The sequence below is a fragment of the Oncorhynchus kisutch genome, linkage group LG14, assembly GCF_002021735.2.
Source record: "Oncorhynchus kisutch isolate 150728-3 linkage group LG14, Okis_V2, whole genome shotgun sequence".
Lineage (NCBI taxonomy): Eukaryota > Metazoa > Chordata > Actinopteri > Salmoniformes > Salmonidae > Oncorhynchus > Oncorhynchus kisutch.
Window position 1 is genome coordinate 47936960 of NC_034187.2, and position 72089 is coordinate 48009048.

Sequence of the window (72089 nt, forward strand, 5' to 3'; positions counted from 1 at the left end):
CTTCATACTGAATTGCAATCTGGAAAGAAATCTCTTGGTGAACCTCAAGTGCATGTGGTGAAACTGGGTCCCATTCTATAATGTATTTATCAAACTAAACATTAACTTAATGCCTTTGTGGCCCTCTGGTGTAACTTTAAGGCTGGTGCAACTTCAGCTATTTTGGAATAGCATCTGGAAAGAGTAATGATATAGTGTTATTTTGATTGAGCTTTACATCCTGTCACAGATCTATGCGGCAGTGCTTTCCCTCCATGGTCAAACACCCTGCACTGACTGGAACCTCAACCAACAGCCCCAGAGCTGTTAAAATTCCAGGTCCCTGAAAAGAGAAAGTCGAGGCAAATCCGAGTGTCAACAGGGGGTTTGTAAACCACACGTTTCCTGGACCGCTCTGTCAGGAGCAGCTGTGCACATCAAAATCCTGACAGTGTATAGCCACCGGGAGACACACAGGACACGCACCCCCGAGAGATGGACAGAGTGGGAGAACGGATAGAAAGGATCAGGGGAGAGACAGGCAGTGAGGGAGGGAAAGACAGAAAAGACTGGAGAGAGGTATGGAGAAGGTTCAGACAGCCCAGGGAGGAGGGGGTAGTTAAAACAGTTGACCTGTCTCTTTAAAGTCTGGAACTGTTGGCCCTTCTCTGTTACAGTGTCAACACTTAACCCTCTCCAAACGCTCCCCAGGTTCACAGGTCAGAGGTTGGCAGGTGCCTGAGGGGACTGGGGTTGAGGGTCCATGGGTCAGATTTCTGTGGAGAGTACAATATAACCAGTGTCCAGACTAAAGCCATTGACAGGCAGGTCGCCAGAGTCTAGCAGTCCAGTCCAATCAGCCCCATAATGATTGACACACACACACACACACACACACACACACACACACACACACACACACACACACACACACACACACACACACACACACACACACACACACACACACACACACACACACACACACACACACACACACACACACACACACACCTAGCACCTAGAGCAGGTAACTGTACATCACATAAGCCTACAGGATGGCGGGCAGGGAGGCGAATTCTGGGCCTTTCTTCCTTCACAGCAGCAGCTGAAACAGGTGTGTTTTGACTTAGGGCAGCGAGAGCACACAAGTGCAGTGCCATCCTCATATGGTTTTCATAGGACACACTGACTGACTACACACACAGCCACACGCTCACCTCACACCCCAGTTGCATATTCTTCCCTTAGCTGGAACACAAATTTTATGCAGAATATCCACACGTACACACAAGCTCGTGCAAGCACGCACATGCGCACACACACACACACACACAACGACACACTGTTAGTCACCCTGGGTACACAAACACTCATTACAACCATCTCATGGCTACATAACACACAACGGACTAGGTCTCCTACTCAGGAAACAGAGGGTTCCTGTTAGTTCGCCAAGCTCTATTGTTACCCTGGCTGACTCTCTCCTATACTGTATATACTCTCAGCTCAGTGAGTCTCTCTCTCCCCTTCTCCTTGTTGCTCTTTGTGTTACTCAGAATTATATTCTGAGTTATATACTGTACGTCAATATTTATCAGTACAAAATGTTCAATATGTCCTCTGTTCTTTTAGACCACAATCTCTTATCTGAACCTCTCACTCGACTGATATTGACCTAACCACACACACATACAACATAAATCTCTAAAACAAAATGTTCAGCTTTATCTCACTCTCTGGAGTCATGAGTCACTTCTCCTCTTTCCTGACTTAATGATACAGTATCTTCTTTTTCAACTCAATCTTTCTTTTTTTCGGTACCTCTGTTCCTTCTATTCCCTCCAAGCTGTAACTTCACACTGTTGGAAGCAGGGTTTCTGTTTGCACGTGGGAGGTGGTTGGAGGTGTTGGGGGATTGAAGAAAAGTCTGGATGAGCATCTGGATTTAATGCACCATTCAGGTCATCAATTGTTCAACCTGCACCTGCAAATTCCCTTCCTTTCAACCGCATCCCTTCTCAACCCCTCTCCTCTCCTCTCCTCTCCTCTCCTCTCCTCTCCTCTCCTCTCCTCTCCTCTCCTCTCCTCTCCTCTCCTCTCCTCTCCTCTCCTCTCCTCTCCTCTCCTCTCCTCTCCTCTCCTCTCCTCTCCACACCCCAGACTCAACCCCCCCTATTTTCTCTCCCACGTCATCCCCTCTCTTTCCCTTCCCCCCTCTCTTCCCACTGCCGCTCTCCCTCCCAATCTCTCTCTTTCACCTCTCTCCCCCCTGCCTCTCTCCCTCCCAGTCACTCCCCCATCTCTCCCCACTGCCTCTCCCTGTGCCGCTTCCCTCCTCCAGGCAGGCTGTTGTGCTGTGTCTGCCAGGCCCTCTCTGCTGGGGCACAGGTTTCCTGAGTACAGGAACAGGAGCTGGCAGAGAAACACACTGAGAAACGCCAGCACGGCCGTTCCCACTGAGACTCGCACACGCACACTGACGTAACATTGACAACTACACTACACTACACATCACAGAAACACAACACACATTCGTACATAAAGGCAGATACACGTAGGTAGGTAGATGCAGGCACATACTATTGCAAATGTATATGTAAAGGGATACTCACATTCACTATATGTAATAAATACTATTTGACAATTGCAGTTATATATACTCAGGCTCAGTACTCAACCTACAATCACAGTCAAATACGCACCAAATGTTTGTGTAGGGTAGGCCTATATGAGTAGCGAATGTGTGTGTTAAAAGACATACTATATTTTTGTGTATGTTAGTAGAATATGTGTATCTTACACTCGTACGCATGTGAAAACCCTGTATAAACAGAAAGAGCAACATGTGCCTCCCAACATGCACACCGTCACTCACACATTTAACAGTGACACACACAAACACCAACGTCCCAAGAAGAACTCTCCATTTTCCTCAGTGAATGATGTTTATGTCTCAGTGGCTCTTCGCTGTCTCCCTTGCCCTCCCTAAGTGAATTATGTTGATGTCTCTCTGGCTACTAAGTAGACACTTAAAGAGGGCCGTGAATGAACAGATGTGACCCTTGGCACATCCCACCGTACCTTCTCTGCTATGCAATCTGGAATCAGAGCTGGTCATGGGTGCACCTCAGCCACGCTCAAGGTCCTAAACGATATCATAACCGCCATCGGTAAAAGACAATACTGTGCAGCCGTATTCATCGACCTGTACAAGGTTTTCGACTCTGTCAATCACCACATTCTTATCGGCAGACTCAACAGCCTTGGTTTTTCAAATGACTGCCTCGCCTGATTCACCAACTACTTCTCAGACAGAGTTCAGTGTGTCAAATTGGAGGGCCTGTTGTCCGGACCTCTGGCAGTCTCTATGGGGGTGCCACAGGGTTCAATTCTCGAGCCGACTCTTTTCTCTGTATACATCAATGATGTCGCTCTTGCTGCTGGTGATTCTCTGATCCACCTCTACGCAGACGACACCATTCTGTATACTTCTGGCCCTTCTTTGGACACTGTGTTTACTAACCTCCAGATGAGCTTCAATGCCATACTACTCTCCTTCCGTGGCCTCCAACTGCTTTTAAATGCAAGTAAAACTAAACGCATGCTCTTCAACTGATCGCTGCCCGCACCTGCCTGCCTGTCCGTCATCACTACTCCGGACGGTTCTGACTTAGAATATGTGGACAATTACAAATACCTAGGTGTCTGGTTAGACTGTAAACTCTCCTTCCAGACTCACATTATTAAGCATCTCCAATCCAAATTAAATCTAGAATCGGCTTCCTATTTCGCAACAAAAAATCCTTCACTCATGCTGCTGAACATACCCATATAAAACTGACCATCCTACCGATCCTTGACTTGACAAAATAGCCTCCAACACTCTACTCAGCAAATTAGATGCAGTCTATTACTGTGCCATCCGTTTTGTCACCAAAGCCCCATATACTGCCCACCACTGCGACCTGTATGCTCTCGTTGGCTGGCCCTCGCTTCATATTCGTCGCCAAACCCACTGGCTCCAGGTCAATATATAAGTCATTGCTAGGTAAAGCCCCCCCTTATCTCAGCTCACTGGTCACCATATCAGCACCCACCCATAGCACGCACTCCAGCAGGTATATTTCACTGGTCACCCCAAAAGCCTATTCCTCTTTGGCTGCCTTTCCTTCTAGTTCTCTGCTGCCAATGACTGGAACGAATTGCAAAAATCACTGAAGCTGAAGACTCATATCTCCCTCACTAACTTTAAACATCAGCTGTCAGAGCAGCTCACAGATCATTGCACCTGTACATAGCCCATCCAACTACCCCATATTGTTATTTTTTTTTTTGCACCCCAGTATCTCTACTTGCACATTCATCTTCTGCACATCTATCACTCCAGTGTTTAATTGCTAAATTGTAATTACTTTGCCACTACAGCCTATTTATTGCCTTACCTCCCTAAACCTTTATTTAACCAGGTGGTTAAGTTCTCATTTAAAACTGTGACCTGGCCAAGATAAAGCAAAGCAGTGCGACATAAACAACAACACAGAGTTACACATGGAACAAACAAACATACTGTCAATAACACGCAGGGTAGCCTAGTAGCTAGAGTGTTGGACTAATAACCGAAAGGTTGCAAGTTCAAATCCCCGAGCTGACAAGGTACAAATCTGTCGTTCTGCCCCTGAACAGGCAGTTAACCTACTGTTCCTAGGCCGTCATTGAAAATAAGAATTAGTTCTTAACTGACTTGCCTAGTTAAATAAAGGTGACATAAATAAAAAATAAAAAACATAAAGAGACATTGAATTAATGACACCGTCTGTGCCACTGAGCGCATGTAACCTTTGTTGGTCCGCTTTTAACTTGGTATATCATTACCATCACATAGGATGAGACCAAGGTTGTGAATGACAATATTTGAAAATTAATTTCTCCATTTAGAGCAGTGGACATATGTTTGCTTAAAGAAACAATTAGAGGTACTTTGAGTAATCTGTTTCCAATATGTTTTACATATCCTAGGACCATAAAAAACAGATTGCTTTTCATGTCTGAGTATTTCTAAAGAAATATGTCACTTGTTGGACACAACTTGTAGTCCCTTCAATCTCTCTGACACTACATATCCCACAAGTCCCTATTTACTTATGACGTCATTTCTCTGCGCCTAGTGGTGAATTGGCTTTAGGAAGAAGGTAAGAACGCGTATTAATATTTAACGATGTATATTTGTATTTTTAAGTCAATTTTCAAATGTATTTAGCAAGGTCAAATACTATATGTACATGTACTATATGCAAATTCGACGTTGAATGCCTTTTATGTCGCTAGTTTGTTTTGTAACATTGGAACCTAAACTGGCTAACGTTAGCTACAGAGCTAGCTAGCTAAATACTCTGTTCTCTCTAATCTAGTCAAAACTCACATATCGCAAAATAGTCGTCATATAGGCCAACTAACTGAAGCTATTCCTCTTTTCATAGAGCTGCAGCTTTGTGATGTCGCCAGTATCTACTGTGATCTGTTGAGTTAGGGTAGCTTGTTAGCTACCTCATTTGTAGTCTTGGCAACGATTAGCCTAGCCTAAAACCAGTATCAGGGCAGAAGAACAGACGATGAATATGACGAGTCTCCTCCATTCATTGTCCGACTAGACAGTTATGCAAGCGTTATAATTAAGCAATCAAGGCTCAAGGGTGTGTGGTACATGCCCAATATACCATGGCTAAGGGCTGTTCTTACGCCCGACGTAACGCGGATTGCCTGCATATAGCTGTGGTATATTGGCAATATTGCCATTATAAACTGGTTACCAACGTAATTAGAGCAGTAAAAATAAATGTTTTGTCATTTGGCGTTCAGCCAATCAGCATCCCGTTTTCGAACCACCGAGTTTATAATGTCACAATACGTTCATTACTGCACTGGGATGCAGTGTCTTAGACCACTGTGTCACTCAGGAGGCCGAATCTACTGATGTCCCGCCCAGTATGTACTTCAATAACAGTTCGAAATTAAACTGTATTGTCTGGAATGAAGCTATACCCAACAAAAATATAAATGCAACAATTTCATAGATTTTTACTGAGTTACAGTTCATGAGAAAATCAGTCAATAGAGCTATGCATCTGTTGGTCACATACCTTTCTCGTTCATGGTATTTTGGTGCATTCAAATTGCCATTGATAAAATGCCATTGTGTTTGTCTGTAATTTATGCCTGCCCATACCATAACCCCACCGCCACTATAGGGCACTCGGTACATCACTGACATCCAGGTCATAGACTGTTCTCTCTGCTACCGCACGGCAAGCGGTACCGGAGAGCCAAGTCTAGGACCAAAAGGCTCCTTAACAGCTTCTACACCCAAGCCATAAGACTGCTGATCAATTAATCAAATGGCCACCTGGACTATTTACGTAAACCCCCCCCCCAATTTAATTTTTTTTAAATCTAAGCTTAGTCACTTTACAAATTACCTTGACTAACCTGTACCCCCGCATATTGACTCGGTACCGGTACCCCCTGTATATAGCCTCATTATTGTTAAATTTTGGTGTTACTATTTTTTAATTTATTTAGTAAAAATGTTCTTAACTTTCTTGATCTGTTGGTTAAGGGCTTGGCATGTCACGGTAAGGTTTACACCAGTTGTATTCGGCGCATGTGACAAATTTGATTTGAGTTGCCAACATTGACATCAACAAACCGTTCACCCACACGATGCCATACACGTGACCTCAGCTTGTGAGGCCAGGCCGGTAGGACATGCTGCCAAATTTTCTAAAACGTCGTTGAAGGCGGGTTATGGTACATTCAATTCACTGGAAACCGCTCTGGTGGACATCCCTGCAGTCAGCATGCCAATTGCACGCTCCCTCAACTTGAGACATCTGTGGCATTGTGTTGTGACAAAACTGCACATTTTAGAGTGGCCTTGAAAACAGGAACAGATTGTCTTCGCGAATATTGAAGTTAAGTCCGTTAGTTTTGTAATTAAATATATAGTTTTGTTTTGTATTCAGCAGATTTAATTTCGAAAAACCCCATTTTCACACACGAACCTGCAGCCACTAGTTAGCTCATCAGTTGACGTTCGAAGTTGGTGACGTTGTGCCGCGAAGCAGCGCCACAGAGTTCTGAGCAGTGACTACTTTTTGATCATGCCAATGACGACATTCACTCTAAATATGCTAAATTCTCAGAGTAAATCATCTTAACTTTTGAACCATATATAGTAGGACATGGGGTTTGGACTGTTTTTATTACGCAATTCTCTATTGAATGGACATATTTGTATAAACTTTGAATGAATTAATCATTTTATGGGTGAACACCCTACAATTGGTTAAAACATTTTTTTTTCAACAATACATAGATGAGACACTTTTTCAGTTGCTTGTAAAACTTTTTGGGATGTACGTACCGAGCGGGACGGCAATAAATAAGAATAGTTGCTCAGCAAAACTCCATATTCTGTGAGTAACGAATGTATTTTGACATTATAACGCTTGCAGAGCTGTCTAATGGGAAAATGTAATGGTAGCTAACTGGGCTAGAGAGGAGACTTATCATATTCATCCTCTCCGCCTTTGCTCAGATGCTTGTTCAGCCTAGCCCAGAGCATACACATAATTTTGGCTACAGTTGTTTTGTAACAGTGTTTTAGCAACACTGCTGAACGTGACTGTAGAAAATATCTAAAGATGTAGATAGCGAGGGAGAATTTGAGATTGATATGATTAAGATGCATGTATTTTTTTTCTTGCTGATATATCCATTAAATAATGATCAGGGCAGTCACTGGACTGCATTGAATAAATTAGTTAGTAAAACACTCAAGATCTGAGTTTTCTTTTCAACCCTAAGTTACTCTTTTCCTATCTCAGGCTTATTGGCATCTGGTCTCCTGGCCCTGAAGTTTCCCATCATCTTGCTCACCATGACCAAGCTCCTGGAGTGGGTGTTTGGCGTCTCGGTAATAGGTGCAGCATGGGCTCTCGTGACTTTTGACCTTCTGAACTTGAGGCTCCCAGTGGCCTACAAGGAGGTGGCCTGGCCCATGCCTGTGTATCTGCTGGTGGTGTTCGGCTGCTACTCCCTGGCTACTGTGGGATACAGGGTGGCCACCTTCAACGACTGTGAGGAGGCATCCAAAGAACTACAGGATCAGATAAAGGAGGCCAAGGAGGACCTGAGGAAAAAAGGGTTGAAGATGTGAAAAGTACAGACTTATAGAGACTCTTGAGAGACTATGCGATAGACACCACAATGACAGACTTGGACTCATATACAACTCAAAATTCTTATCATGGACCATGTTATTTTATTTCGTACAATGTCCATAGTGGATAAAGTCAAAGTGGTTCTTGCTTAGTTACATACACCATTGAATGCTGTTGTCCCTATTCTGTATTCATGATTCACCCTATACAGATGCCTAGTCACTCGGCTGACTCATCCGTCATCCAAAACCGACCGCTATCCAGTACCAGTTTTAACCAATAACATCAAGAGAAACGGAGCACAACAACACATCAACTGTTTGTATTGTTACATCACTAATGCTTGTACTATTACGCCAACCCTATAAAGGGCACTTTGTGCACCGTTAAGGTAATAGACCAGACCCTTTAGGGAAGTCTGTATCATGCAGCACAGTCAAATCACTGTTGTGTGGCCAAATGTAGTTAATTGTGAAATGCCTAATAATAAAGCTCGAGGGTCATGCTGATACAGAACGGGACTAGGATTAGTTTCCGCCCAAGGATTGTCAAACATTTGTATACCCTCTAGCTAATTGAGTGTCTGGAGATTCAGCTGTTGATTTCGCCAGCTAGTTTTTTTGTGTTCAAGAAGTGCACATTCCATTGAGATGTTTCTGACTTGTGTCCTGAGGCAGTTGTGACTTAATAAAGACTGTCAAATTTTTCCCAAAGCTCTGTGTGTGTGTGTTTGAGGATCTCTCAACATATGGCCTTGGCTCAGGGGCTTCTTTACTTCAACCACAGAATGAATGCTCTGTACTGTTCTATGGAATGGTCTTATATAATATTTATATATTTGGCAACACAAATATACATACTGTCGTTTCCCTTTAGACTCTGTTTCAGACAGTGCTTGATTTGGGCAGGACCTTGCCGGAGCTGAGTACCGGAACCTAAATACTTGCTACAAAGTATTGTGGAGCTCCTGCACTTAAATACACTATATATACAAAAGTATATAAGAAGCTTGTAGCACGTAAAAATTGCCTGTCCTCGGTTGCAACATTCACTACCGAGTTCCAAACTGCCTCTGGAGGCAAGGGTCAGCACAAGAACTGTTCGTCAGGAGCTTCATGAAATGGTGGAGCAGCCGCAGACAAGCCTAAGATCACCATGCGCAATGCCAAGTGTCGGCTGGAGTGGTGTAAAGCTTGCCGCCATTGGACTCTGGAGCAGTGGAAATCCGTTCTCAGGAGTGATGAATCACACAGAACATTACCTGCCCCAATGCGTAGTGCCAACTGTAAGGTTTGGTGGAGGAGGAATAATGGTCTGGGGCTGTTTTTCATGGTTTGGGCCAGGTCCCTTAGTTCCAGTGAAGGTATATCTTAATGCTACAGCATACAGTGACATTCTAGACGATTCTGTGCTTCCAACTTTGTGGCAACAGTTTGGGGAAGGCCCTTTCCTGTTTCAGCATGACAATGCCCCCTGTGCACAAAGCGAGGTCCATACAGAAATGGTTGGTTGAGATCAGTGTGGAAGAACTTGACTGGCCTGCACAATGCCCTGACAACCCCATTGAACACCTTTGTGATGAATTGGAATGCTGACTGCGAGCCAGGCCTAATCGCCCAACATCATTGTACAACCTCACTGCTGCACTTGTGCTTGAATGGAAGCAAGTCCCCAGCAGCAATGTTCCAACATCTAGTGGAAAGCCTTCCCAGAAGAGTGGAGGCTGTTAAAGCAGCAAGGGCGGGGCAAACTCTATATCAATGCCCATGATTTTGGAATGTGATGTTCGATGAACAGGTGTCCACATACTTTTGGTCATGTAGTGTATAAACAGTACCAGCACCCAAAATGAGTACCGGAACCTTTTTCAGTCCAAGTCAAGCACTGCTTTCAGCTGCCCAGCGACACAAGCCTACCAGACGCGCCAAACTACTTCTATGCTCACTTCGAGGCAAATAACACTGAAACATGCATGAGAGCATCAGCAGTACCGGACGACTGTGTGATCACGCTCTCCACAGCCGATGTAAGACCTTTTAAACAGGTCAACATTCTCAGGGCCAAACGGATTACCAAGATGTGTACTCAGAGTGTGCGCTGACCAACTGGCAAGGGACTTCACTAACACTTTCAACCTCTCCTGTTCCGAGTCTATAATACCAACATGTTTCAAGCAGACCACCATAGTCCCTGTGCCCAATAACACTAAGGTAACCTGCCTAAATGACTAGCGACATGTAGCAATCACGTATGTAGCCATGAAGTGCTCACATCAAAATCATTATCCCAGAAACCCTATACCCACCTAATTTGCATACCGCCCCAACAGATCCAACCTCTATTGCACTCAACACTGCCTTTTCCCACCTGGACAAAAGGAACCCCTATGTGAGAATACTATTCATTAACTACAACTCAGCGTTCAACACCATAGTGCCCTCAAAGCTCATCACTAAGCTGAGGACCCTGGGACTAAACACCTCCCTCTGCAACTGGATCCTGGACTTCCTGACGGGCTGCCCACAGGTGGTAAGGGTAGGTAATAACACATCTGTCACGCTGATCCTTAACACGGGACCCCTCAGGGTTGCGTGCTCAGTCCCATCCTGTCCTGTACTCCCTGTTCACTCATGACTGCACGGCCAGGCACGACTCCAACACCATCATTAAGTTTGCCGATGAAGAAACCGTGATAGACCTGATCACCGACAGCGACGAGACCACCTACAGGGAGGAGGTCAGAGACCTGGCCGTGTGGTGCCAGGACAACAACCTCTCCCTCAATGTGATAAAGACAAATGAGATGATTGTGGACTACAGGAAAAAGAGGACCGAGCCTGCCCCCCATTTCTCATCGACAGGGCTGTAGTGGAGCAGGTTGAGAACTTCAAGTTCCTTTGCGTCCACATCACCAACAAACTAACATGGTCCAAGCACACCAAGACAGTCGTGAAGAGGGCACGACAAAACCTATTCCCCCCTAGGAGACTGAAAAGATTTGACATGGGTCCTCAGATCCTCAAAAGGTTCCACAGCTGCACCATTGAGAGCATCCTAACGGGTTGCATCACTGCCTAGTATGGCAACTGCTTGGCCTCCGACCGCAAGGCACTACTAAGGGTAATGCGTACGGCCTAGTACATCACTGGGGCCAAGCTTCCTACCATCCAGGACCTCTATACCAGGCGGTGGCAGAGGAAGCCCCAAAAAATTGTCAAAGACTCCAGTCACCCTAGTCATAGACTGTTCTCTCTGCCACCTCACAGCAAGCGTTACCGGAGCACCAAGTCTAGTTCCAAGAGGCTTCTAAACAGCTTCTACCGCCAAGCCATAAGACTCCTGAACATTTCATCAAATGGTTAACCAGACTACTTGCATTGCCACCCCCTTCTCCCCCTCTTTTATGCTGCTGCTACTCTGTTATTATTTATGCATAGCCACTTTGATACCTATATTACCTCAATTACCTTGACTAACCAGTGTCCTCGCACATTGACTCTGTACCGGTACCCACTGTATATTGCCTGGCTATTGTTATTTTACTGCTGCTCTTTAATTATTTGTTACTTTATTCATTATTCATTTTCAGTGACCCCTGCTGTGCACAAACAAAGCACAATCTGAGCAAAGGCATCATTAAAGGGTTTAAAGCCCTCTTATAACTTCAGAACGAATGCAAACGAACTGGCAGTTTTTCGGCCAACGTGTTCCATGTGCCTGATTTGGCACGGGATCAAGCTCTGCCTTGCCACCCCCCATGGATCTGTTGCAAGCTGTTGACTGAGCGCTGACTGGCTCAATGATGAAAAGGAACCTGTGATACACCACAGGAAAAACAGACCTCTAGTCTGGCAGATTTGCACTTTCCACTCATAACCACATGCATGCGTAACTCTGACTTCATCTGTTTTCATCTGTTTGTCTTTATCTCCAAGATGATCCAACTTTGGTTGTTAGCTTGTATGCTGACACAAATAGTGTTGAAGTTAACCTTGGCCTAATACATAAAAAGATCCTTGTTGATGTCAATGTTTTGCATCAGACAATCAAAATAGGGCGACAGAACTCTAGACTAAAGCACTAACTTCCATCTTGGCTTTAATACCAAATCTTCAAAAATGACATTGCCTTCAACACAGTTTGAGTATGTTTATGGTTTAGCGATACATCTGCAATCTAATGTAACCTAGAGCCAGTAATACACAAAGCTCTCCCATTAGAAATGACCTTTCCACTACTAGAGCTCTTTGTTAAATCTCCTTGCATTTTGCTTACCATGCACGTGAGAGGATTACCATTAGTGTTATTGCTGGGTGTTAGGCAAAAGGCTATTCGCAAGAGGGAAGCTTTTGATTTAGTACAGTACTGTAACTTGAAACGCAGAGCCAAATCCATAATAATGATCGCATAATAATGCAAAGTCTCTACCAGCCGGCCCACTGATGAGGCTGACATGCTGTCCAGACCGCTCGCACACATATTGATGTTGTCCACCCACACCAGAAGCGATCAGGACAACGCAGGTTGAAATATCAAAATGAACTCTGAACCAACTAAACGCGTTTATTTTCAGAAAACTTGACATGTGTAATTATTGTGTGTGAACATAACAAGATTCAACAACTGAAACATAAACTGAACAAGTTCCACAGACATGTGACTAACAGAAATGGACTAATGTGTCCATGAACAAAGGGGGGAAGGGTCAAAATCAAATGTAACAGTCAGTATCTGGTGTGGCCACCAGCTGCTTTAAGTACTGCAGTGCATCTCCTCATGGACTGCACCAGATTTTCCAGTTCTTGCTGTGAGATGTCACACCACTCTTCCACCGAGGCACCTGCAAGTTCCGGGACATTTCTGGGGGGAATGGCCTTAGCCCTCACCCTCCGATCTAACAGGTCCCAAATGTGCTCAATGGGGTTAAGATCCGGGCTCTTTGTTGGCCATGGCAGAACAATGACATTCCTGTCTTGCAGGATATCACGCACAGAACGAGCAGTATGGCTGGTGGCATTGTCATGCTGGAGGGTCATGTCAGGATGAGCCTGCAGGAAGGGTACCACATGAGGGAGGAGAATGTCTTCCCTGTAACGCACAGCGTTGAGATTGCCTGCAATTACAACAATATCAGTCCGATGATGCTGTGACACACCGCAACAGACTATGACAGACCCTCCAAATCGATTCCGCTCCAGAGTACAGGCCTCGGTGTAACACTCATTCACGATAAACGTGAATCCGACCATCACCCCTGGTGAGACAAAACCGCTACTCGTCAGTGAAGAGCCCTTTTTGCCAGTCCTGTCTGGTCCAGCAACGGTGAGTTTGTGCCCATAGGGGATGTTGTTGCCGGTGATGTCTGGTGAGGACCTGCCTTACAACAGGCCTACAAGCCCTCAGTCCAGCCTCTCTCAGCCTATTGCGGACAGTCTGAGCACTGATGGAGGGATTGTGCGTTCCTGGTGTAATTCGGGCAGTTGTTGCCATCCTGTACCTGTCCTGCAAGTGTGATCTTCGGATGTACCGGTCCTGTGCAGATGGTGTTGCACGTGGTCTGCCATTGTGAGGACGATCAGCTGTCCATCCTGTCTCCCTGTAGCGCTGTCTTAGGCATCTCACAGTATGGACATTGCAATGTATTTCCCTGGCCACATCTGCAGTCCTCATGCCTCCTTGCAGCATGCCTAAGGCACATTCACGCAGATGAGCAGGGACCCTGGGCATCTGTCTTTTGGTGTTTTTCAGAGTCAGTAGAAAGGCCTCTTTAGTGTCCTAAGTTTTCATAACTGTGACCATAATTGCCTACCGTCTGTAAGCTGTTAGTGTCTTAACGACTGTTCCACAGGTGCATGTACATTAATTGTTTATGGTTCATTGAACAAGCATGGGAAACAGTATTTAAACCCTTTACAATGAAGATCTGTGAAGTTATTTGGATTTTTACGAATTATCTTTGAAAGACAGGGTCCTGAAAATGGGACATTTCTTTTTTTTGCTGAGTTTATATTAATTTGGGGACAGGTCGAAAAGCATTAAACATTTATGGCAATTTAGCTAGCTTGCTTGCTGTTGCTAGCTAATTTGTCCTGGGATTCCGACAATTAATCCACAGATTAAAAGGTTAACTGATTTAGTTTCTAGTCATCACTCCTCCTTCAGGCTTTTTCTTCTTAGGACTTTGTATGGCTGTTTGCAACCAACTTTAAGGTGCATTACCACCACCAACTAGACTGGAGTGTGACACCTCAGTTCATCTTTCAATAACCCTCGTGGGTATATGCTCCTAAAAACCAATGAGGAGATGGGAGAGGCGGGACTTGCAGCACTATGAGTTGTGATTCCAACAGCAAAGGCCATTGCCATTGCATTTCAATGTACCACTGACAGATTCTGTGATATCAACTTTGAAGACTGTTATAACTCAATGTGATGTTTGGAAGAGAGGCAGTTATGATAGACCTTGAGACCCAATTTTGTATGCCTTATGGGCCCAAGCATTATGTCTTTGTTAGATGTGTTCTGTGATAAGTAATAAGCCAGAGAAGAAGAAGAATGTTAAAAAGTTCAATCGAAAATGTGTCATGTTTTGGTCCCCAAATAGTTTGACATTCAAATAGGTTAATTCATCTGATATTCTGAGAATCAGTCTAAACATCTTCTCACTGCTGAAGGACGATCCTTTTATTTCACCAGGAAAGTAACATTGAGATTGACATCTCTTTTTCAAGTGAGTCCTGGCCAGGACAGACAAGTCAAACTCACAGCTACCATCCATACAGTTTCTCAGGTGAAAAGCATGTGTTGACTTGCATTGTACAGAGTATATTCATTCATGATGTGATACGTAAGATGGCGCCAGAGAAGAAGGCAGACGTTTTACGTGCCCCCAGCCAATTGTTTTTTTGTTAGTTTATTTGTAACTTTTTTTAAACTTATTTTTTACTTATTTTGTACATAATGTTGCCGCTACCGTCTCTTATGACCGTCTCTTATGTACAGAAGCACCAAGTCTAGGTCCAAGAGGCTCTAAACAGCTTCTACCCCTAAGCCATAAGACTCCTGAATATCTCATCAAATGGCTACCCAGACCTCCTCCCCCTTTACACCACTGCTGCTCTCTGTTGTCATTTATGCATAGTCACTTTAATAACTCTATCTACATGTACGTACTACCTCAACTAACCGGTGCCCCTACACATTGACTCTGTACCGTATCCCCTTGTATATAGTCTCGGTATTGTTATTTTACTGCTGCTCTTTAATTACTTGTTACTTTTATCACTTATTCTTATGTTTTTTTTAAAACTGCATTGTTGGTTAGGGTTTCGAAAGTAAGCATTTCATTGTAAGGTACCTGTTGTATTCGGCGCATGTGACTAATAAAATTTGATGTTGATGTTATGAATTAACCTTTGACCTCCAGGCCAATAGCTGCTGGTCCTATGGTATAGGCCTCAGTTGCCACTAGATGTAGTGTTATAAAGCACTTCATTTTGACAGTGTAGTTGGGAATGTTAGTAATGAAATAGTGTATATTCATAAATGACTGCTTCATTATTGTTATCAGATAATGCCTACCACTTGAACTATTTGAATAGTATAGTCAACAGATTGAATTCTTTGTATAGAATATTCAACCGATTCAATCGACACTGTTAAATTCAAAGAAAGATTATTTTCATATTTTGGTCTGATTTTATGTGGAATTGTGTGAATCTGTGTCATGAGTAGGTTGAGTCATTATCTGATACCAAGATAAATCGATCAATGATCTGTTATTCACTAACATGCCCAACTATCAAATACTCCCCTTTCTCGGAACCATGAGCTGTTAGTCTGGAAGCCAAACGTTAACTCGTAACATCAACGTCAAATTGTGAATTACCTTGAACAGATGTTCTGAATAGCTGTTTGTATGAGATATGCTCCTTGTGGTCCTCTGTGGCTCAGTTGATAGAGCAAGGCACTTGCAATGCCAGCTCAGTGGATTCGATTCCTGGGACCACCTGTACGTTAAATGTATGCATGCATGACTGTAAATTGCTTTGGATTAAAGCGTCTGCTAAATGGCATAAAATATGTTTGATAGATTTAGAGTTGACACACCATTGTTTCTACATTGCTGGTAAAAGGATGGTTCATTTTGAATGATTCATTTGTTTTGAAACATAAAGTGATACGTTCTGTACAAGTCAAACTCATCTGAGTTCTCTCACAGAAAGACACGCTCAGTGTTACTTAATAATTATTTTTGTTGCAGACACTCCCTAGTGGTGTTGCGTGTTCTTTCTGTAGACTTTTTTTTGTTTTGAAATTTCGCATAACAATTTCATGAGAGGACTGGTTTTGGCATGGGAGGATCTGACAGAGAGGCAGCAAGAGAGAGAAAGAGATGACTTATGCACGCAGAATGTTCCCCCTGTTTTTCGGCACTCCCTCTGCTTGCTGAGCTGGTGAGAGGCATAGGCTACAACAGTGTGAGAGGAGTGCCGAAAAACTGGGAACAAACAAACCAGAGATCGAGCAAGAAGGGAAGGATAGAGGGTCATACTTAGGTCCTCGCCAGTCCTACAGGGATCCAGAGACATTGACAGCACTAAGATTAGTGTCATCAACACAGACGAGTTTAAAGTATAGCTAATCCTTCTAGCGTACAGAAAAACCCTTTCCTCTCCTATACATTTCACAGTAAACCTAAGAACCTTCAAAAAGATAGGAATATGGCGAAGTCAGAGGACAAAAAGATAGAAAGAAAGGGATGAACTGGTCTGAAAAGAGAGCAAGAGACAGGGTCAGGCAGAGAGAAAGAGAAAGCCTGGGTAAGTGACAAGGTCAGGAAAGCTGAGCTGGAGCTGGAAAACAAGATAGATGACCCTGGCAGAGGCATGATGGGTGAGAAGAGCGTGTGACAGGACTATTTGCTGGGAAGAGCAGACCACACCCAGACCACGCTCCGATGGCAGGGTGCCAGGATGCTCCCTGATTGGATAGAGAGCCTGAGCCGAGCTGCCTGGCTGTGTTGACAGTGACCAGTCTGTGTTCCTTTCCTTCAGCCCTCTGTGACCCTGACCCGTAGACCTACTCTCTGTCATTTCTAGCCAGTGGGCTAGGCAACCACTCAGGGGGCTCTCCTTCCGAATACTTTGGCGAGCTATGTTCTATTTGTGTTCATTTGATATTGATGAAATGTAATCTGCACACACCACTGCATAATAAATAACTACAATGAGATTATAAAGTCAGCCACAGGTCAGCCAATTGTGATCACACGGTTCCGTTTCCACAACCACAGTGCCGCCCAGCAAGGTTACAGATGCTACAACATGAGTGCGCCACAAATGTCACCCTGTTCCCTATATAGTGCACTACATTTGACCAGGGCACATAGGGCTGGTCAATAGTAGTGCACAATTATTTTTTATTTTTTTGTGTGCAATTTTGGACGCATACAATGACCATAACTTTAGATAACACCCTAGGCTCTGGAAACTCCTGATTATTGTATCCTCCCAACTGCTGATGTAAAATGCTGTTTGTCCTGACCTATGAGATTGGCTCACAGTTTTTGGAAATGGTTATGTCGTACAGTGCATTCAAAAGTATTCAGACTCCTCAACTTTGTTACACAATTAGTTACGTTACAGCCTTATTCTAAAATTAATTAAATTGTATTTTTTCCTCATCAATCAACACCCCATAATGACAAAGCAAAACAGGTTTTTTAATTTTTTAATTTGCAAAATTATGAAATAAAAAATAAAAAACATTTACAAAAGTCAGACTTTTTACTCAGTACTTTGTTGAAGCCCCTTTGGCAGCGATTACAGCCCTGAGTATGACGCTACAAGCTTGGAACACCTGTATTTGCGGCGTTTCTCCCATTCTTCTCTGCAGATCCTCTCAAGCTCTGTCAGGTTGGATGTGGAGCGTTGCTGCACAGCTATTTTCAGGTCTCTCCAGAGATGTTCGATGGGGTTCAAGTCCGGCCTCTGGCTGGCCCACTCAAGGACATTCAGAGACTTGTCCCGAAGCCACTCCTGCGTTGTCTGGCTGTGTGCTTAGGTTCATTGTCCTGTTGGAAGGTGAACCTTCGCACCAGTCTGAGAACCTGAGCACTCTGGATCAGGTTTTCATCAAGGATCTCTGTACTTTGCTCTGTTCATCTTTCCCTCAATCCTGACTAGTATCCCAGTCCCTGCCGCTGAAGAACATCCCCACAGCATGATGCTGCCACCACCATGCCTCACCGTAGGGATGGTGCCAGGTTTCCACCAGACGTGCCGCTTGGATTCTCGCTCCTTTCTCGGAGCTCTACAGACAATTTCTTCAACCTCATGGCTTGGTTTTTGCACTGACGAACTGTCAACTGTGGGACCTTAGACAGGTGTGTTCCTTTCCAAATCATGTCCAATCAATGTGCAGAAACATCAAGGATGATCAATGGAAGCAGGATTCACCGGAGCTCAATTTCGAGTGTCTGAATACTTGATGAGGAAAACATTTAATTTAATCTATTTTAGAATAAGGATGTAATTTAACAAAATGTGGAAAAGGGGAAGGTGTTCTGAATACTTTCCTAATCCATTGTATATGGCTACATGTCTAACTGCACTGACGATTGATGTTTACAGACGAAAATGTTTTGTTTTATTATTTACAGAAATGTGCACTACCGACCATGCCGTGCCCTTTTTTTTAATTTTTTAAATTTTTTTTTAACAGTTGAAGACATTGTTCTCAGCCTGGCTTTTCTTGCCTTTGCTGTGTCTACGCTGCCCTTACGTTCAGTATGGGTGATAACGATTTTACACCTGTTACTCAACACTCTTCACGTTTACTGATGTCAGGGCAGTGGAGGAGTAAGTCAACAGAGGAGCAGTTCTCCTCAACAGGCTCCCATTATGTTCTCTCTCTCTCTGAAGGGTCAACCGTCTGTTGGACCTAATTTATGACAACCACTTTGAAAACACAGGGGAGTGCTGTGGCACCACACTTTGGTGCCACAGCTGTTTTTACTGTCACAGCCATAAAGCTCCTCTGGGAAGAGAGAAAGAAAGAGAACAATGGATGGAAATACAAACAGAGCAGGAGAGGATGACTAAGATGGGGACATGGAGAAATGAGAAGGGCAGGGGGGGAGAAATTGGCCTTGGAAAAAGTGGCGTGAACATCTGTATTTAACTCCATATTAATCGGAGTGATCATTATTATAGCTATCAACTTATCTCCGTGATGTTCTTTCCACTGTAATATAACAGAAATCTGTTAGGGGGGGGATAAAAAAAAGAAAGGGGAAATTATAAAGTCAGAGGAAGGGAAACCACTAATTGTTCTTGTTTTCACAAAAATATATTTTATTTCACATGAGAATTTCACATTTATCATAATTATCAAATGGGTTCTTTATATAATCTTCTATATATATATATATATATATATACACACACACATATAATACACTTTACTTACACATATACAAAATAAGGTAACAAAAAGGATTGACTCAATGTTAGTCATATAATGTTGTCTGTTGTTCAAACCATCCTGTGAAGTTGGGCTTGGCAGCTGTGATTGATACGGTGTCTTCTGGTTTCAGTGAGTTCTGTATGCCTGACTGGGTGTGTAGGCCGATAACCCTGACTGGCAAATTACATTTTAATACAACCAAATTGTAAAATTACACTACATGACCAAAAGTATGTGGATACCTGCTCGTCAAACATCTCATTCCAAAATCATGGGCATTAATATGGAGTTGGTCCCCCCTTTGCTGCTATAACCTCTACTATTCGTGGAAGGCTTTCCACTAGACGTGTGAACATTGCTGCCCTGGATTTGCTTCCTTTCAGCCACAAGAGCATTAGTGAGGTCGGGCACTGATGTTGGGCGATTAGGCCTGGTTCGATGTTTGATGGGGTTGAGGTCAGGGCACTATGAATTGGGGCAGGTAGCATTCTCCTGGCATCCGCCAAACCCAGATGGTGATGCGTGATTCATCAGAGAGAAAGCATTTCCACTGCTCCAATTGTGGAGAGCTTTACACCACTCTAGCCAACGTTTGGCATTGTACATGGTGGTCTTAGGCTTGTGTGCGGCTGCTGAGCCATGGAAACCCATTTCATGTCATGTGCTGACGTTGCTTCTAGGGGCAGTTTGGAACTCGGTAGTGAGTGTTGCAACAGAGGACAGATGATATTTGCACGATAACAGCGGTTCTGTTCAGCTGAGCTGTTGTTGCTCCTAGATGTTTCCACTTCACAATAACAGCATTTATGACTGGGGCAGCTCTAGCAGGGCAGGAATTTGACAAACAGACTTGTTGGGAAGGTGGCATTCTATGATGGTGCCACGTTAAAAGTCACTGAGCTCTTCAGTAAGGCCGTTCTACTGCCAATGTTTGTCTATAGAGCATGACTGTGTGCTCGATTGCATGACTGTGCTCGATTTTATAAACCTCTCAGCAACTGGTGTGGCTGAAATAGCCAAATCCACACTGTATATAGTGTATTACCAACCAAATTTCAACTGTTTTTGAATATAAACATTTTTACTTGGTTGACTTAGTGTAAGTAGAGGTAGAGAACAGTGTTGCATAGTGTAACACTGCTCTGGCAAGTACTGTGATGAGCATAGTTTAAACGGTACGGGTGCATGATCTGACATACAGAAAAGGCCTGCCTACACTGCTTCACACAATGTACTGTATCCGTGTTTGCTTTTGGCAGTTTGAACATTGTTTGACCTCTAGCTCTCCCTCGCACACTTTCTCTCTCACTGAAACACTAATTCTAACACTCTCCCCCCTCAGAGAGAGCTCACTTACCAACAGTAAGCATAGCATTTGTTAAACATACAGTATTGTATACAGTCAATCTTTCAGCTGCAAACTTTTACAAATGATTTTTCACAGAATGTACACAATACCTTTCCTTTCCATGCAGTGTCTACTATGTCATGGGTCTGTGTCAGTCTGTGCATCAGTCAGTCTGTTGTTGTGCTGTATGGTTAGTGCTGTGAAAGCACATGGTCGAGTCTGCACAGGAACATTGATAGTTCGCTAACACATCCCCTGCTTTTGTCGATGCTACATTGAGAAAGAATCACTAGGACATTTAGCGCCACTCAATTACAGTACAATAACACAAACAGAACACAATAGTCAAGGTTGGAATAGAATAGTTAAATACTGAAGAGATGATCACTGTATTCTTTGGCTCAAAAGCTTAGAGAAGATGTAACACTAAATGCAGTTTTTTTTCTAACACAAATTCATATCAAATCCAAATAGTTGTCCATATAAGAAAGTCATTTAGCTTTTGTCGTCAGTGATTGTTCTTCGTCCATTTATGTTCCTCTTCAAAATTGTCTTCTGCACTTTTCCAAAATGAATGTTTTTTTTTGGAGGAGAAGAGCAAAAACACTAACCTTAAAGAGAACAAAATCTCTCCAGGAAATACTGACATCTTGAGAAAGCTCAGTGCCTTCCCACAAAAGTCAAACCAAATTCTCATTCGGCACACTTAGTGCATGTGTCCATCCGTACTTACGAGACTCAAATTTGTCCCTCTCCCAGTGACCAGCACTTGGGCTTTGAGAACTCTTTTGTGCCCGTGGTTCCCCACAGACCCAACTTCATTGTATGTCCTCCAAGTCTATGAGATTTGTAGTCTCACTGTAACAGCAGCAATAATAAGACTGGGACAAACAATGACAGGATGGAGAAGGACGCCTTTGACACCGACGAATTTGTCCGCACACTTTTCTGGACCTCTGGCAGGATTACCACTGGGTCATCTGTATGGTGAAATTATAGAATATATATATTAGTCCATGTTAACTCATCCTTAACTTCAAGGGCCGGTTTCCCGGACACAGATTAATCCTAGTCCTGGATTAAAAAAGCATCAATGAAGAATCTCCATTGGCATATACAATGCATTTGGAAAGTATTCAGACCCTTCGACTTTTTCCACATTTTGTTACGTTACAGCCTTATTCAAACATGTATTAAATGGTCCCTCCCCCATCACGTCTTTCAAACCGGCCCTAAACGTTCAGTCCTAGGATCAAGTACAACTGGCCCATAGAGAATACAACTGGCCCAATGGTTTGTTCATTAACATACCTGCAGGCAGCCTGTTGGAGGGGTTGTGTGCTCCACCCTCAGCTCCAGGTACAGCTGCAGCTCCTCCAGTTGCAACCCTGGCCTCTTGAGAACCTGGATGAGAAAAATAACAATCAATTCCTCTGCCATACTGCAGCCTGGAGCTAAAATCATCATCATCATTGTCAGACAAAGGTTACATTCCAAATGGCACCCTATTCCCTATATAGTGCACTACTTTTGACCACCCAACCACTTGGGCAGTGAAACTTACCATCAGTAGCTACGACATCTACCCTGAGCCTGAGGCACTCCTGTCCGTGGTGGTGCAGAGGTTTGGCTGGAGAGGGGAAGGGACAAAGACGAGCGTTAATTACAGAAAAGCAAATGCACTTATCCTCCTGTGTCACCTTAATCTACCTCCACAGACAGACAGACGCACGCACACACACACGACCTGCAGCCATCTGTGAACAGGGGGAGGGTGTCCCGTCCTATCGCTCATCTAATTACAACACACTCAGGGTCACAGCATCGCCTCTCTGGGTGATTGGGCCACCAGCTATCTGCTAGCTACCATGTGAGCGCTGATGCACAACATAGCATGCCAACAACACAACGTAGCATGCCAACATTCACTGAATGTTAACATACGCCTTCAAGGTGACGACTTGTTTGTCTGGGTGCTTTACTAAGGGTCATACACATCTAGGTCTTCGGCAGTGCTTTTCCCCTCACATTTTTTCCTTACTTAAAAGGAACATTTCACCTCACTCGCATTTTGACACGACTACTTTTGAGGTCTGAAAACGTCAAACAAACGTTGACTTTCGGGTTCTCTTACAAATTTACTTACATGGATAAAAAAAATAGCTAGACACTTACAGATATAGTAGTAGCTCTCTCCCTGGCGGAACTCCTTTCCCAGGGTGAAGGGGGTGAAACGCTGGAACTTCTCGGAGAACTTCTCAGCAGCGTGGGGGGCGAAGGGGTGGCCGCACTCCCAACGCATCTGGTCGTAGGACTGAGGCTTGCAAGTGTCGTAGTCCTCCCGCTCCACCATGTAGAGCACGTAGCGCTCAGCATCCTGCGATGCCACCTCGCCCAGCGGGTAGTGGGGGCACACGATGTCCAGGTAGTCATTCAGACGCACCTCCACCGCATAGCTGTCCCTTAGGAACCTGAGGACGAAGATCAAAGGGGGAAGGAGGGGGTTAGTCGAGTCACAAGTGTCATAGCGATTAATAAGTATGGCGATGGCTTCAGGGCGGCAAAGAAAATACAATACAATTTTGAAGTATGTATCGGCCGGTTGCGTGTGCCACGTATTCAACAGGGGAAATCATGGAGGAGATTGAGAGGCATGAGCAGCAGGTAGGGAGAAAACACAATAAGTGGGAAAGTGAGTTGGGTGGATGTATAGAAATATGGATGATTGTGGACAGCAGTGCCGTCTGTGCTGGGAGCTAGTCCTGAGTGCACATTGATCCCGGCTCCCCCTGGCACCCAGCGATGTTTACAGAGAAACATTAGCAGTCATTCAGGACACCGGGCCAGGAGATGAGTATCGATACTAAACTGCAGACAGAGCTAGACACCAGGCATGCACAGACAAGGGGTGCCTAATCACAAAACACGCACCACCGCCGCCCGAAAGAGTGAGAGGCATGAATGAGGAGGCCAGGTCTCTCCTGAGCATTTACCCCTTTCATTAAGGACAGACACACACGTCTGGTCCCTGTCTGTTTCTGTCTCCAGCCACACTCCCCCTCTCATTACAGCTACACACACAGGGAGCAGATACAGTCAGACTATCTGCCTGCCTCTCCTCCCTCCAGTCCTCTAAGCTTTTTACACCAGCAGTCCTTGGGCGGATTTACATTTGTCAAATATGTCTAGTGAGATCAACAGTATCTCTTCAACATCAGATTTGCAACTTCTCGGTTTACACTAGCCTTGGGATGTGATTCCTGCTTCATGTGTGAGTGCAGCTTTTAGCATACTGTAAATGCCATTGTCTACATACTAACAAAATAAGGATAGCAATTCAAACTATACAGGAGCTTCATCTAAACCATATTGCACATACATTTGCAAACTTGATTAATGCAATGATACACAAATGTGTGGATATTTTTTAAAGCCATACATTTTCTATGTGGCTAACAGAGCAAAAATGTTGTCTACGGGTATTAAGGTAATTATTTAGGGGACATGTGTTGTGAGAGAGGTTGTCTTACACTGTTCCACTCAGATGGGTTATGTCTTCCAAACTACTTTCTCTTAAAGAGAGATTTCAATCTACAGTTGAAGTCGGAAGTTTACATAAACCGAGTTTAAATGTATTTGGCTAAGGTGTTTAAAAATTCCTGACATTTAATCCTAGTAAAATTCCCTTAGGATCACCAGTTTATTTTAAGAATGTGAAATTTCAGAATAATAGTAGCGAGAATGATTTCAGCTTTTATTTCTTTCATCACATTCCCAGTGGGTAAAACATTTACATACACTCAATTAATATTTTACATTTTTTTCACATTGGGTCAAACGTTTCAGGTAGCCATCCACAAGCTTCCCACAATAAGTTGGGTGAACTTTGGCCCATTCCTCCTGACAGAGCTGGTGTAACTGAATCAGGTTTAGGCCTCCTTGCTCGCACACACTTTATCAGTTCTGCCCACACATTTTCTATAGGATTGAGATCAGGGCTTTGTGATGGCCACTCCAATACCTTGACTTTGTTGCCCTTAAGCCATTTTGCCACAACTTTGGAAGTATGCTTGGGGTCACTGTCCTTTTGGAAGACCCATTTGCGACCAAGCTTTAACTTCCTGACTGATGTCTTGAGATGTTGCTTCAATATATCCACAATTTTCATGCCTCATGATGCCCTCTATTTTGTGAAGTGCACCAGTCCCTCCTGCAGCAAAGCACCCCCACAACATGATGTTGCCACCCCCGTGCTTCATGGTTGGGATGGTGTTCTTCAGCTTGCAAGCCTACCCCTTTTTCCTCCAAACATAACCATGGTCATTATGGCCAAACAGGTCTATTTTTGTTTCATCAGACCAGAGGACATTTCTCCAACAAGTACAATCTTCGTCCCCATGTGCAATTGCAAACCATAGTCTGTCTTTATGGCAGTGCAATGGATTCTTCCTTGTTGAGCGGTCTTTCAGGTTATGTCGATATAGGACTCGTTTTACTGTTGATATAGATACTTTTCTACCCATTTCCTCCAGTATCTTCACAAGGTCCTTTGCTGTTGTTCTGGGATTGATTTGCACATTTCGCACCAAAGTACGTTCATCTCTAGGACACAGAACCCATCTCCTTCCTGAACGGTACGAAGGCTGCGTGGTCCCATGGTATTTATACTTACGAATTATTGTTTGTACAGATGAACGTGGTACCTTCAGGCGTTTGGAAATTGCTCCCAAGGATGAACCAGACTTGTGGAGGTTCACAATTTTTTTCTGGGGTCTTGGTTGATTTTCCCATGATGTCAAGCAAAGAGGCACGGAGTTTGAAGGTAGGCATTGAAATACATCCACAGGTACACCACCAATTAGCCTATCAGAAGCTTCGAAAGCCATGACATAACTTTCTGGAATTTACCAAGCTGTTTAAAGACACAGTCAACTTAGTGTATGTAAACTTCTGACCCGCTGGAATTGTGATAGTGAATTATACGGGAAATAAATCTGTCTGTAAACAATCGCTAGAAAAATTACTTGTGTCATGCACAAAGTAGATGTCCTAACCGACTTGCTAAAACTATAGTTTGTTAACAAGAAATTTGTGGAGTGGTTGAAAAATGAGTTAATGACTCCAACCTAAGTGTATGTAAACTTCCGACTTCATCTGTCTCTAAACTACCTCTCCCGGACCTGATTTGTGTCGTCAAGGTAGCGTAGTGTAGAGGCCCCTAGTTCCACCCAGTAAAAAATAAATAATCACCTACACTCCCACCCTCCTCTTTCTCCTTTTGCTCTCCTTCTCTACCTTTCTTTCTTCCCCGTCATTCTTTCACAGAGATATGCATTCATCCCCATCCATCACCACACACACCAAACTGGAGAGCAGTAGCTGGCTCTAGCCTCTAGCAAAACAACCACCACCCCCTCACCCAGTGTTCAGTTACTTAAGCTGTGCTTATCCATTACCAACTCCTCCTGCCTGAATCGGTCTGCATCACCAGGGTGCCCAGAGTAACGGAGAAATGGAGTAAACTCACCCAGCTTAAATGTTGTTTTCACAACACATGTGTGTCTTAGAGTTTTATTGCTTTTGCAATGAATACATGTGCAACTCTGCATTTGGGGGACTCTCACAAAGCCAGCTAGTGTGTGGTGTGTTATATCCACCCCCTATTAAGGCGGCCGCATGATTCCCAACCGAAACAGTTTGGTAGTTTGTGTATATATTATGCTGACGTTTTGTGCAGTTTTTGTTCGTTTTGGAGTTCGGTTAGGGTTTTGTCGGCTGTTTGGGCACACAACCATTTGTTTCTCAAGGGCAAGCTGAAGTTCGGAAGCTGAAATGGACACCCCTTCATCAGTGATTGGTCAACTGTCGGGTTGCCGCAAGTTTTTGCTTGTCGATTCAGCCTGAAACTCGTGTGGATTCAACACGGCGAACGACAACTTCGAGCATCATTTGACCGAGTAAGTAAAAAGTACCTTCCCCAGTACAATTCTACCTATGCATTACATAAATGCCAATTCATTCGAAAAAGTGGGGTAGGGTTTGCAACAAGTTTGTCAAAGCAAAGAAAAAGAAAAGCATGGGCCGCAGTGGAGATCCCGGTAGAAAGGCTACTCCAGAAATGTTGCTGCTGGCTTGTTCAGCACACGAAGCATGGGAAGCCAGAAAGGAACATGCCGTCTTCACCAAAGGATGGGGTGTGTTGTATTTTCTATTGTAGTCAACGAAGAGTAGTCATGTTTGGCTAACAATAGCTAGCGCAAGCTTCTTGGCTGGCTATTGGCTAGCTAGCCTAGCAGCATACTCATGCATGGAAAGAAAGACAACCAACTAAACTAAAGATCGTCACAACTTTTGATCAAACAATTTTGTCAGATAAAGAAAAACCTAAGCTACCCACATTGGTGTTACCAAAGTCAAAGTTTGGTAGCAAAGTCTGGTAAAGGGAGGAAAAAGAGCTGCAGACTCAGTCCTTGACACAAAGGCATTGTGATGCATAGAGCCACCAGCTTGTCCCAGAAGTAAAAAATTAAATAATTTCAGACTTTACTTTGATCCCCTTTCCTCTGTTCTGTCGTCTTTTTTCCTCCTCTGCTCTCCAGACACTCCTTATTTCCCCCCTCATCCCATCCGCTCCACAGGGTCCTGGCACCTATAGCTGATTTCATGGACAAACTCTGGCCAAAACTCCGGGAGGAATTTGACCACCAGCTGCATGAGTTTGTGCATGACTTCAAGAAAATGACATGGACCAAACGACTGGGACCGCAATGAAATTAACAAGTTGTTCTGTTGTTGTTCAGACAACTCAGGAGACAGACACTAGACATGTTCATTTTATTCTATCAACACTTTTTTTTGGTTTTACATGTCTGTTCATAGCAGACACGGTTGCACATCTTTCTGAATATAAATATTTCTGAAAGAGTGCAACTACACCCCGACACTTATTTTACTCCATAGGCACTTGTTTACGCGTCTGTTCTCAGCAGACAATTTTGTATTGTGGCTTAATTTCAGAAGCAAGAATAAAAAGTTTATTTGTTTGCTGAAAAAGCTCTGTATTTCTTCATGTCAATACAGAGTTACAGTTCATATAAGGAAATCAGTCAATTGAAATTAATTTATTAGGCCCTAATCTATGGATTTCACGACTGGAAATACAGATATTCGTCAGTTGGCCACAGATACTGTACATTTAAAAAAAGGTAGGGGCGTGGATCAGAAAACCAGTCAGTATCTGGTGTGACTAACATTTGCCGTGGAATGTTGTCCCACTGCTCTTCAATGGCTGTGCGAAGTTGCTGGATATTGGAGGGAACTGTAACATGCAGTCTTACACTTCGACCCAGAGCATCCCAAACATGGGTGACACGTCTGGTGAGTATGCAGGCCATGGGAGAAATGGGATATATCCAGCTTCCTGGAATTGTGTACAGATCATTGCGACATGGGGACATGCATTATCATGCTGAAACATGAGGTGATGGCGGCGAATAAATGGCACGACAACGTCTCATCACGGTCTCTGTGAATTCAAATTGCAATTGTGTTTGTTGTCCGTAGCTTATGCCTGCCCATACCATAACCCCACCATGGGGCATGCTGTTCACAACATTGACATCAGCAAACCGTTCGCCCACACACGACACCATGTGGTCTGCGGTTGTGAGGCCAGTTGGACGTACTGCCAAATTTTCTAAAATGACATTGAAGGCGACTTATGGTAGAGAAATTAACATTCAATACTCTGGCAACAGCTCTGGGACAATCCTGGAGTCAGCATGCCAATTGCATGCTCCCTCAATAGTTTAGACATCTGTGGTGTTGTGTGACACAACTGCATATTTTAGAGTGGCCTTTTATTGTCCCCCAGCACAAGGTGCACTTCTGTAATAGTCATGCTGTTTAATCAGCTCCTTGATATGCCACACCCGTCAGGTGGATGGATTATCTTGGCAACGGAGAAATGCTCACTAACAGGGATGTAAGCTTTAAGCTTTTTGTGCTTATGGAATATTTCTGGAATCTTTTATTTCAGCTCATGTAACATGGGTCCAACACTTTACATGTTGCGTTTATATTTTTCAGTGTAAATGACTGCACACAGACGTCCCAGAATCAAGTTTCATTTTATTAAAAAGATTAGAACTCTACTGGTTCACAGTGTGTGCGCGTCCATCAAGAATCCTCCTTCTTGCAGCCATGATGCCGAATGCAATTTCTGACTCTCCGACAACAAGAGTGGTGCTAGTTTCAGGTACACCCAGGTTTTTTGAGATAACTCTCACGGGAGTCTAACAAGATAAATGTCAGATATATGAATTTAGTAAACAAAAACAAAGTTTCAGGAACCATATTCCAAAAGCCTTGATAAAATGGCACTTTCATATAGAGGTGCATACATGTATGCAGTAACAAGGGAAATTAGAAACAGAAAGTGAAATTGATTCCAACATTCTATTATCAACATACCTGGATAAGGGCGCATGAGGTTCTCATTGTAGGGGGAAAGGCGCATGTCCCATGAAAACATGAGGACGTTGTGGTACCTGGCAGGACAGCTGGCGGTGGTAAATCGAGGGTCTTCTGCAGCAGTTTGGACCCAAAAGAACTCCTGAAACACTTCACCCTAGCTCTTTCGGCCATATGCCCCTACATCCACCATTGTGAACCTGTAGCGGGCATCTTCTGTCTCCATATCTCGCCTATTATGGGTGTTACTAGGCACATCAAATCTAGTAGATCCCAGGCAATTAAAAAAATGCATTTCTCGCCAGTCAAGTGTCTCTCTATATACACAATTTTATTCTCCTGCGTGTGTATTCCTTGTTTAGGTGTGTCGTTTCTTCCTTGTTTGGCTGTAGATGGCCCATTACCAGCTCATCCGCCTCTAATGTCCTGGGGTAATATTGCCGCTTTCCTCTTCATTTTTTCAAGTGAATATCTTTTCAGGGAGCATGGGATCATACTCGTTCAGTTTGGCTAGTCAAAGTCGAACTGAAGCATGCTGACGCCTTTGCACCACACAGCTCTGTGAGAGATGGGTTGCTCCATAGTCCTGGGTTGGGTATTTGCACATCTGCCAATGAAAACTCCACATTGGAGCCATTTTGGCTCTTGGGTATCTGTTTTTTGTTGTTGAGAATTCCAGCGTCACCCCATGAAAGCAATGAACACAAGAAGTGACATTGGGGATGTGTTCCGGGGGGGGGGGGGGGGTGTGACAAGGTCCATATGTGTGAGTAACGATCAAAGTGCACAAGCGGAGAGAGGCCCTTGTCGCTCATTAGCTGGTGTTTGTTACCGGTGGACCCCCTGGTTAAAGGACAGACGCTGTGGCTCCAAACTCCTAGTGCCCACTACCCTTCCCCCACCCCTCCAGCACAACCCCCTCTGCCTCCCCGCTTCATTGCTTTCCCTCAATGCAGATGATCAGATTAACAGCACCGTGGCAAGAGTAGTGTTGGGGCCGGTAAAAAGAGCAACCGTTTCGCTCTGTATACTAATTAAGCGAGTCAACATCCATCTAACTGCAGTGGCATATTAAGCAAACACGGGACCAGTAATTATTATTCCACTGACTGTGTGCTAGGACAGCTTAGTGCTTATCTACAGTTTGCCTAGCTGCCACACACTGTTTACAAGTTCCACTGTAGAGTGGACATTTTGCCTGACACTCACAATCCCAGCTAAATCGATAATACTATTGAGCAAACATGTTCGTATGCTGCGTTTGACCTAGTATCCTCCTCAAACAGTAACCACACGACCGAGCACGCACGCACGCTCGCTCTCCCCCTGATTTAAAAGTTGTTTGTGGTATGGTTCCAAAGTATTCATCAAAGGGGGGTGTCAAAGGGCAGTGCAATTAAAACAAAAAAAGGGACCCTCAGGCTGAGAGTGAGGGAGCCATGTGAATGAGAGGGTCAGGGGCCTCTAGCTGCGAATGACTTTTCCTCTGTGGTAAACTTTGTGTGTGTGAGTATTGCAGTTGCTTCATCAATGTCACCGTTTCATACAATGGTACTATTCGCACCATCTGATGGAATATCTTACTAACCCAAATGAACAGGCGGCTGAATACACACCCATGAGGGTCCCCTTTATTAATTGTAAATAGTTAATTTATCCCGGGGGCTTTTGCAGCACGACTGATTAAAGGCACTTCAAAGAATGCCTGATTGAAAAGTTTTTAACAATGTCAAACGTTGTCACCATCACTCTGGCAGACTCTGAACAGCTTCTCTTGATTTCAGACTCCATGTTGAAAATGGCACCTGAATTGCTTCTCACTATGGTTAGAGCTCATTTATGCCCTCTGTTGTTCCTCGGATGCTCAGTTTTAATGACAGCAACATTTACAGACGGGAGGGGTGACTGCATTCTCTGCTTATGGAGGATTTGTGGAACGATGACAGATATGCAACTACGATTGTGTGTGTGTGTGTGTGTGTGTGTGTGTGTGTGTGTGTGTGTGTGTGTGTGTGTGTGTGTGTGTGTGTGTGTGCGCGCGCGTGTATATTAGGTTTACTGAGGAATCTGTGTGTGTGTGTGTGTGAGATAAGGGGGATAATGAATGACGACGATAAACAGCCAGCGAACGTCAAGTGGTTTTGTGTCTGTGTTTCTGTGTATTGTGTCTAGTGCAAAATAGACTCCAGACTGTTTCAACCTCTCCTCGTCTCGAGTGAATTCTTGATTTATTAGAGCCTCTTCATGGGCAGGAGCCTGATCTATCTACTTTAATCTCTGGCCAGTGTTTAGCTTTTTTCTTCACCTCTACCCCCTCCCTCCATCTCCTTCTCTCATCTCTGCACTCTATTGCCCTGTGGAATGTTGGACATCTGAGGGGAGGAGGGCTCACTCGGGATCAAAGGTCGGACAATCGCAAAGTCGGCACCAGAGGGTCCTTGGACACACACACACACGGTCAGCAAGTAATGTGCTGCTCCCATGCATTTAAAAGCCCTGAGATGGATGTTGTGTGGAGAATCACCTGCTTTGAGGTTCAGTTGTCTATTTAAAAGCACATGAGGTTACACCAGCTGACAAGCTCGCAACACCTGACCACTGTGAAACTCCACAGCAATTACCATCAGGGCCATAGTCTAGAGCCATCACCCATCACTCAAACCTAGAGCAATTACACTAACCTCAGAATCTTTTTTTCCCACATCGGGTCATAATGCCACACTAATACAGCCTAAGAGGTGACTGGTCGGAGTTACGGCTGAGTGGATCGGAATGCTGCAGGGGCGTCTAATCGGCTCGTCCGAGCACGGATTATCAGGTGCAGCAGCGGCTGAGTTTGGGTCCATTCAGCGGCACCAGACTCTGCCTAATACAAGGACTTAGAGCCGACACTGAGGCCCAGAGAGGGAGGACAGTAGTGGGGGAGAGTGGGGCAGGGTGGGGCCCTGGGTCCATTGTTCCCAAACAGAGAGGGGGTATTACTCTGGACTTTGGGACTTCAAAAAGGACTGAACACAGTGTGTCGTGTGTGTGTGTGTGTGTGTGTGTGTGTGTCCTGTGTATGTGTCCATAGGACCATGGAGGGAAAATGGGAAAGTGAGGAGTGTTAAAGAAGAGAGATTAAAGACATGGGTTACAGGGCTGGCATTTCTTTCTGAATTTATCCCCTGGAAAAAGAAAAAAACAGTTAAGATAAAAAAATATTTAAAACAAAAATGTATTGAGGAGCGTGAGAGAAGAGCCACTCTGAAATATAAGTCTGGCTGTGCTTGTGGGGCTGGTTCACATTTTTCTACACAGCTAAATTTCTCTTTCGTTTCATCTATCCATCTCTGTCAGGTCTCCCCACCCTCTCCCAGTCCATCTTGCATCACTCAATACGCCCAATAGATCCCCATTTAATTCAGACCTCTCCCCTAGCACTTACCGAACCAATCAGACCCGGCCTTGTTGGAATGCCAAATATGTGAGTTTGTGACCCACTGTTTGTATTGGCTAACACAGTTAATAGAAACAAGAATGGGCCAACTATTATCCCCTCCCACTTAACATAATATTCAGAGGCAGGTTCATACTTGGGTTGTGTTGACTTCTGTCATCAATCTCTCTCCTTTCTATATCGGCTACTTTACCTTTGTCCATTGTTCATTCTGACAGCGCCCTTGGCCAAAGACTTCAACGCCTTCCCTCCCACAAAGTAACCCCAGAAACCACCAGCAACATAAATGCCTTATTTTGGACAACCACGGGGATATGCTCTTTCTAACGGTCTAACACAGTCCCAGAGTCATTTGTACTTGTGTGAGAGCCTGACCAAAAATGTCACCACTGAAATTACATTACTCAAGACGCAATTTTTTGCAGAATTGATTTCCATAAGATAAACCTTGTTTTTAATCATTATTTCCCCAATCCTCAGAGTATAATAGTCTGAGCATTCACCATTGTTTGCCTCCCTGTGGCTTTGAAACTGTACAAGGAGGTTTGGCTGAGATAATCATTACACATCTTGACCTCCAGGGGGCACCAGTAACTGGAGCTGTGTGTATGTATGTGTGAGACCCATACCGTAGATCAGCGTTACTCACTATTTTTTGTAAGAGGGCCACTTTGGGTTGAGACAATCATTCAGAGGGCCGCACAGATCTTTACATTTGTTGGACTTTTTCTTCCAATATTATCAATTATCAATTGAACAAATTCAGAGCAAGAGAGCACATGCAATTGATTTGATGTACAGCACATCAAATATATACATACACACACACACACACACACACACACACACACATCAAATAGGCTACATCACATGTATAAAGACCCATATTAATGGTTACCTCAGTAGTTGGATGAGTGAAAATGTCCCCTCTGCTCCTTGACTGAATTCATTCTAAATGTATAGTGTTGTTGCTATCCTTGTGAGGCAATCCAGGTGTGCATTGGTCAGTCTCTGTTTTTGTTTCACAATGTTCATTGTTGAAAATGTTGCTTCACATGATTAAGTGCCGATATACAATGGTCACCTCTTTGCACACATTGCTTCAGAAGTGGATACACCGTGTCTGACACAAGGCTCCAGAAATGGGTAACACCTGATCTTAATTCACATTGCAATGAACTGATATCCTTGAATCTTGACTCAAACTCCCTTGGAGCTGGAGATTCACCGTGTTCAGGTGGCAGGTGATGTCATTTTAAAAAGCCAGCTTTAATATCCTCCTTCACAGATTTGGAGGGAGGAGAGAGAAATCTTTCCAAAACTCTGTCACGAGACAGCCATTGTGAAATATCAAGTCGCCATATTCTGTCTGGTATTCCTCCAGCAACTCGCAGAATTTCCGGTGATTCAGTGCCCTCGCAATAATTATTTTTATTTAACTAAGCAAGTCAGTGAAGAACAAATTCTTGTTTGTTCTTGGCAGAACAACATATTTTTACCTTGTCTGTTCGGGGATTCGATCTGTCAACCTTTCGGTTACTAGTCCAACGCTCTAACCACTGGGCTACCTGTCGCTCATAAAAATGTTCACCACACACACAGTGAGTCTTATGATTTTCCCATGATGTCAAGCAAAGAGGCACTGAGTTTGAAGGTAGGCCTTATAATACATCCACAGGTACACCTCCAATTGACTCAAATGATGTAAATTAGGGTATCAGAAGCTTCTAAAGCCATGACATCATTTTCTGGATTTGTCCAAGCTGTTTAAAGACACAGTCAACTTAGTGTATGTAAACTTCTGACCCACTGGAATTGTGATACAGTGAATTATAAGTGAAATAATCGGTCTGTAAACAATTGTTGGAAAAATTACTTGGGTCATGCACAAAGTAGATGTCCTAACCGACTTGTCAAAACTAGTTTGTTAACAAGGAATTTGTGGAGTGGTTGAAAAACGAGGTTTAATGACTCCAACATAAGTGTATGTAAACTTCCGACTTCAACTGTGTGTGTGATATATATATATATATATATATATATATATATATATATATATATATATTCAATCAAGTGTTTCGGGCCTGCATTACACATTGAATTGAAATTGTATCATTGTTATGTACAATGAATGGAAAATATGAAAAATCACTGCAAGCCGCAAATTAAAGGGCTTTGGCCTGTGGGCCGCGCAATGAGTACCACTACTGTAGATTAACGACCATATGCATGCAATCGCTGTGGGAACAAGTTACCACCAGAGTCCAGCCATTTCAACAACAGGACAAACATCAAAACGACCCTTATTTACAGAACACACATAATGGCTCATTTTCAGAGACAATCGACCCCATACACACTCTCCTACACACTTCATTACAAATGCATGGATACGTGCAAAGACAAAGACTATGTAGTTGGACAAGTCTGGACACACACAATTCCATGTTTATCATATTCCTACGCCTGTTTACCAGGAAAGTCTTTCATACACAGTATTTGGGGTTGAGAGGTTGTAAAACATTGAGGAGGAGGTGGAGGAAGAGGAAGTCTGGTGCATAGATAAGGAAGAGGCAGAGACAGGGGCAGAAAAACACCCATGGGGTTGATTGAGGTGAAAATGATCAGAAGGAAAATCTTGGAGACAGTGGAACACACACAATCAACCAATCACTATTCATCCAATTACTCTCACTGGCAGGAAACGCGTTGTGTTAATTTTGATAAAAATGTTCTCAGGATCATTTCATCAACCCCCTTAAGTAATAAGTACAGGGTTTGGTGATTGCGTGTGCCAGTGTGTGAGAACGGTATTGTTTATTGTGTCGGCAGGATATGCCATTTCCCGGGAAAAGACTAGGCCAGGAAGCTCACATTCGTAGGGAAACACGCACATACACGCTCTTGTAACACTGCCTCTGAAAACCTTTGGCCTGAATCACTATCTTACTTTACTCAAAACTTAGCAACCTTCCTTCTCCCACCCAGACATACAGGACATTGGCTTTGTCATTATGGTCGTCAAGGTAGTTAGTCTGCTTAACCGATGATTGTCAACTATAATACTGCCGCTTGGGTGATACTGTATAAACAGTAGTATTTCAAAATACTAATGTATGATTTTCAAAACAGCCATTGTTTTGCGTGTATACAGTACCAGTCAAAAGTTTGGACACACCGACTCATTCAAGGGTTCTTTATATTGTAGAATAATAGTGAAGACATCAACCCTATGAAATAACACATATGGAATCATGTAGTAACCAAAAAAAGTGTTAAACAAATCAAAATATATTTTAGATTCTTCAAAGTAACCACCCTTTGCCTTGATGACAGCTTTGCATACTCTTTGCGTTCTCTCAACCAGCATCAGCTGGAATGCTTTACCAACAGTCTTGAAAGTGTTCCCACATATGCTGAGCACTTGTTGGCTGATTTTACTTCACTCTGCGGTCCAACTCATCCCAAAACCATCTCAATTGGGTTGAGGTCAGGTGATCTGATGCAGCACTCCACCACTCTCTCCTTCTTGGTCAAATTGCCCTGTGTTGAGTCATTGTCCTGTTGAAAAACAAATGATAGTGGGACTAAGCCCAAACCAGATGGGATGGTGTATCGCTGCAGAATGCTGTGGTACCCATGCTGGTTAAGTGTGCCTTGAATTCTAAATAAATCACTGACAATGTCACCAGCAAAGCACCCCCACACCTCCTCCATGCTTCACGGAGGGAACCACACATGCAGAGATCCGTTCACATACTCTGCTCCTCACAAAGACAAAGCAGTTGGAACCAAAAATCTCTAATTTGGACTCAGCCCAAAAGGACAGATTAACACCAGTCTAATGTCCATTGGCCCAAGCAAGTCTCTTCTTCTAATTGGTGTCCTTTAGTATTGGTTTCTTTGCAGCAATTCAACCATGAATGCCTGATTCATGTAGTCTCCTCTGAACAGTTGATGTTGAGATGTGTCTGTTACTTGAACTCTATGAAGCATTTATTTGGGCTGCAATATGAGGTGCAGTTAACTCTAATGAACTTATCCTCTGCGGCAGAGGTAACAGAGTTTCCTTTCCCGTGGCGGTCCTCATGAGAGCCAGTTTATAATAGCACTCAGGGTTTTTGCGACTGCACTTGAAACAAGTTCTTGAAATTTTCAGTATTGACTGACCTTCATGTCTTAAAGTAATGATGGACTGTCATTTCTCTTTGCTTATTTGAGCTATTCTTGCCATAATATGGACTTGGTCTTTTACCAAATTGGGCTATCTTCTGTATACTACCCGTACCTTGACACAAAACAACTAATTAGCTCAAACACATTGAGGAAAGAAATTCCACCAATGAACTTAACAAGGTACACCCGTTAATTTAAATGTATTCAAGGTGACTACCTCATGAAGCTGGTTGAACTAATGCCAAGAGTGTGCAAAGCTGTCATCAACGCAAAGGGTGGCTACTTTGAAGAATCTCAAATCTATTTTGATTTGTTTAACAGTATTTGGTTACTACATGATTACATATGCGTCATTTCATAGTTTTGATGTCTTCACTATTATTCTACAATGTAGAAAATAGTACAAATGTCTGCTGTAACCAGCAGAGACATTACATCCCCTCCTGGATCAAGAGCCTTTGTTGCCTAAATTGCATTGAGTTTATTTTATATATATATATATATATATATATATATATATATATATATATATATATATATATATATTATTATTTTAAATAGCGCCCCACTCGATAATACCATATACCCCTGTATTGTACAGAAACATTATGACAACATCTGGATACCGCCCAACCCTAACACACCCTTCTCACACGCCAATGATCATTGACCTACAGTTGAAGTCGGAGGTTTACATACAACTTAGCCAAATACATTTAAAACAGTTTCACAATTCCTGATATTTAATCCTAGTAAAAAATTGCCTGTCTTAAGATCACTACTTTATTTTAAGAATGTGAAAAGTCAGAACAATAGTGGAGAGAATTATTTATTTCAGCTTTTATTTCTTTCATCACATTCCCAGTGGGTCAGAAGATTACATACATTCAATTAGTATTTGGTAGAATTGCCTTTAAAAATGGTTAAACTTGGTTCAAACGTTTCAGGTAGCCATCCACAAGCTTCCCATAATAAGACGGGTGAATTTTGGCCCATTCCTCCTGACAGAGCTGGTGTAACTGAGTCAGGTTTCTAGGCCTCCTTGCTCAGACATGCTTTTTCAGTTCTGCCCACAAATGTTCTATAGGATTGAGGTCAGGGCTTTGTGATGGCCACTCCAATACTTTGAATTTGTTGTCCTTAAGCCAATTTGCCACAACTTTGGAAGTATGCTTGGGGTCATTGTCCATTTGGAAGACCCATTTGCGACCAAGCTTTAACTTCCCGACTGATGTCTTGAGATGTTGCTTCAATATATCCACATCATTTTCCTTCCTCAAGATGCCATCTATTTTGTGAAGTGCACCAGTCTCTCCTGCAGCAAAGCACTCCCACAACATGATGCTGCCACCCCCGTGCTTCACGGTTGGGATGGTGTTCTTCGGCTTGCAAGCCTCCCCCTTTTTCCTCCAAACATAACGGTGGTCATTATGGCCAAACAGTTCTATTTTTGTTTCGTCAGACCAGAGGACATTTCTCCAAAAAGTATGATCTTTGTCCCCATGTGCAATTGCAAACAGTAGTTTGGCTTTTTTATGGCGGTTTTGGAGGAGTGGCTTCTTCCTTGCTGAGCAGACTTTCAGATTATGTCGATAGACTCGTTTTACTGTGGATATAGATACTTTTGTACCGGTTTCATCCAGCATCTTCTCAAGGTCCTTTGCTGTTGTTCTGGGATTGATTTGCACATTTCACACCAAAGTACGGTCATTTCTAGGAGACAAAACGTGTCTCCTTCCTGAGTGGTATGATGCCTACGTGGTCCCATGGTGTTTATACTTGTGTACTATTATTTGTTCAGAAGAATGTGGTACCTTCAGGCGTTTGGAAATTGCTCCCAAGGATGAACCAGACTTGTAGAGGTCAAGCAAAGAAGCACTGAGTTTGAAGACAGGCCTTGAAATACATCCACAGGCACACCTCCAATTGACTCAAATGATGTCAATTAGCCTATCAGAAGCTTCTAAAGCCATGCCATAATTTTCTGGAATTTTCCAAGCAGTTTAAAGGCAACTTAGTGTATGTAAACTTCTGACCCACTGGAATTTTGATAGTGAATTATAAGTGAAATAATCTGTCTTAACAATTGCTGGAAGAATTACTTGTGTCATGCACAAAGTAGAGGTCCTAACCGACGTGCCAAAACTATAGATTGCGAACAAGAAATTTGTGGAGTGGTTGCAAAAACGAGTTTTAATGACTGCAACCTAAGTGTGTCAACTTCTGACTTCAACGGTTTATAGTTTGTGTGTATTGATATGCAGGCTGCGTGTGCCTTTTGTAAAAATAATAATAAAAACATATATATTTTTTTAAAGTATGTCGTTCTGCCCTTGAGTGGTTTGTCTATTAATGTTCTGTATTATGTCATGTTTCATGTTGTGTGGACCCCAGGAAGAGTAACTGCTGCTTTTGCGACAGATAATGGGGACCCTAATAAAATCAAATAAAAATCAAATTGAGGCCATCACATCAGACTACTGGTAGTCCTCAATCTCAGCGTGTTCTCTGATTCCAATTCACTAGACAGAGATTAGGGAGCAGTTTATGGGATTTGGGGGAGGTAGAGAAACAGAGAATGAGTGGGGCGTGGAAGAGTCATTCACAGATATTACTAGAAAGGGGGTGAAAAAGGAAATATGAGATTAGCGAGAAGAGGAAAAACTGCCACTTTTTGCAGAAAATAGGAGATGAGGGAGATACAATTTAGATTGCTTAGACAATGTAGAAATCCCTTCTCACACACCACCTACTTATACCAGAAGACGTGGCTATCCAACCCTCTACACACACACACACACCTTTGTTATTCTCAATTTTACTCCTTTCAGTGGCAGAGCAGAGTTCTCAGACTGGTTCGACCACTTCCACTGCCTCGTGAAAAAAAAACAAGAAGAGAAAAGCATACAGAGTGAGCCAACAACTGAAAGAGGGGTCAAAATTGCTTGAGGTCATTGAATAAGCCATGGCGGCTGGAAGGAGAGGTGGGTAGGGGTTTGCTTGAGGGAAAGGTAAAGCCGGGAGAAAGAGAAAAAGATGGCAAAGTGCCTAGTGACGAATAGCTAAGGGCGCCAAATTTTTTTATATATTTTTTTTATCCACACCTCTTACCATTCTTTTCTCCTTCCTCCCTTTAGAGAGGGAGACTAGGAGGTGAGGAAATAATGGACTGGGGGCAGCATGTAAAGTTGAGATAAAAAGGTGGAGAGGGAGCAGATAGAGAACCAGAGACATGATGAAGAATGAATCTCTCCGAGGCAGTTCCCTCTTCACACGGGTTTGGGAGGCCTGAGCGGCAGACAGCATTCAAAGGCCACCTCAGTGACAGAATGACTGACAGACTGATAGAGGCAATGGCACTTCATCACCGTGTGCACTCTGTGCACTCTGACCCCCAATCAGTCACACCAGTTACTATTCTCTTCTGTGGCACTCCGTGAAGAGAATACCCCCAATTTGTATAGGAAGCACTACAAAAACCTCCAAATTGGCTGGATAAAACTTGCAAAAATCACTTATATGGGTGAAACTTATTAATTAACTTAATTAAATTAACTTACTAATTCAAGGCAAATGCACCGTAAAGGTCACTTATTTTGATGAAATACACTATAGAGCGATAAGCCTGTTGAGTGAAAATATCGTAAAGCTTATTGAGGTAAAAAAAAAAAATATCTATACATTAGCAAAGAAGATTAAACCCCCAAAAAGATCAAATGTGCAGCGAGAAAAAGGGACAGTTGGAATTATGTGATAAGAAAAAAAGCCATTAAGATGGAAAATAGGCAAATAAAAATAGAAAAAAAATCAAAGTAAGGAGTAAGGAAAGCGTTAACATTGAACATGTTGAACTTTCTGCCACAACCAGCTTGAAACAAGGAACAGAGCCAAAATGAGCGAGGGGGCGGTGGAGAGAGGAAGAAACAGGTACGGGGAGGAGGAGGGAGGTTTACTCATGCTCTGTCAGGAAAAAAATAATGGGTAAAAGAGAGAGAAAGAGCAAGCTGAATGAGTAGGCTACAGTATTACTTTACTTTTGGGTTATGAATGTTAACATCAAATCACAGCAATGCAGTGCAGTGTGCCCGTTGCCCAGCAGTGTGTGAGGATGAACGTCTGGGTTCATGTGTGTGTGAGCGAGCAAGTCAGTGATTTAGGAGCTGGTGCTTTAACACACTGCTTCCCCCATTGGACACACCTTTCACACAGACACACACCGAGCAAAGCATACTGATATATCAACTTCTGGGAACCAGTGTCAATGATAAAGCCCTTCTTGACCTATGATGCAAGCTTGCAGATTGACACATGTAGGCACACGGCTCTAAATTAGAGAATGTTAAAGAATGTTAGGAGAACACCCCCCAAAAATAATTCATTGATTGAAATACAGCCTATATTGAGCCTACGTTGCACCCTAGAAACAAATATGTAACACTGTAAATATATTAGATTATTATAAAAGCTAAAATGTTGATATGAAAGTTGTGGAACATTAGGATCCTACATTGTGTAAAAGCACACATTTCTTATTTAGATGCATTACATTTAAAAGTGTACACGGTCTCTTTAAAAAGAAAAGTCATGTTTGTGTTGACTGTCATTCATGTATCACCATGCTCATTGATTTTCTGAAGAAGCCATCACTTTTCCTTTCTTTCTGTGGCCCCAAATGTTTAGATATAGTGGTAAAGTTACCAGGTTGTTAGCTAGCCAGCCAATGAGGTAACATTTAAAACCTGTTGGGGATGCTGCGAATTTTCGCAGCTTTTTGTAAAAAAAAATCGCACAACATTTCAACATCCTGCTACTCATGCCAGGAATATAGTATATGCATATGATTAGTATGTGTGGATAGAAAACACTCTGAAGTCTCTAAAACTGGTTAAATCATGTCTGTGGCTATAACAGAACGTGTTTAGGAGTAAAAATCCCAAGGAAAACTGTTCACAAAAAACACACAAAAAATATCCATCCGCCAGTCAATGTATTGTCTACGGCAAGGCATAATAGATAGAGTCCCGTTTACAATGCCTACAGCTTCCACACGATGTCGCCAGTACTGGCATTTCATTGGTAGTTTATCCTTGGTGTGATGACGAATAGGCACTTCCTGTCTTGGGGTACACCGAAGGAAGTTATGAAAGGGAAAATATGGACGATGATTTCAAGACTTGCAGCTATCGAATACAGATCGCCCCGTGATCAATTTGATCGATTATTAATAACTAAAGTTGGTTTACAAAAGTAGTTTGAATTGTTTTGTAAAAGTTTATAGGCAACTTTAATTTTAAAAAATGACGTTGCGTTTTGGAAAGGCGCTTTTTCCTGGATCAGACGGGCTTCATAAAATGGACATTTTGGGTATACAATGACTGATTTAAAATCGGGAAAAAGACCCAATTGAGATGTTTATGGGACATATAGGAGTGCCAACAAAGAAACTCGTCAAAGGTAATGAATGTTTTATATTTTATTTCTGCTTTTTGTGTAGCGCCGGCTACGCTAATTATTTTGTTTATGTCTCGTTCAGGTATTTGGGGGGTGCATGCTATCAGATAATAACTTCTCATGCTTTCGCCGAAAAGCATTTTACAAATCTGACATGTTGGCTAGATTCACAACGAGTGTAGCTTTAATTGAGTACCCTGCATGTGTGTTTTAATGAAAGTTTGAGTTTTATCGAGTACTACAGTTGGCGCTCTGAAATTTCCACAGATTTTGGTCCCTGTACAGGGACACAAGGCTAACGACGCACAATCTGTTTTAGAACTACCCACGATGATCCGGTATAGGAAGATAAAAATGTTGCGCTGGTAATATGGGTCAGATCTTTTGACCTGGTTGGTCTGAAAGCAAAGCCTTTTCGTTGTAGTTATGGTACAACCATGACCCTAACAAATCTGCACTCGCTTGTTTCTCTAGGGCACTCAGAAGTAACGGTACAGGGAAGCCTTATCATTACAACATGATATCTGGGAGATTTTGTTTTTATAGTCACACGGTGCTCCTAAAATAAAACTCCTGGTCGCACAGCAAAATAATTTTGTCGCATCCAACAAAATTGGTCGCACTTCAGAGCCCCGGGCGCACACACAACAACCCAGCCAGAAAGATCTCTGTTGGACTGAAACACAGCGGCAGCTCGCTCACAGGCAGAGTCAACATGCCCCAAGGCACAAACATAGTACACACCAATGCATAGTAGGGCATCTGTAACTGACACACACACACACACAGTTTATTCCGTAGGGAAGCAGACAGGGTAAATCGTTACCACCTAACTGACCAAAATGATTAGTCTTGTCAAGTAGATTAGCTATAGCTTTCTAATCAAGACCATTGATTGATCTGCCACACAAACTGGGGGAGAGGGGGAGGGCGTCGACCCAAAAAGACAGAGAGCCATGAACAAATCAACAACAGTAGGTTTATCAAGCATTGGGTTTGAGGGGGAAAAACAGATTTAGAGAAAACCAAGAAAAGGAGAATGAAAAAAAATAAACTTATTTCCCGAACTCTCCTTTATTTCTGCGAGTGTGGGATTAAGTGCAGCCAGAGGGACAGATTTAGTGCAGATATCCAGTAAAAATAGCAAGCGTGGGGATTATGCGTTTATTTTCAGAAATTATGATCATTGTTGTCACTGCATTGACGTAGCATGCTCACATCTGGGACTCGTAACTTAATTCTCTAAGATTATGACATGGATGTGTTTCTGAGAACAATGACTGCAGTGGCATGGCTTTATGAGAAATCTCTAGGGATCACAGCAAGATAAACTGAACTGAGTTTAGTATTGTGTGAATTTGAATATATATGCATGTACAGTGCCTTGCGAAAGTATTCGGCCCCCTTGAACTTTGCGACCTTTTGCCACATTTCAGGCTTCAAACATAAAGATATAAAACTGTATTTTTTTGTGAAGAATAAACAACAAGTGGGACACAATCATGAAGTGGAACGAAATGTATTGGATATTTCAAACTTTTTTAACAAATCAAAAACCGAAATATTGGGCATGCAAAATTATTCAGCCCCTTTACTTTCAGTGCAGCAAACTCTCTCCAGAAGTTCAGTGAGGATCTCTGAATGATCCAATGTTGACCTAAATGACTAATGATGATAAATACAATCCACCTGTGGGTAATCAAGTCTCTGTATAAAATGCACCTGCACTGTGATAGTCTCAGAGGTCCGTTAAAAGCGCAGAGAGCATCATGAAGAACAAGGAAAACACCAGGCAGGTCCGAGATACTGTTGTGAAGGAGTTAAAAGCCGGATTTGGATACAAAAAGATTTCCCAAGCTTTAAACATCCCAAGGAGCACTGTGCAAGCGATAATATTGAAATTGAAGGAGTATCAGACCACTGCAAATCTACCAAGACCTGGCCGTCCCTCTAAACTTTCAGCTCATACAAGGAGAAGACTGATCAGAGATGCAGCCAAGAAGCCCATGATCACTCTGGATGAACTGCAGAGATCTACAGCTGAGGTGGGAGACTCTGTCCATAGGACAACAATCAGTCATATATTGCACAAATCTGGCCTTTATGGAAGAGTGGCAAGAAGAAAGCCATTTCTTAAAGATATCCATAAAAAGTGTTGTTTAAAGTTTGCCACAAGCCACCTGGGAGACACACCAAACATGTGAAAGAAGGTGCTCTGGTCAGAAAAATTGAACTTTTTGGCAACAATGCAAAATTTTATGTTTGGCATAAAAGCAACACAGCTCATCACCCTGAACACCCTATCCCCACTGTCAAACATGGTGGTGGCAGCATCATGGTTTGGGCCTGCTTTTCTTCAGCAGGGACAGCGAAGATGGTTAAAATTGATGGGAAGATGGATGGAGCCAAATACAGGACCATTCTGGAAGAAAACCTGATGGAGTCTGCAAAAGACCTGAGACTGGGACGGAGATTTGTCTTCCAACAAGACAATGATCCAAAACATAAAGCAAAATCTACAATGGAATGGTTCAAAAATAAACATGTCCAGGTGTTAGAATGGCCAAGTCAAAGTCCAGACCTGAATCCAATCGAGAATCTGTGGAAAGAACTGAAAACTGCTGTTCACAAATGCTCTCCATCCAACCTCACTGAGCTCGAGCTGTTTTGCAAGGAGGAATGGGAAAAAATGTCAGTCTCTCGATGTGCAAAACTGATAGAGACATACCCCAAGCGACTTACAGCTGTAATCGCAGCAAAAGGTGGCGCTACAAAGTATTAACTTAAGGGGGCTGAATAATTTTGCACGCCCAATTTTTCAGTTTTTGATTTGTTAAAAAAGTTTGAAATATCCAATAAATGTCGTTCCACTTCATGATTGTGTCCCACTTGTTGTTGATTCTTCACAAAAAAAATACAGTTTTATATCTTTATGTTTGAGGCCTGAAATGTGGCAAAAGGTCGCAAAGTTCAAGGGGGCCGAATACTTTCGCAAGGCACTGTATGTGTGTGTCTACAAGACAGGACATGTTAAATAAAGGTTTTAAAAAATGTGTTTGCATTCAAGTGAGAGTGTATGCCTTGCTGTGGTTGACTGGCCGTTTGTCTTGTTTGTTTGTGTGTGATTGAGTGAGTTTGTTAGTGTATGAGTGAGTGTGCGTGTGTTTCAGTCTCACCCTCCCAACCACCATAACTCTAATTGATCTCCACTTATTTACAGTGTGCTCCAAACCCCAACAATTTGGGCTCCAATTCCCAAGCTATCCATCGCACTCCCGCAATATGACCTAGGCAGGCTTCAAGTTTACATCCTCTGTCTCTGTCATTGACCATTATTCCTCATATTTCCATCTGAAATATGAACCCTCATATGTCTCCCTGTCCTGTCCCGTCAGCCCATCATATACATCCAGTGATTTAGTGGACAGACAGACACCCGTAATGAAAATGTAAGATGGAGATATCAACGCCATCAGTGGGGATGGGTTTGCAACCGATATTTACTACCACGGTCACGTCTCTGGGTGACTGTTTTAAAGCCTTGGGTAAAGATAGGCAAAAATGTTTTTATATCTGTTGATACAAATGGAATGTGGAATTACATTTACTGTTAGTGTGGTTGGGTCTTTTAAAATAGGACATTTTATTATTATTAAATATATATTACACAAGCTTAAACTCAGTTGCTAACAGTGGTGCTAATAATAATGCAACTCCCAATTCATACCATATGTCCTTGAAAGTGGGGTAATTTAGATGGTAGCCTATCAATAAATCAGATTTATGGTATAACTATGTGTAACTACCAATTCACTGAAAGGGTAGACAGACAGATTGTGACACAGATAAATTGACCAGGTTATACAAGGAATTAAATTATTATTATTTATTTTTTTAAAGTTTCCCCTCAGGCAGTAGTGAAGCCAGTTAACAAGAAAATACTGTTACTGCCTTGCATTATCATGACAGTGGCCAGCTGCATATTCAGTAGACTCAGAATGTAAACCAATTAAAGTAGTAGGCTGCAACATAATCTATTTAAAATACCCTAACAATCACATTCATGTGGTAATTAAAAAGGTATAGGCTATAGGCTATTGCCTAGTACTGTAGCATTATTGAGCATTGACTAGTTTCCCGACAATCCTAGTCAGCAAATCATGCAAGTCACTATCACAGCTTCTGATACATTGTATTACTTTGTTGCACTTGCGAATCTGAATTGCAAATCTTTACAAATGAACAGTAATGAAATAGAATGACAAAAAAAAAAAACACGTAAGCGATCACAAATAGTTTAACTTACTTGCTGTTTGTGTTATTCCAATATATGCTGTGCCTTTCGGCAGAAGCAAACCAAGCGCCGAGACTCCCAACGAAGCACAGGCTCCAGACCAAATCCATTTTTTGAGTGAAGAGGTTGCGTTCAGAGGAAAACCGGCGAGTCTTGCAGTCAAAACAAATGTAGGAAAATATCTATGCGTTCGAGTAGGTTATTTACTCAACAAATGTACTTATGCATGCAACAGCCTCAAAACAGAAAGCAAAAATACGAAGCACTCGGCAAAATAAGACGAGCCTGTTTCAGTCAAGCACAGTCCGTAATGAATGAACAACAATTTGCTTGGTTTCTAGTTTTGTGGAACACCTACTATCGTTAAACACGCCTCATAATGAATGAGAACCAATGGGAGGACATAGCGCCTCGCCGCTCCCCCCTTCTCCCCATTTTGTTTGTCAGATGCGGGATGCACGCCCTCTGTGGTACAGGACGAGGAGGGGAATTTCTAAGTATTAGGACCTATTCTATTGACGATTTATTTTTCCAGACTTATTCGCAGAAGGATAGATATATCAATTAAGAAATAACACGATTTTCACAGAATCAAACGACCCAATTTGAGGGAAGTAAGTTGTATAATAGCTTTCCACGACAACCACTTTATAGTGGTCAGTTAATTAACAGACCTTTAGGCTATTTTACTTCCCAAATGGCACCTGATTCCCTACAAAGTGCGCTGGTCAAAAGTAGTGCACTATGTAGGGAATAGAGTGCCATTTGGGATGCAAAAAAATATTATATTATTGATTCCCGAGTGCCGCAGCGGTCTAAGGCACTGCATCTCAGTGGTGGTTTGAATCCAGGTTGTATCACATCCGGCCGTGATTTGGAGTCCCATAGAGCGGCGCACAATTGTCCCAGCGTCGGCCGGGTCATTGTAAATAAGAATTAGCTCTTAACGGACTTGCCTGGTTAAATAAAATAACATCTCATTCCTCAATTTCAGTGATTGGTTTTGTGTAGATCTGGTGACATTGCCAACATGACACAGGCCCATAGACATAACATTTAACTAGGGAGCATTTACTGTTGCAGTATTTGACATGGAACCGGAAGAAATGGCAGCAGTTTTACAGGCGCCCAACCAATTGTGCAACCAATTGTGCTATTATGTGGGTTTTGTTCACGTTATTTGTAAATTGTTTTGTACATAATGTTTCTGCAACCGTATCTTACGGCAAAAAAAAGCTGCAGGATATCAGGTAATCACAAAGATGTTTTCTTCAACAAGCAGGACGCACAAAACATTCTCCAAACACCCCACAGGGCCGACATCCCCGTTATTAGCAAGAGGAAGAGGCAGGTACAGAGGACACAGAGCCAGATGCCACGTGAGGGCCCGCAGAAGGCGAGTGTGAAAGCTGCCGTTACCGTCAATATTACTCACCAAAGTGCAATCATTGGACAATAAATTAGACGAGGTACGATCACAAATATCCTACCAACGGGACACCAAAAACTGTAATATCCTATGTTTCACGGAATCGTGGCTGAATGACAACATGGATATTCAGCTAGCGGGATATATGCTGCACCGGCAAGATAGAACATCGCACTCCGGTAAGACGGGGGGGAGGGCGGTCTGTGCATATTTGTAAACAACAGCTGGTGCACGAAATCTAAGGAAGTCTCTACATTTTGCACACCTAAAGTAGAGTATATTGTGATAAATTGCAGGCCACACTACTACTTGAGTTTTCAGCTATACTTTTCGTGGCTGTTTATTTACCACCACAGACAGATGCTGGCACTAAGACTGCATTCAGCCAGCTGTATAAGGAAATAAGCAAACAGGAAACCACTCACCCAGAGGCGTTGCTCCTAGTGGTCGGAGACTTTTAATGCAGGGAAACTTAAATCAGTTTTACCAAATTTCTATCAAAATGTTAAATGTGCAACCAGAGGAAAAAAAATTCTAGATCACCTGTACTCCACACACCGAGATGCGTACAAAGCTCTCCCTCACCCTCCATTTGGTAAATCCGACCACAACTCTATCCTCCTGATTCTTGCTTACAAGCAAAAATGAAAGCAGGAAGCACCAGGGACTCAGTCTATAAAAAAGTGGTCAGACTGGAACATGTTTCGGGATTCTTCCGATGGCATTGAGGAGTACACCACATCAGTCACTGGCTTTATCAATAAGTGCATTGAGGACGTCGTCCCCACAGTGACTGTACGTACATACCCCAACCAGAAGCCATGGATTACAGACAACATTCGCACTGAGCTAAAGGGTAGAGCTGCCGCTTTCAAGGTGCGGGACTCTAACCCGGAAGCTTACAAGAAATCCTGCTATGCCCTGCAATGAATCATCAAACAGGCAAAGCGTCAATACAGGGCTAAGATTCAATCATACTACACCGGCTCCGACACTCGTCTTATGTGGCAGGGCTTGCAAACTATTACAGACTACAAAGGGAAGCACAGCCACGAGCTGCCCAGTGACACGAGCCTACCAGACGAGCTAAATCACTTCTATGCACGCTTCGAGGCAAGCAACACTGAGGCATGCATGAGAGCATCAGCTGTTCCGGACGACTGTGTGATCACGCTCTCCGTACCCGACGTGAATAAGTCCTTTAAACAAGTCAACATACACAGGGCTGCGGGGCCAGACGGATTACCAGGATGTGTGCTCTGGGCATGTGCTGACCAACTGGCAGGTGTCTTCACTGACATTTTCAACAAATCTCCCTCAAAAGATTTTCTATTGGGTTCAGGTCTGGAGACTGGCTAGGCCACTCCAGGACTTTGAGATGCTTCTTACAGAGCCACTCCTTAGTTGCCCTTGGCTGTGTGTTTCGGGTTGTTGTCATGCTGGAAGACCCAGCCACGACCCATCTTCAATGCTCTTACTGAGGGAAGGAGGTTGTTGGCCAAGATCTTGCGATTCTCCCCTCAATACGGTGCAGTCGTACTGTCCCCTTTGCAGAAAAGCATCCCCAAGAATAATGTTTCCACCTCCATTCTTCACGGTTGGGATGGTTGTTTTTGGGGTTGTACTCATCCTTCTTCTTACTCCAAACACGGCTAGTGGAGTTTAGACCAAAAAGCTCTATTTTTGTCTCATCAGACCACATGACCTTCTCCCATTCCTCCTCTGGATCATCAACATGGTCATTGGCAACATGGTCATCGCCTGGACATGCGCTGGTTTGAGCAGGGGGACCTTGCGTGCGCCGCAGGATTTTAATCCATGACGGCGTAGTGTGTTACTAATGGTTTTCTTTGAGACTGTGGTCCCAGCTCTCTTCAGGTCATTGACCAGGTCCTGCCATGTAGTTCTGGGCTGATCCCTCACCTTCCTTATGATCATTGATGCCCCGTGAGGTGAGATCTTGCATGGAGCCCCAGACCGAGGATGATTGACCGTCATCTTGAACTTCTTCCATTTTCTAATAATTGCGCCAACAGTTGTTGCCTTCTCACCAAGCTGCTTGCCTATTGTCCAGTAGCCCATCCCAGCCTTGTGCACGTCTACAATTTTTTCCCTGATGTCCTTACACAGCTCTCAGGTCTTGGCCATTGTGGAGAGATTGGAGTCTGTTTGATTGAGTGTGTGGACAGGTGTATTTTATACAGGTAACGAGTTCAAACAGGTGCAGTTAATACAGGTAATGAGTGGAGAACAGGAGGACTTCTTAAAGAAAAACTAACAGGTCTGTGAGAGCCGGAATTCTTACTGGTTAGTAGGTGATCAAATACTTATGTCATGCAATAAAATTAAAATTAATTACTTAAAAATCATACAATGTGATTTTCTGGATTTTTGTTTTAGATTCCGTCTCTCACAGTTGAAGTGTACCTATGATAAAAATTACAGACATCTACATGCTTTGTAAGTAGGAAAACCTGCAAAATCGGCAGTGTATCAAATACTTGTTCTCCCCACTGTATGTGAGAATGCTATTCATTGACTACAGCACAGCGTTCAACACCATAGTACCCTCAAAGCTCATCACTAAGCTGAGGATCCTGGGGCTAAACACCTCCCTCTGCAACTGGATCCTGGACTTCCTGACGGGCCGCCCCCAGGTGGTGAGGGTAGGTAGCAACACATCTGCCACGCTGATCCTCAACACTGGAGCCCCCCAGGGGTGCGTGCTCAGTCCCCTTCTGTACTCCCTGTTCACCCACAACTGCATGGCCTGGCACGACTCCAACACCATCATTAAGTTTGCAGACGACACAACACCTGATCACTGACAACGATGAGATAGCCTATAGGGAGGAAGTCAGAGACCTCAGACCTCAGGTGCCAGAATAACAACCTATCCCTCAACGTAACCAAGACTAAGGAGATTATTGTGGACTACAGGAAAAGGAGGACTGAGCACGCCCCCATTCTCATCGACGGGGCTGTAGTGGAGCAGGTTAAGAGCTTCAAGTTCCTTGGTGTCCACATCACCATCAAACTAGAATGGTTCATGGGTAGTGCGTACAGTCCAGTACATCACTGGGGCTAAGCTGCTTGCCATCCAGGACCTCTACACCAGGTGGTGTCAGAGGAAGGCCCTAAAAATTATCAAAGACCCCAGCCACCCCAGTCATAGAGTGTTCTCTCTACTGCCGCATGGCAAGCGGTAAACGGAGTGCCAAGCCTAGGACAAAAAGGCTTCTCAACAGTTTTTACCCCCAAGCCATAAGCCTCCTGAACAGGTAATAAAATGGCTATCCGGACTATTTGCATTGTGTTCCCCCCCCAACCCCTCTTTTACGCTGCTGCTACTCTCGGTTTATCATATATGCATAGTCACTTTAACTATACATTTATGCACATTGGCTAACCGGGCTATCTGCATTGTGTCCCGCCACCCACCACCCGCCAACCCCTCTTCTACGCTACTGCTACTCTCTGGTCATCATATATGCATAGTCACTTTAACCATGTCTACATGTACATACTACCTCAATCAGCCTGACTAACCGGTGTCTGTATGTAGCCTTGCTACTGTTGTAGCCTTGCTACTGTTATTTTTCAGTCTTTTTACTGTTTTTTTTCTTTACTTACCTATTGTTTACCAAATACCTTTTTTACACTATTGGTTAGAGCCTGTAAGTAAGCATTTCACTCTAAGGTTGTATTCGGCGCACGTGACCAATTAACTTTGATTTGATTTGATTACCTACAATGACATGTTACATTTAAGCGAGACATTTAATCCAAACTATCCGATTAGCACATTTAACAAACCTAATCAAGTAAGACCTCAGTTGGCTCGGTTTAGATCCGTTACAAGTAGGGTTCCAGTGTCATGCCCTGACCTGAGATATCTCTGTTTTCTTTATATTTTGGTTAGGTCAGGGTTTGACTAGGGTGAATACGTTAGTTTTTGTATTGTCTAGGGGTTCTGTATGTCTAGTGTTTTGTAGGTCTAGGTATTTGTATGTTTATGGTGGCCTGATATGGTTCCCAATCAGAGGCAGCTGTCTCTGATTGGGGATCATATTTAGGTAGCCAATTCCATTTTGGTGTTTGTGGGTTCTTGTATATGTGTAGTTGCCTGTCAGCACAAATTTTGTATAGCTTCTCGTGTCGTTTTGTTATTTTGGTTAGTTTGTTCAGTGTTTATTCTTATAATAATAAAGAATGTACGCATACCATGCTGCGCCTTGGTCCGATTCATATGATGAACATGACAGAAGAACTCACCAAAAATGGACCAAGCAGCGTGTTCAGGAGGAATGGACCTGGGAGTTGATCCTGGATGGAGCAGAACCCTGGATGCAGGCTGGGGAGTATCGCCTTCCGAAAGAGGAAATAGAGGCAGCGAAAGTGGAACAGAGATGTTACGAGGAATTATACCAACGAGGTAAGCCACAGAAACACCAATATTTTTTTTTAGGGGGAACATGGAACAGACTGCAGAGCCGAGGAGCGAACCAGAGCTAGTCATGGAGTCGGATGAGGAGTTCGAAGCAAGATTCCGGAGAGAGGTGCTAGCATTGAGAGCGCTGCAGAACGGGCGTGCTGAGGTGCGTGTCATCAGCCTGGCACACGCATCAGATATCCAGTGCGCTTCTACAGTCCAGTACGTCCTGTGTCTCCTCTCCTCACTCGCTCTTAGGTGAGTGTCATCAGCCCGGTGCCACCTGTACCAGTTCCACTCATCAGGTCTCCAGTGAGCCTCCACAGTCCAGTATGTCCTGTGCCTCCTCCCTGCACTCGCCCTGAGGTGAGTGTCCCCAGCCCGGTACCACCAGTGCCGGCACCACGCATCAGACCTCCAGTGTGCCTTCCCAGTCCAGAGCATCTGGCGACACTTCCCAGTCCAGAGCTTCCGACGCCAGATCTTCCTGCGGCGTTTCACAGTCCGGAACCTCCAACGACGGGCCACAGTCCGGAGACCTAATACTAGGTACCAACTTACCTTGGCTCCTTGCTGCACTTGTGTAACAGGTGGTCAGCCTGCCACGCAGTCTCCTCATGGATTGCAATGTATTCAGCCATAATCGGCATCCAAAAATGCCAATTACCGATTGTTATGAAAACTTGAAATCGGTCCTAATTAATTGGCCATGCCGATTAATTGGTCGACCTCTAGTCTGAATACTTTCCGAACGGACTGTAGGCTTATCTTAAATTGTTTTTCCTTCTTGTGCTATACCTGTCATGGATATACTAAAAATGTACACTTATAGATAAATACTGTGTCCCAAATGTCACCTTATTCCCTATATAGTGTATTAGTATTGACCAGATCCCTAATGGTGCCATTTAGGATGCATTCATGACTTCTCTTGGCCTTTCTATGGCTTATCTGACATTGGCCCAGACAGACCATTTTCTGCTCCTCGGAAACAGTGGCGGTGCGCATGTCTCCTGGAATTGGTGGCAGTGCGGATGACTCCTGGGTTACCTTGATGATGATGACATTCCCAGTCTGGTGCCGGATGGGTCAGGGTTAGCAGCAGCTCACAGGGTCATTAGCTTGATATTTACCAGATCCACAGGCTGAACTTAATCTGTCTGTCACCTTAAGTGGATTAAATGCAGAGTTCCTCCTCCTTGGGAGTGTGTGGATCATTCCGAGGATGTTGTCCGCCTGTCTGCCACCCTGTTCTGTGAATCTCAGTGGGCTCACAGCTAGCTAAATGCAAATGGCCTAAAACGAAGGAAGGACTGCATGACTTGTTTTCTATAGGAAGGTTAACTCTGGAGTTCTACTGCCACCATGGCACATCGGTCAGAATGCAATGAATGAAGTTAGAAGGTGAGGTCTACAGTGCCTTGGGGTTTTGCATCTCGTTCTGGGGATGTTACCGACTTGCTGCCTCCCTCCCTGTACTGTAATGGGTAGTTAGAGTAACAGTAGGGCAATGTTTCCCATTGCTTATCCTGGATTTATCTGTATCTTGAGTTCACTTTCTTTTTTCCAGAAAAGGAAGTGTTTGGAATTTAGAATCTACAAGTCAGCATTTTTTTTTTTAAATATAGATCTGTACCTTCACAAATAGAATAGAATTAGAGAGGACCAGCATAGACAATATACTGTATCAATGGGAACACGTTTGTTCCTGCTATGTTTGCCCTTGTTCTAGCATCAAGGCTAATACCCTGACTACACTGCTCGTGTTGTGAAATAAATTTAGGAATATATGTAATTCAATTATTGCACCCAAACTACTTGCGCGTGCCAACGAGCATCTGCGTTGCCAAGGGCTAAAATAGAAGTCATTCTTATTTCTGATGCAGATCGTGCTGCAAGTCCTGCCTCTCCCATCTCCTCATTGGTTTATAGAAGCAGGTACCCACGTGCCATCTCATTGGTTATACCCACGTGGGTGATTGAAAGACGAACTGTTCTGCCGGTTGTCGTGGTAATACTATGAAAGTGTAGATGCCAATCACCATACAAGTTCAAAGATGAGAAAGTCTGGAAGGAGGAGAGATGACTAGAAACGATTCGGTTGACCATTTTATGTGTGGATTAATTGTCGGAGTAAAAGACCTTGTGCATTTCAGGTAAAATAACAACTGAATGTTTATATCCCAGGACAAATTAGCTAGCAACAGCAAGCTACCTAAATAGGACAAATTAGCTAGCAAGTGCAAGCTAACTAGCTAAATTGCCATACATGTTTAATGCTTTTCGACCTGTCCACAAATTAATGTCATTTGTTCAGAGTTTGTTTTGATATTTTAAGCTGGTTTGGGTTCCGTGTAAGTCAGCAGAAAGTAAACATGTGGTAATTAATCAGTGACTGAGCACCTATATACTATTGCCACGTTGTAAATAACCTGGTCAATTGTGAGTGGGTGGGATGAGCGTGGTGGTTCATTATAGTGATTGGAAGTAAATGATCAGTGTGCTGCCAGCGGAGTGTTGTGTTCAGGTAAACCTACTGTATTAAGACAACACATCTCAGTCAGAGGTCTCACGGTGAGCTCAGCACTCGGTGTGCTCTCAGGCTTAAGAGCACAGAATCAAACCGGGCAGAGGAACAAAAGAGAATGGAGGAGAGGAAGAGGAGAGGAGGAGGAATGAGGCGAAATGCAATCACAGTGTTAGATAACCAGACGGTTCTCTGACAGAGAACACAGAGACAGAGATTTAGAGAGAAAGTGGGTGAGGAAGAGTCAGGGTCAAGAGATGGAGCAGGTTGAGAAGCCGAAAGAAAAGATGTAAAGAACTGTAAACAAAAAAAGATGCAAAAAGGAGTGACGAAGAGAGACAGATTGAGGGAGGGATACCAAGAGACAGAAAGGTACAGAGTGAGAGAGATTGTTTGTGACACAAATAGACTGTAAACAGATTAAGGAAGGGAAAGGACTTTCGAAAAGAGGGCGACACACAAACACAAGTAAACAAAGCAAGAATGTAAGGAGGAAGAAAGAGAGAATAAATTGCCCAGAGCACACTGCCGGTAGTCCTCAATAGCTACTTCAACATGTATGAGAAGGTTTTCTGTGCAAGTAGAGACGATACTATAGCGATAAAATAGAGAGAGAAGAAAGAGAGGGAGAAGGAGGAATTAAAATGTTCATGAAAAGGGACTCTTACTCCATTGCAGTGACAAGACGTTTCTGCATGTCCAAGAGATACAAGCAGGAACAAGAGACCACCCAGAAGCATTGTTAACAATCCCCCTGCATTTCCCTGACACAACAAAACAACAAGCTCTGAGTGCAGAAGCCCAACTCAAACAACCTGCCCACCAAATTACAACACTACACTGTTGCCAACAACACAATTACACCATTACATCCCAACCAGAGTGTAAGGAAAACCAAATGATAACACATTACACATTACCGCATTACACATATACAAAAGTACATAGTCAACTAAACCACCACAAGGCCTGAAAATAGGGAATAGGGTGCCATTTGGGACCAGTCCCAGCCCTGCAATCGCACATTACCTCAGCAGCTCTCTTCCCAATAGAGAAGTGATTCTGTCTGAAGTGATCTGTCCAAAGCACCCAGACCTCCGTGACATTGACATCCTCTCAGAACCCTATGGGGGAGAATAGACTATGGTCTCTGTCACTTCCGGAACAGAGCGATCCAGCCTGTCATATTGATGGGGACAGTGACTGACACCGGTGCTAACAAGAGAGAATATTTACATTCCAATTCCATGACATTGTTGTTCACTTCCTCTGACAGATGTGATGTGAAGTAATGCCCCAACTACGAAAAGTTGCAACTTGCAGCTTATTGTGCTGCATAACAGGGAATTCAGAGTAAACAGCCATCAATTAGGAATGATATGATATAAGCCTACTGATTAATGCCTTCAAGTTGAGATTGAAATATGAATGGAAATAGATACTCCGTGTAATTGTGGCATCAAAAAGTTTGGAATATATACTCTTAGAAAAAAAGGTGCTAATCTAGAACCTAAAAGGGTTCTTCGGCTGTCCCCATAGGAGAATCCTTTGAAGAACACTTTCTGGTTCCAGGTAGAACCATTTTGGGTTCCATGTAGAACCCTTTCCACAGAGGATTCTACATGGAACCCAAAAGGGTTTTACCTGGAACCAAAAATGGTTCTCCTATGGGGACAGCCGAAGAACCGTTTTTGAATTTTTTTTTCTTAGAGTGTACAACCGGTAAATAAAAGTGTAAAGAATGATAGCATGTGTGTAGTCTATTTACGGACACGTGTTTGTTTGTGAGTATACTGTACAGCATGTGTCTGGTCCAGTTTACCTTGTGTCTTTATTGACCTTTAAATGTTTTTTTTATTTTATTTTTTAAATCTTTGCACTTTCTCTGTGCATACTCACAGGGCCTTACACCAGTGGTGTAAAGTGCTTTAGTAAAAATATTTTATAAGTTGTTTTTGGGGGGTATCTGTACTTTACTGTTTATATTTATGGCTACTTTTACTTCGCTTCCTTCCTAAAGAAAATAATGTACTTTTTACTCCATGCATTTTCCCTGACACCCAAAAGTGCTCATTACATTTTGACAGGAAAATGGTCCAATTCCCTGGTCATCCCTACTACCTCACTAAAAACAAATGTTTTGTTTGCAAATTATGTCTAAGTGTTTGCTTAATATAAGGAATTTGAAATTATTTATACTTTTACTTTTGATACTTAAGTACATTCTAGCAATTCTATTTACTTTTGATACTTAAGTATATTTAAAACCAAATACTTTTAGGCTTTAACTCAAGTAGTATTTTACTGGGTGACTCACTTTTACTTGAGTAATTTTCTATGAAGGTATCTTTACTTTTACTGAAGTATGACAATTGAGTACATTTTTCACCACTGCCCCACAAACTCACTCACTCACTCACTCACTCACTCACTCACTCACTCACTCACTCACTCACTCACTCACTCACTCACTCACTCACTCACTCATTCACTCACTCACTCACTCACTCACTCACTCACTCACTCACTCACTCACTCACTCACTCACTCACTCACTCACTCACTCACTCACTCACTCACTGACTCTACACACACGCACACCCACTCACATACAAGCTGCTGCTACTACTCTGTTTATCTTATATCCTGATGCCCAGTCACCTTACCCATATACAGTCGTGGCCAAAAGTGTTGAGAATGACACAAATATGAATTTCCACAAAGTATGTTGCCTCAGTTTGTATGATGGCAATTTGCATATACTCCAGAATGTTATGAAGAGTGATCAGATGAATTGCGATTAGTCCCTCTTTGCCATGCAAATGTACTGAATCCTCCAAAAAACATTTCCACTGCATTTCAGCCCTGCCATTAAAGGACCAGCTGACATCATGTCAGTGATTCTCTCGTTAACACAGTGTTGACGAGGACAAGGCTGGAGATCCCTCTGTCCTGCTGATTGAGTTCGAATAACAGACTGGAAGCTTCAAAAGGAGGGTGGTGCTTGGAATCATTGTTCTTCCTCTGTCAACCCTGGTTACCTGCAAGGAAACACGGACCATCATCATTGCTTTGCACAAAAAGGGCTTCACAGGCAAGGATATTGCTGCCAGTAAGATTGCACCTAAATCAACCATTTGTCGGATCATCAAGAACTTCAAAGAGAGTGGTTCAATTGTTGTGAAGAAGGCTTCAGGGCGCCCAAGAAAGTCCAGCAAGCGCCAGGAGCGTCTCCTAAAGTTGATTCAGCTGCGGGATCGGGGCATCACCAGTACAGAACTTGCTCGGGAATGGCAGCATGCAGGTGTGAGTGCATCTGCACACACAGTGGGGGAAGACTTTTGGAGGATGGCCCGGTGTCAAGAAGGGCAGCAAAGAAGCCAATTCTCTCCAGGAAAAACATCAGGGACAGACTGATATTCTGCAAAAGGTACAGGGTTTGGACTGCTGAGGACTGGGGTAAAGTCATTTTCTCTGATGAATCCCCTTTCTGATTGTTTGGGGCATCCGGAAAAAATCTTGTCCGGAGAAGACAAGGTGAGCACTACCATCAGTTCTGTGTCATGCCAACAGTAAAGCATCCTGAGACCATTCATGTGTGGGGTTGCTTCTCAGCCAAGGGAGTGGGCTGACTCACAATTTTGCCTAAGAAAACAGCCATGAATAAAGAACGCATCCTCCAAGAGCAACTTCTCCCAACCATCCAGGAAAAGTTTGGTGACGAACAATACCTTTTCCAGCATAATGGAGCACCTTGCCATAAGGCAAAAGTGATAACTAAGTGGCTCAGGGAACAAAACATCGATATTGTGGCTCCATGGCCAGACCTTAATCCCATTGAGAACTTGTGATCAATCCTCAAGAGGCGGGTAGACAGACAAAACCCCACAAATTCTGACAAACTCCAAGCATTGATTATGCAAGAATGGGCTGCCAATGGGCTGCAGAGGTCTTGAAAAAGAAGGTCAACACTGCAAATATTGACTCTTTGCATCAACTTCATGTTAATTGTCAATAAAAGCCTTTGACGCTTATGAAATGCTTGTAATTATACTTCAGTATTCCATAGTAACATCTGACAAAAAATATCTAAAGACACTGAAGCAGCAAACTTTGTGGAAATTAATATTTGTGTCATTCTCAAAACATTTGCCCACGACTGTACATATCTACCTCCATCACCGTCTCTGCCACTGCACACTCCACTACTCCCTCTCTCCTCCTCTTAAGAAAATAAGGAAAAGGAATGAGCGAGGAAATTAATTGTATTGCCCCTCTCCCTTCGTATCCCTATTATTGACAAGGGCTCGTATGCAAAGCGACACACTCCACCGTTCTCCTTCTTCCTCATTACTTAAACGAATGGAAGAGAAAATGTATTGTACAGCTCCGGGCGCCTATCAGTCACTTCACCCCCCACCCACTCAGCCCCCCTCCCTGTTATTTGACATGGCACACTCCACCAGTCCCCCCCCTTCTCATTACTTAACCGAAAGATTGGAAATGAATTTTACTGCCTTTTCTTCCTCTGCTCTGCTCCCCACCATTTCTCCACCAATTCCACACTGGCTCCATTGTTTCTTTCCCTCACAATCCTAAGGAGGGAGAAAATGGATTTCATAGCACCCCCTCCATCCCTCGTAAAGAAGTGGCACACTTCACATTTCTTGTTTCTGGCGCATTTTACTTTAAAAAGAGGGGAAAATCCATTTATTGCTCTATCACCCAGTTTATGGCCCCTTCACACTCCTAAAGAGTGGCACACTTCTTCTTCTTCCCTGCACTGCTGCTTCCTCCCTCTCTCGGAGGGGCCCTTATTTTCATTAGCATACAGGTGGCAACCTTTGTCCCCCCCACCCAGGCACACTTCTGCTCTGCGATGCCCATGTGTCCACTTTGAGCGCATGCAGACCATTGTGACTGAAAGAGGGTATTAAAAGGTCACTGAAGATAACTGGCTCTTCTGTTGCCGCACTCCCTCCGACACCTCCACCTCAGATAAGGTACTGTCATTCCCTCTGCTGCCTGGTATTGGACACATCTTTTTTTCCTGTAATCTCACTCAGTAGGCTACCCAAGGTTATGGGGTCAGCATTGATCTATTCCTCCTCGGCCTGTATTCATAAAGTGTCTCAAAGTAGGAGTACTGGTTAAGCATAGTTTAGCATTGTAGATAATAATAATAATAATGAATATAATCATATGGACAGGGAGGATCTGATCCTAAATCTATTCTAAGATGCTTTGTGAATATGGGCCCTGGTCTTCTAATATGTAAAAGTAATGTTACATGGATATAATCAACCTTTAAAAGCTCACATATTCAACCTTACACAGAAAGTGTTCTTTCAAAGAATACAACAGAATGCAGCCTCCATGTGAGCTGACATTACACAACAAAGACAGTCTGTGCTCAAATGGGTCATAGAGCACTAGTTATGACACAGTTATTTTGAATCTTCTCCTCCCCCAGAAGTACACTGTTACCACAACCTCTCGTACATTGCTACACATACAGTGTATCTGCATCCCAGATGCTACTAACCCCCCCACCTTCTTCTCCCCCTCCTCCCTCCTCCTCTCTTCCTCCTCCTTCGCTCCACTTGTGGTGGCTGTTCAGCACCCTATTCATTAACAGATTCTTAATGCTCCCAGATGGGTTGACTGTAATTTATGGTGGCATACAGTGCCTCAGTGTGTGTGCGCGTGTGTGCGCGTGTGTGTTATTTTCGTAAAGTGCATGCATACCAGGATAGATTTGTATGTATGAATAATTGATTAGGCATGTGTGTATATTGATTTCATTCATTCATGTGTGTTTGATGGTGGTACTGTGTATGTAAATGTTAATGTCCCTGCTTCTCTCTTCTATCTGAATCTCACTGGAGAATGTCACGTCTTTCTAGAGGGCAATGTAAGGACAGTGATTAAGGCACATATTTTGGCTTTTTCTCCAGGGCAGACCTCAGCCAAAGTTCTGCAGTTTTCCATTCTGTCTATTTTTCCCTCCCCAGGGTACTGCCTCGCCTCGTCGGGGCCTGCTGAATTAAGATGTCATGTGTTTGTGTGGGAAGTCCCCATGTCCATAGCCACACAGATTTGAGTGTGTGTGTGTGTGTGTGTGTGTGTGTGTGTGTGTGTGTGTGTGTGTGTGTGTGTGTGTGTGTGTGTGTGTGTGTGTGTGTGTGTGTGTGAATGATAGTCTTTCTTGTGTGTACAGTACCGGTCAAAAGTTTGGACACACCTACTCATTCAAGGGTTTTTCTATTTTTTACTGTTTTCTACATTGCAGAATAATAGTGAAGACATCAACACTATGAAATAACACATATGGAATCATGTAGTAACCAAAAAAGTGTTAAACTAATCAAAATATGTTTTATATTTGAGATTCTTCAAAGTAGCCACCCTTTGCCTTGATGACAGCTTTGCACACTCTTGGCATTCTCTCAACCAGCTTCATGAGGTAATCACCTGAAATGCATTTCAATTAACAGGTATGCCTTGAAAGTTAATTTGTGGAATTTCTTTCCTTCTTAATGCGTTTGAGCCAATCAGTTGTGTTGTGACAAGGTAGGGGTGGTATACAGAAGATAGCCCAATTTGGTAAAAGACCAAGTCCATATTATGGCAAGAACAGCTCAAATAAGCAAAGAGAAACAACAGTCCATCATTACTTTAAGACATGAAGGTCAGTCAATCTGGAATTTCAAGAACTTTGAAAGTTTCTTCAAGTGCAGTCACAAAATTCATCATGCACTATGATGAAACTGACTTTCATAAGGACCGTCACAGGAAAGGAACACCCATAAACGCTTCACAGAGTTCAAGTAACAGACACATCCCAACATCAACTGTTCAGAGGAGGCTGCGTGAATCAGGCCTTCATGGTTGAATTTCTGCAAAGAAACCACTACTAAAGGACACCAATAATAAGAAGAGACTTGATTGATTGATTCTTATCGGCAGACTCAATAGCCTTGGTTTTTCTAATGACTGCCTCGCCTGGTTCACCAACTACTTTGCAGACAGAGTTCAGTGTGTCAAATCGGAGGGCATGTTGTCCGGACCTCTGACAGTCTCTATGGGGGTACCACAGGGTTCAATCTCGGGTCTACTCTTTTCTCTGTATATATCAATGATGTTGCTCTTGCTGCGGGCGATTCCCTGATCCACCTCTACGCAGACGACACCATTCGGTATACTTCTGGTCCTTCCTTGGACACTGTGCTAACTAACCTCCAAACGATCTTCAACGATCTTCAATGCCATACAACACTTCTGTGGCCTCCAACGGCTCTTAAACGCTAGTTAAACCAAATGCATGCTTTTCAACCACTCGCTGCCTGCACCCGCCCGCCCGACTAGCATTACCACCCTGAACGGTTCCGACCTAGAATATGTGGACAACTATAAATACCCAGGTGTCTGGCTAGACTGTAAACTCTCCTTCCAGACTGATATTAAACATCTCCAATCAAAAATCAAATCTAGAATCAGCTTTCTATTTCGCAACAAAACCTCCTTCACTCACAACGCCAAACATACCCTGACTATCCTACCGATCCTCGACTTCGGCGATGTCATCTACAAAATAGCTTCCAACACTCTACTCAGCAAACTGGATGCAGTCTATCACAGTGCCATCTGTTTTGTTACCAAATCACCTTATACCAGCTGTCATTAAGGCAAAGGGGGGCTACTTTGAAGAATCTCAAATATAAATATATTTACATTTGTTTAACACTTTTTTGTTTACTACATGATTCCATGTGTGTTATTTCATACTTTTGATGTCTTCACTATTATTCTACAATGTCAAAAATGGAAAAAAGTAAAGAAAAACCCTTGAATGAGTGGGTGTGTCCAAACTTTTGACTGGTACTATACATGTGTGAGAGACAGAGACAGATACAGAGAGAGAGAGAGAGAGAGAGGAGAGAAACAGGTTCTGTGCCCAAACTTAATCTCACGGATGTTGGCATGCTCGCTCCCCCAGATTGTGGAGTATTGAATCCCAGTGTTGCGCCTCTCTTTCAGGATGGAGGTGGTGCTGGTGGTGGGTGGAGGTTGTGGAGGTTATACAGATTGCGGGCTGCTTGTGTGCCAAGGAAAGCCTGTTTCCTAGAAATGGAGAGACAAACGCACAGTCAAACACATACAAATAGACAGTTGCCTTTGCATAAAAAGAGGCACTGTTGTGCACATGTAAATGCCCACCCACACTTATACACCGTCATACACCCAAACACACACAGTCGTACACACACACACACACACACACGGACCATCCCACACACACACTAATGTACAGTACATTTCCTTGACTCCTTGACCATTTGCGTTTCCTGCAGCTCGCTCCCTTGCCAGTTGAACGGAACTCCACACACGGTAAAAATAACCCCTGGAAAGCAGTAGCAAAGCTCCGCTCTGAAAACACAGGGTGCCCACACTGCCTGTTAGCAGCAAGGTTTCTATGTCATTTACAAAATAGCCTCCAACACTCTACTCAACAAATTGGATGCAGTCTATCACAGTGCCATCTGTTTTGTCACCAAAGCCCCATATACTACCCACCACTGTGACCTGTACTCTGACCCTAACTGTGTTGGCTGACCCTCGCTTCATACTCATCGCCAAACCCACCGGCTCCAGGTCATCTATACGTTTCTGCTTGTAGGTAAAGCCCCGCCTTATCTCAGCTCACTGGTCACCATAGCAACACCCACTCGTTGCTCGCGCTCCAGCAGGTATAACTCACTGGTCACCCCCAAAGCCAATTCCTCCTTTGGCCGCCTTTCCTTCCAGTTCTCTGCTGCCAATGACTGGAACTAACTGCAAAAATCAATGAAGCTGGAGACTCATATCTCCCTCACTAGCTTTAAGCACCAGCTGTCTGAGCAGCTCACAGATCACTGCACCTGTACATAGCCCATCTGTAAACAGCCCATCCAACTACCTCATCCCCATACTGTATTTATTTATTTATCTTGCTCCTTTGCACCCCAGTATCTCTACTTGCACATTCATCTTCTGCACATCTACTATTCCAGTGTTTAATTGCTATATTGTAATTACTTCGCCACCATGGCATTACTTCGCACTAATGGCTCACAGACATGTCACACGTGGAGAAGGAGCACCAGGGATGATGGAGTGCCGTGTGGGGACATTCTACACACTGGCCATGTCCAAATATCCAAACTAGCGTAGTACATACTTAAACTGCATACTAATTTTAGCATTTGATCTAGTAGAATTGACTTGTCTTTTCCGACTCAACTGATAATCAGGTGAATTGACGAGCTGTATCAAAATGAACGAATGACGGGAGTCAACACAATCGTGCATTAGATTACGAATGCGGAGTACTATTTAAAAATGTCACTTACTATAAAACATTATTTTTACTCATACTATTTAATACGTTAATATGGGTGTTCGGAAACGGCCATTGATATCCTGTCCCACTCAGACAGCACAGCAAGTTTAACACATTGAAATGAGCTCACATGAGCAGTAGATGTTTAAATGCAACTACACACGGACATACATGTTTGTGTATGTCTGTGTAAAATTCACGGTCACAGACAAACACACGCTGTGATGAAAACAAATACACAACGCTTACTTATTTGTTCTCATTAGCAACCTGTTTTACGCTTGCGCATATGCGGATATGGTCACACACACACGCACACACACACAGGCCAAGTATGTCCTCATCTGCAACATGCATAGATAAGTATATGTGTGTGTGAGTGTGTCCTCTCAGACCTAACCACAGTGCACAGCTGGCAAGGAGAGAGAGACCAGAGTGTGTCAGTGTGGTCAGGTCAGGGGCCCTGTCTCGCTCTCCTTCCCTTCCCTTTCTCTCTACACCACTCATTTTCTCTATCTTTCCTTTTCTTTTCCACCCTCGTTTTCTCGGCCTCCCGCTCCCTTTCCCTCGGTCTGGTCTTGGCATGTCTGTGAGTCTATCGGTCGTCTGTCTGTCTGTCCAGACTTCTCGGGCCAGTCCCAGGTCTCTCCCAATACAAATACACACACACACACACACACACACACACACACACACACACACACACACACACACACACACACACACACACACACACACACACACACACACACACGCAAATGCCGGAGTTAAGATTGCTTCCTAGAAATGGATAGACACATAGATTCACACAGACACAAACAGACCAACATAGACATTTTCATTCATTCTCAGTCTATTCACTTCCCCCCAAAAACGTTTATGTTCAGATTTTCGGAGTGACTTCTCGTTCTTTGTCCAACATGCTTCTCGTGTGAGTGCTGACCACATGACAAAATGCTAAAACTAAACAGCTCGCTGAGATACCAACAGAAAAGACACCAGGAAAACCAACTTATCTAAATAACACCATCACTGTAGACATAATTGTGGTGTTTATTCTGTATCTGTACAACATGGACACAGAGGTCACAGTGAAGCTCGAACCGCAAACCACCCACCTCTCTGTTGTCATATCAATACATTCAAATGGGGTTGACATTTCATATGGTGCTTTCTTAGAAAAGAGATCAATATGTTTCAGATGATCAACCCCACGGAAAACATGCATTTACATGGATGACATATCAATTCAAATATTTCCCAGAATGCATTTACTATCTTTTTTTGTTTTGTTTTCCACTCAGTTGCCCTGTGACCCCCGGAACATAAGTGGGTATCAGACCGCTTAAAACTTTATTGACATTACGAAGAATATACAAAAAAATGCAACAGCCCGTATGGAAAGAGCTTAGCACTAGTGAAATCAATGGAAAAACACTCTCCTGGAGATTACACACTGTACTTATCTGTCAATGGGGTTTTTCCAAGAGCTTGGACAGTGACTCTGTCCATCAGTGACTCTGTCCATCAGTGACTTGCACCCGCTCATTGCCATTGTCATTTTTATTTTTATTCTTATTTTTTATTCTTATTTTGTATTTATATTTATCAGGGGCCGCAGGCCAGCCAGAAAACCCTCAGTCCAGTCCGGAGTGGACACACTCATAAACCTAACCTCTAACCTGACCTTTGCAAAGAAACCACTACTATCAATCTGAAGTTGGTGCCCTGATTTTAGACCAAAAGGGCAAATCCTACTGCAAGGCCTTTGCAAACTACAAGCTGCACTGTTGCTATTATTTTGGACACGGAACAGAAGAACAAATCTTATAATGAATCTTTTGCAAACTCTTTGCTCGTTGCTATTATTTTGGTGGGGGTTTGTTTTCGCCTACAGGTGGCTGTTACTGTGTGGGTGATAAAAGGTGATATCCAGAGTAAAGGAATTCAATCAATTGATATCATGGGTGTGTGGTTTTTAAACACTCCTGAAAGAGCTTGATTTCATGTCACGTGTAAAAGTGTTCCCACAAAGGGAAAGGTGAGATGTAGGCGTGTGTTTGACAGTGTCCTGTTCCTTGGTCCTCTGAACAGACACACCTGAGAAACAATCTTTCATCAAGCCCTTTGAGTCCCGCCATAGGGTTGAGTTCCCTGGATCAAAACACGATGACACTGAATATTTAACCCAAGACACACATTGTACATGAGTTCAAAAAGACATGAACAGTCTGAGCTGCTGTTGACGTCTAAATACACATGATTTATTGCCCTCTTTCTCTAGGTCAAAGACAAAGACATTTGGCAGATAAATGAGTCAAAGAACCCTGAGAATTGGGATAATCCTTTTGCATTTGCTAAGACAGAACTTGATTGGCACTACATACACAGACGTACTGTCCAGTCTACTGTATGCTGTGTGCTGTTGCAACAGAGATAATATTTCAATTAGATTAAATGAAATGTGGAAAAAAAATACAAATACAATGACGATAGGATGTTGCAAAAACAATGAGAAAACCCATGATATCTCACTGTATTGAATCTATGAAACAGACAAATGACTACCATATAATACATATGATCCATCCATTCTCTAATGCCTCTCATTTTGGTACAATGGAAAGAGCAATCACCAGAATAGAGACAATTCCTTCCTGGGATATTTTCTGCTGATGTCCCACTCATGTTGGAAAACAATACTAATCAACTCTGCTCCGCCTGACTCGTTACGACAAGGAGGCTTGTTACTCATAATATTTAATTAAATCAAATCAAAGATGGAGTGGGAGAGAGCGAGCGAGCGCACACTGGGCTTGTTGCAGTTAGTCAGGCAATCAGTTGGGCAGGCCCGCCCCGGTGTTCTACCTTGGGTTATTTGCACACAGATGTCTTGGACATGGTCCAGATACTGTCTGAGGTTATGAGCCATGCAGACAGATAAAGAGAAGCGAGACGAGAGAGACACAGACCCCACAGAGATACACTGTAACCACCAGTTCATGGAATCCCAGACGTGATGACACAGGGAGGGATCAAGGTGAGAATAATGGCTTCTCCTGAATCACAGATGAATCATCAACATGAAAATGTAATGTAATAACAGTCTTGATATTAAACTGTTCAATAAAGACGGTCTAGGCCGGGGGGGACACACAAGCTTCCAGTACATAATGGTAATCTAATAAGACATTGTTGCTCCATATTCTAAATTGTTAATTCATTAAAAAGGTTTCAGGCTGTTTGCTTAAATAGCACAATTGAAATAGATATCAATAGCCGTCCCATTGGTAAATCAGAAAATGCTGGGATTGAGCAACTGGATGACTCTGTCTGAACGTAGTCAGAGCAACAAGCTTCCTCGGACTTGGAAAATAATCGGACAGTCTTTTGTCTATCATATCAATCAAAACGATGAGAGCACTTAATAACACACACTTGGAGAAGCCCAAGGCCTGACCCACTTCATATCAGAACTAGTGACCTAGATGTTTCGCATGACCTACTGCAATGTGAATGCCTTGCGGGTGGTTGACAATGTTTGCATCCCAAATGGCACAATATTCCCTATTTAGTTTGCTACTTATGACCAGAAGTAGTGAAATAAATAGGGAATAGGGTACCATTTGGGATGCAGAGAGCTGACGACGGCCATACGCAGACGACGGCCATACGCAGGAAGCCTCTGGGACTAAAACTGTCCCTATTTGATTCTTTGTCCAGTCTCATGGCCGACAACAATGAAAAAATGACTTGAACAAGTACAGATGTAAGACGTTTATTTTATCACCCTGTTGCAGAACTTTCCTTCAATGCAGGAACTTTTAAACGTGCAGTATATTTAAGTTTTAAAAAGGCTTCTGAAGTTTTTAATGTGCACTTAGATTTTTCCCTTATGAAAAATGTATCAACCCTAAAAAATGTCCATTTATTATCGTCCACATAATAATTCACATTTCCTGTTGCTGCAAAATCATTTTCCTGCTGTAGCAAACTGGCTCAAATTAAAAGGAATTTCACCCTGGATCTGCCACTGTGTCAGGCTGTGGGTAACTGGTGCATGGAATCAGGCGCAGGGGAGCAGAGATGAGTGTACAAGGTAATTTATTCCACAAACAGCACCAGTATAAAACAAATACTAAAAGGTGAGTGAAATACCGGTCATTCGTAAAATAACAGGCGTAATAACGAACCCGGCAAACAATACCAGCCAACAAGTAACGACCTGAACATTATATACAAACACGCACACAAACATGGGGGAAACAGAGGGTTAAATAATAAACATGTAATTGGGGAATAGAAACCAGGTGTGTAGAAAACAAAGACAAAACAAATGGAAAATTAAAAGTGGATCGGCTATGGCTAGAAAGCCGGTGACGTCGACCACCGAACAGCGCCCGAACAAGGAGAGGGACCGACTTCGGTGGAAGTCGTGACACACGGCATATAGTTATTGCTATATTAACAACATTACGTTTTTATCATAAACATCACAATTATCCAAACCACAAGCTAGAACTCACACATTTTCATTTCACCTTTAGAATCAGGAAGTTTCGTCTCCCTGTGTTTTCTTCTGCTCATAGTGAACCACAAAGCCTGGCATTCTTAGCAAATGCTGATACTGCTCATTAGGTAGAGGGGGCGTTCCCACAAACTTGAGTAATGGCATTATATGCCCACTACTGTTGTGTCGTCTGCAAACTTGATGATTGACCTGGTGGTGTGCACGGTCACGCAGTCATGGTTGAACAAGGAGTACGGGAAGGTGCTGAGCATGCACCCTTGTGGGGCCCCAGTGTTGAGGATCAGCGAAGTGAAGATGTTGTTTCCTACCTACCTTCACCACCTGGGGGGCGGCCCGTCAGGAAGTCCAAAACCCAATTGTAAAGGGCGGGGTTGAGACCCAGGGCCTCAAGCTTATTGATGAGCTTGGAGTGTACTATGGTGTTGAATGCTGAGCTATAGTCAATGAACAGCATTCTTACATACGTATTCCTCTTGTCCAGGTGGGATAGGGCAGTGTGCAGTGTGATGGCGATTTCATTGTCTGTGGACCTATTGGGGCGGTACGCAAATTGAAGTGGGTGTAGGGTGACAGGTAAGGTGGAGGAGATATGATCCTTGACTAGTCTTTCAAAGCACTTCATGATGACAGAAGTCCCAGTCCTCGTGATCAAACAATCTTGAAGCGTGGATTCCGATTGGTCAGACCAGCGTTGAATAATCCTCATCACGGGTATGTCCTGTTTAGGTTTCTGCCTATATGAAGGGAGGAGCAAAATAGGGTCATGGTCTGATTTGCCGAAAGGAGGGCGGGGGACACAGTAACCAGACTGTACGAATGTGCCTAGGTAGGTAGGAAGACAGTATCTACCTACAGCCATGTCTTCAGTCATGCTTTGGCAAATATTTTTTATAGTAAAACCAGCTTCAGTTTTAGAGATTTACAACAGTAAATTGTTGTATTATTGTTTCTCCTCACTGTTTGCTAGTAAACTTAGCTAGCTAGCATGCTGGATTTGCAATACTTGTTATTTACATCTTGTTGGAATCCTTTCTTGCGTCATGCCTATAATTTTGTGAGATTAAAATATATTCACAGTCATGTTCATAACCAATGTCAACCCTTGTCAATTATGTTACATAGCTAGCTAGTAAAATCATTTACAGTTGCTAATGTTACATGTTTGCTAACAGGTTACAAATGTGAGGTGTGGCGCATAAGAAGTTAGCAGGTGCCAGACTAACTAGCTAGGCATCTCCAGTCATGTGCTAACTTTTGCTGGTAAACCTAGCTTTAGGTGGCTAGTTGTAACATTGTACCTTGCTGTTTAGTAGCTAGCCATATCTATGAATAAAAAGAGAAGAGGTTTTACAATTGAGATACTACCTAGCTAAGTTAGCAAATAGAAAAATAATTTGATTAACACAGTAACGTTAGTACAGTATGTTAACCAGCAATACACCATATTGGTTTACTAGATAGGTGTCTGGCAGGAAAAACAACTTAGCTAGGCACCATATTTGTCATCTGCCCTGGCATCTGCTGTAGCTGAGCTTCTAACATAAGCTAAATCCAACTCTTTATTTCGAATTCTCTACATTATATTCCGGTTGAAACATGTTTGCTTGAATGTCACCATGTAACTAACAGATGCTCCATCGTCAAATTTGTGTTGGTGAGAGGAATCACTTGCATCTGGCCATTGCTTCTGGTCAGTTCTTTCAGTTTTTCCCAAAGGATTGTTGTTAGTGTCTGCCTCCTTGGGGGAAGGACGGGAGCCAGAGCACGAAGCACCTCCCAACACAAGTTGTAGTCTTTCAGAGACTGGGAAAAAATGTGTCTGCTTGTATATTTAGTAACGAAACCACTGATTGAAACATCGATGAAAGATGTCCAATGGCTCTATCAAACAAGGACAACCATATATACACCCACAAAAACGTATAGTGAGATCAGTATAACATAGACTTCGAGAAATGCCACAAAGCAGGACTACATTCATTTTTAGATCTCACCCCTCACCACCATTGATACACCGAAGGCCGTCAAAGGGTGTATCATTCAGCGAGCAAAGCCCTGACCTGCCTTCCTCCTGGGTAATTATGTGTGAAACACATCTCACTGCCTCAGACATGATGAAAACATGCTCAGATTCCCCAAGGGTGAAATTCCCCTTTAAGATCCTACATCTGTAAATCTCCCTATTGTCTCCAAGATAACAAAGCTGAACCAAAACCCTTGAAAAATAACTGCTGAGCCATACACATGCTGTGTGTTTATTAAGCAAAATATAACCTCCCGATGTTTTGCTGACAACACAGATTGTATTTTAATGTGCAGTAGATTTAAAGATAAAGCCAAGGCCTGAGCAACATTTTATCAACATCTGAATTTGTGTGTGAGTGTGTGTGAGTGTGTGTGTGCTTGTACACTGGCATGTGAGGAGCATGTTCTTCACACCTACTGTACCGTTTGTGTGTGTGTTTGGGAATGTATGTCCAGGGGAGTGTGTTGTTGTGCACATTGCGTGCTGCTAAAGAGTTTATGTTATTCTGTCCCTCCTCCCATCTTCGTTTACTCTCTATTCTGGGAAAGTCCAAATTACAGTCTTTCAGTGTGTGGTTGGCTTGTGTGGTTCAGAATTTGTACTTAACCTACCCCTCCTGCACAGTCCTTCTCCCTCTGCCTCCCTACTAGTCTCATTCTATACCTTCCTCGTTCCTTTCTCACTACATCTTATTCTCTTGCGTTTCTTGTCCTTTGTATTCTAAAATATACATTATTCTGTTCACTTTCATTGCATTTATCTCTGTACCATACGGTCCCCTCCCTCATTCCCATTTGTCTCTCAGTTGTTTTGTCTCGCAGCCTGTTGCTCTGTGCTGTAGATATCATGAATAAATCCATGTCTCCTTTAAAAACACTCTTCCACCTATACAGTAACTAGCATCATATAACG

The 72089-nt window shown here is 43.1% G+C and overlaps 2 protein-coding genes across 2 annotated transcripts; one reads left to right on the top strand and one right to left on the bottom strand.

The window, feature by feature from the left end:
- The first annotated feature begins 5077 nt into the window (after positions 1-5077).
- dpm3 (dolichyl-phosphate mannosyltransferase subunit 3, regulatory) lies at positions 5078-8908 on the top strand. The gene is made up of 2 exons (XM_020500760.2): positions 5078-5171; positions 7866-8908. The coding sequence occupies exon 2, from the start codon at positions 7919-7921 to the stop codon at positions 8195-8197; it is 279 nt and encodes a 92-aa protein (XP_020356349.1). The 5' UTR covers positions 5078-5171; positions 7866-7918; the 3' UTR covers positions 8198-8908.
- Positions 8909-21343: 12435 nt separating this feature from the next.
- LOC109903130 (ephrin-A1) lies at positions 21344-47171 on the bottom strand. Its single transcript, XM_020499756.2, has 5 exons — positions 46863-47171; positions 23194-23489; positions 22583-22648; positions 22330-22422; positions 21344-21998 (listed from the first exon to the last, which is right to left on the bottom strand). Exons 1-5 carry the CDS (start codon positions 46958-46960, stop codon positions 21874-21876), a joined length of 678 nt encoding a protein of 225 aa, XP_020355345.1. The 5' UTR covers positions 46961-47171; the 3' UTR covers positions 21344-21873.
- Between the last annotated feature and the right edge of the window lie 24918 nt (positions 47172-72089).

Excerpts from the sequence above, each read along its gene's own strand:
- dpm3 (XM_020500760.2), top strand. The coding sequence starts at position 7,919 with ATGACCAAGCTCCTGGAGTGGGTGTTTGGCGTCTCGGTAATAGGTGCA.
- LOC109903130 (XM_020499756.2), bottom strand. The coding sequence starts at position 46,960 with ATGGATTTGGTCTGGAGCCTGTGCTTCGTTGGGAGTCTCGGCGCTTGG. Across the intron at positions 22,649-23,193 it reads AGAGAGCTACTACTATATCT|CCAAACCTCTGCACCACCAC; the intron begins GTAAGTGTCTAG and ends TCCCCTCTCCAG. Across the intron at positions 22,423-22,582 it reads AGATGTCGTAGCTACTGATG|GTTCTCAAGAGGCCAGGGTT; the intron begins GTAAGTTTCACT and ends TTTCTCATCCAG.